General features: G+C 61.3%; 2 protein-coding genes across 2 annotated transcripts in view; one reads left to right on the forward strand and one right to left on the reverse strand.

Annotated features, from left to right (window-relative positions):
• Positions 1–612: 612 nt before the first annotated feature.
• MUC2 (mucin 2, oligomeric mucus/gel-forming) lies at positions 613–31277 on the reverse strand. The gene is given in 49 exon segments (XM_067037869.1): positions 613–995; positions 1101–1227; positions 1551–1590; positions 1774–1902; positions 2326–2430; positions 2532–2651; positions 2813–2853; positions 3081–3185; positions 3406–3583; positions 4060–4091; positions 4178–4278; positions 4391–4460; positions 4749–4927; positions 5543–5768; positions 6059–6242; positions 6815–7062; positions 7512–7686; positions 8056–8267; positions 8552–8833; positions 14611–14784; positions 16336–16654; positions 18056–18231; positions 19167–19391; positions 19776–19819; positions 20171–20318; positions 21108–21264; positions 21723–21962; positions 22093–22272; positions 22358–22468; positions 22785–22923; positions 23216–23367; positions 23743–23843; positions 23962–24014; positions 24142–24397; positions 24782–24908; positions 25189–25283; positions 25763–25927; positions 26024–26161; positions 26295–26364; positions 26453–26563; positions 26652–26790; positions 27156–27273; positions 27760–27885; positions 28074–28284; positions 28438–28544; positions 28624–28720; positions 29041–29155; positions 29960–30230; positions 31202–31277. Coding segments are annotated over 49 exon segments (7218 nt in total). The 3' UTR covers positions 613–772.
• A 28061-nt stretch (positions 31278–59338) lies between these two features.
• MUC6 (mucin 6, oligomeric mucus/gel-forming) overlaps positions 59339–67667 on the forward strand; it is a 12235-nt gene continuing 3906 nt past the window's right edge. Inside the window, exons 1-19 of the mRNA XM_059069333.2 lie at positions 59339–59393; positions 62373–62435; positions 62843–63083; positions 63152–63278; positions 63577–63667; positions 63748–63857; positions 64031–64238; positions 64436–64558; positions 64827–64947; positions 65073–65211; positions 65299–65403; positions 65522–65594; positions 65680–65817; positions 66086–66247; positions 66326–66420; positions 66510–66642; positions 66734–66983; positions 67062–67114; positions 67206–67315. Coding sequence (XP_058925316.2) covers positions 59339–59393; positions 62373–62435; positions 62843–63083; positions 63152–63278; positions 63577–63667; positions 63748–63857; positions 64031–64238; positions 64436–64558; positions 64827–64947; positions 65073–65211; positions 65299–65403; positions 65522–65594; positions 65680–65817; positions 66086–66247; positions 66326–66420; positions 66510–66642; positions 66734–66983; positions 67062–67114; positions 67206–67315 — 2397 coding nt within the window. The remainder of the gene's footprint in view (positions 59394–62372; positions 62436–62842; positions 63084–63151; positions 63279–63576; positions 63668–63747; positions 63858–64030; positions 64239–64435; positions 64559–64826; positions 64948–65072; positions 65212–65298; positions 65404–65521; positions 65595–65679; positions 65818–66085; positions 66248–66325; positions 66421–66509; positions 66643–66733; positions 66984–67061; positions 67115–67205; positions 67316–67667) is intronic.

Below are 67667 nucleotides of genomic sequence, written 5' to 3' on the forward strand. Positions count from 1 at the left end.
GGCCGCTTCCCAGCCCGGTACCCAGAGCCAGCCGGAGGCCCTGCGAGTCTGTCTGAAGGGTCTGATGGCCCTGCCAGCTGCTTTACAGAAGCCCGGAAGGACCCATAAGGTCACTTTTTGTCATTTTTTGCAGCAGGCGTCGGCACGCTGCCCCCATCTGTGGACCAGGACCTTCTCTATTTTCCCCAGGGGGAGGCGCATTTCACACACACATGCAAATGTGTGCACATTCACACACAGGTCACATATGCAAACACACACTCACATGCACACAAACAGGTGCACATGCGGCGTAATGGCTGCGAAAGGGACTGAGTCCTTTTTCACAAATTCGGGCTCAGAGGGCTTCCTGCGGGGGGGGGGGGGGTCACCTGCATCTTGGTGGCCCAGCCAGGGCTTCATGCATGCCAAGGGCAGGACAGGGCAGGACAGTGCCTTCCAGGGTTTGCCAAAGCCAGGCCAGCCACCTGTGCACTGTGCCCCCCCCCACAATCCTGTGTGCAGAGCCTGGTGGCCGGACCCCACTCGCTCCCCAGGAATGAGCCAGACCTCAGCTGTGCACAGTGGCCCACCCAGACGTCCAGCCTCTACTGAAGCACAGCAACACAGTGTCTCTGCCTGAGTTTATTTTGGAAAGCAAAGAATCAAACAAAGGCTTGGAAAATAAATATACACAGAGAGGTCAGTTTAGGAGGCAAGGAAGCGCAGAGGGTCAATGGGAGGGGGTGTACGGACGGTGGAGGCGGGGCACGGGAGGCCGAGCGCTCCCCGCTCACCCCCGCCCCAGGCCCAGGTCCCTGGGGCCAGAGCGCCGGGCCCTGCGCTGGGGGGGCTGCTCGCACACGGTGTCCTGGCACAGACAGCTGTCGATGTGGGTGTAGGTGTGACGGAGCAAGGCCCCGCCTGGGCACTGCAGCATCACCTCCCGCTGGCTGGTGCGCTGTTCCTTGCAGCAAGAGCACTTGTGGTCCAGGGACTGGGCCTCGGCCAAGTACCTGGAGAGCAGCCGGGGTGAGGGGCCACTGCCTGCTGGCGTGGACACAGCCTCCCCCACCCCGCCCCTCTGCTGCCACCAGGGCCACTTGCGGCCTGGGACTCACATGGCGGAGGTCCCGCAGGACCCGAAGCAATCGTTCATGCTGACCAGCTTGGTGCAGCCATTGTGTGAAATTTCCCTGACGACAGGGACGGTAGAGCAGAGGACCCTGTACTTATTGCGAGGGAGGCCTGGGAAGAGGGGCAGAGGCTCAGGGGGTCTCCACCGTCCAGGGCCCTCCCACTCCCCCCTCACTGCTTCTTCCTCTCCCCTCCCCAAGCACCCCACCTTGGCCACCCTCAGGCAAGCTCAGCTTGGTCCTGCTTCTCCTCAGGAAGGGATTCAGGCTTCCTGGGCACCCCAGGTGATGCCCTCGAACTCAGCGTCCAGCTGAGAGGGGACGGGATTCCCGGGGCACCATCCCCTTGCGCTCTCCCCACTTCAAGGGGCCCGGGTGGAGCCCACCGCCAGGCCGCCGCGCCCCGTGCCCCAGGAGCCGCCCGCCCGAACTCACATTTCCTGCAGCAGCCATTGGGCATGAGTGTGGTGGAGCCCTGGCAGGAAGGAGAAACAGCTGGGACTCGCAGGCCTCCCCCAACAGTGACAGCCCCTCTCCTGCCACGGGGGTGGAAGTGGCCGTTCCTGCATAAGGGCCCACAGCAGACCCTCCAGCCTGGGGGCCCAGCCACTCAGGAACATCGGGGACCCCCACTGCCAGCAGTGATGGGCCCGCTCACCGGGAGGCAGGTGCTGGGGTCAAAGTCAGGGCAGGTGATGTTGGAGATGGATGAGATGAACTGGTCATGTATCTTCATGCAGCTGAAGAAGGTACAGTTGTTCAGGGGGTCGCTCTTCATGTCCCCGGGCTGTGGGGCAGAGGAGGGTCTGTGGGAGGCCTGGCAGGAGTCCCACCCAGAAAGCCACCTGGAGACACCTGGCAGCTCCCCAAACACCCTGCCAAGTGCAGCCCACAGGCCCGGGGCCACCAGGCCGGCAGCACCCAGAAGGGGCCCGGGGACTACTGGCCTGCAGTCCACAGACGGGTCCACATCCTAACCCCCGCATCCCGCAGGGGTGACCTGATCTGGAAAGGGTGTCTTTCAGAAGGAGCTGAGTTAAAGATCTCAAGGTGAGACCATCCTGGATTACCCGGGGCGTCGGGGAGGGACAGGGGGCCAAATTCCCATGACAGGTGTCCTGATACGAGACAGGACGTGAACAGCCTTGCGGCCCCGGCGCGAGACGCAGCCGCCGCCGTGCCCCAGGCGGGGAGGGACAGGCATGCGCACCTTCAGGACCAGGCTCGGGCTGCCGGGCTGGCCGATGCTGATGACGCACTGGGTCTGCTGGCACTTCTTGCAACACTCGCCGGGGGCGTCCACCAGCTCAAAGCCCTGCAGAACACCGGGGCGGGCTGGCATCAAAAGAGGAAGGGCTGTGCGGGGATGGCGGTGGCGGTGGGTGGGCCGCGCTTGTCTGGGCAGGGGCTGCTTACGAGGCCGCAGGAGGTGTTGCAAGGCACGTGGGTGCAGGAGATGCTGTTGAGCTGCGTGGCGTTGTCCCTGCGTTCGGTGCACACGCAGTCCTGGCACTTGGAGAAGACTGGAGAACCGGGCTTTGGGCACAGGGAGGGCGGGTGAGGCGGGGCCGCCAAGGCACCTCCCCTCCTCCAGGGCCCCGTCCCCCCTCACCGGGCCAGCCAAGAGCCTGCCAAACCCCGCGCCCCGAAGCCCCCTGTGCACCCCGCCCCGCTCCCTGCAGCCCGTCAGGGCTCACCTGGTACTCAGCGTTCCCAAGAACACACACGCCCTTGGGCACTTGGGAGGAAGAACAGGAATGAAGGTCAGACTGTCCTGCCTGAGCCCACGTGGATGCAGAGCCAGTGGACTGGGCTGGGCGCGGCCACCAAGCAGAACTCGAGCCCCCAGGCAGGGGCCACTTCAGCCCCAGCCCCGCACCTCCGCATTCCCCCATCACACCGCCGCCCAGCGCCGGCCTGGCCGCTTGGCCTACACCTCCTTCCTCCCCACCCCGGCCCACCTACCACACGAGTAGAAGGGGCAGCAGCTCCCGGGGACCATCTCACTTTTCACCTCAAAGCCCAGCGGGCACAGCGGGGGCTTCCCCCTGCACAGGCTGGTGTCGCACTCTGAAGACGGGGGAGACGCGCCAGTGAGCACGGCCCCTAGCTGGCCGAGCCCCAACGCCACCCCGCGCGGGGCTGGGTCCTGTAGCAGAGGGACCCGTGGCCTGGACCCCCATGGCCCCACCGATGCCCACTCTCCTGCAGACACACCCTGAGGCCCCCCGCCTCCAGAAACCGCGCGGCAGCAGGGCCAGGCCCACTCCCTGGCCCGCGGGCGCCTTACTGCAGGAGGTGATGTTGCAGCAGGCGTTGGCGGGGTCAACCTCTGTGACGGCGTAGGTGCCGTCCTCCTTGCACTCCGTGAGGGGCCCCGGGTGGCATGTCTTGGGCCTGCAGATAATGCCGCTGCCCCCCTCCAGGCAGACGCAGTCCTTGCAGTCGAACTCGAAGTGCTCCCCAAACTGCAGGGAGGAGGGGGCGACAGGGGGAGAGCGGGCGCCGGTCAGCCCAAGGCAGCACTGCACCGGGCGGCCTGCAGGAAAGCCCGCGCCCTCCCCGCTCTGAGCGCACAGGGCAGGTTCTGGGCCAGGACACTCACATCACACCCGAGACCCGCTCACCAGCGTGTGCACACACAGGCCTGGCGCGTGGCAGATGCACCACGTGTCTCTGTGGGGCTCACACAGCGTGGAGCTAAAGAACCAACCACGCGAAGGAGACACGCTCAACACTGCAGACGCCGCCGCAGGTGTAGACAGAGCGTCCGACGGCTAGTGGGCGGATCCCCCTGCTAGCTCAGCCTTCCAGGACTTCAGTCACTCACCACTCGTTGCAGAGCCTCCCAGGGTCCCAGGTTCTCATCCCAACCCATATCCCGCCTCCCGAAATGCAGGGCTTGTGCGAGTGTCCAGTCCCAGCACCACAGGTGTCAGCCTACCTCTCTGGGCACGTTGTCGGGCCCCACGCAGCCTAGGAAGGAAGGAGACAGGCCCCGTGAGCGCAGCCCCGTGAGCACAGCCCCAGCACGTAGGAGCGGCCTCTGGAAGGCAGCCTACCGCACAGGTCCACACAGACGTCAAAGCCGGGCGCGTAGTTGGTGGTGCCCTCGGGACAGAAGCAGCCTTCCACCAGGCGTGGACTGTTTGCTCGGGGGAGGCTGGAGGGGAGAGCATCGTGAGGCGGCGGGGGGACAGACCGGACGACCAGTCCCAACACACTGCCCACGAGCACGGCCAGCCCGCCGCCCCGACGCATCCACGGTGACGGACCTGGACTTGCAGGTGGGCTCTTCCACGGGCCCACAGGCCCGGTACTCTCGGTGTGCCGGACACATCACCGCTGTGGGGAGGGGGCAGGAACCGAGGGCCCAGAGTCAGAGGGGGGAAGCCTGTGTCCCCCACCCTAAGCCCCAAGTGACATATTGCCCAACCCCTCCCAAACGGGACCCCACACGCCCGCACGGGCTGAGCGTGGCCTCAGCCCCCCATGCTGTCCCGAGCCGGGAGGAGGGGGCCCAGCCCAGCGGGTGCCGAGCAAGGCTGCTCTTCTGGTGGCCTGTCCCCCAACCCAGTCCGGCTTCCGGCACAGTGCCCGGCAGAGCCCGGGACGGGGCAGGCAGGCACTTACAGCAGACCCCGCTGGTGTGGCTCCGCCAGTCAACGCAGATGCCCTCCTGGGCACAGAGGGCTGCGTAGGTCTGCAGGCTGGCACACTCCAGGCTTGAGTTGGGCATGGTGAAGCTGTCGGATATGCAGGCTTCGTAGTAGTGCTTCGGGGGCACCACGGTGTGGCACCTGGCGAACAAGCTGCGGGTGGAGGGCTGCAGGTCACGGTCTGGCCGGTTCCCCCGCCTCTCTCCCACTACCCGCTGCCCAGCACCTCCACCTGGGCTGCCCCCCGGGGCCCGGCTCATCCGAGGGTGGGAGCAGAGCGGCGGGGCTGGCCGTGGGATAGGGGGACCAGCCCTGGGGCCCAGAGATGGAAGCTTCGTGTCTAAACAGCCATGGGGTGCCAAGGTCCCCCCACCAGCCACGCCAGCAGGGGGCCTCCCAGCCCCGACTCACCCACCTCTGGGGACGAGCTGCTCGCTCCAGGGATGCCAGCTGTGGGAGCGCCCCCTCTCTGTCTAAGCCCCAGTAGCCCTCCCCAACATCAGTCCAGGATGCGGACTCTGTCCCGGGTCAACTAGTCTACCCAGCATTCGAGCTCAGCTGCCCCTGCACCAGCCCAGGAGGCAGGAGAGATGGGGGGCCACAAAGGGCACAGGGGCAGCTTACGGGCCACTCAGCCCCGTGGAAATCAGGAGCCCGAGGCCTGGGCCCTACTGTGACCTCATTCTGCCTTCCCAGCCCCAGGGTCAGCCCCTGTGGCCTCTTCTCTGCAGGCCAGGACGGGTACAGCTGGGCCCAGGGCAGGATCACCTGTCCTTGATGAGCTCGCAGAGTGGAGACGGAGAGCCCGTCCCAGCGGCTGGGCTGCTGCCCACCGACGGCCGGGTGGCCGGGCGCTCGGAGGTGGAGCCCCTGTGGGGACAGCGCGGCTCCGAGGGCTCGTTCAGCACCCAGTGGTCAGCCGCGACCTCGCAGTTGGCGACGACCTCCCCACTGGGCAGCATACAGTCGTCCAAGGTGTTGTTGGTGCACGTGCCTGTGTCGGCAGGAAGGCCACGTGTCCCTGAGCCAGGCCCGGCCGTCCAGCTGGCTGGGCGGGCCCCCAGGACGCCCCCCTCCCAGCCCAGGTCCCTGGGGGCCGGCTGGCCGGGGCCAAGGGCACAGACTAGACTAGGCTCCTATCGGCTTCTCACAGGAGCCAAACCCAGATAAGGCGGTGGGGGCCTGCACAGCGCTGAGAACCACAGCCGCGGGGGGCAGGCGCCCACAGCCAGCCGCAGCCCGGACACCCTCCCTGGGGCAGGGCACAGGGGGCAAGAGGCTCACCACACCGGCCCTTCGTGTTGTTGCCGAAGCGGCGGTAGGGCAGCCGGATGGAGAAGGAAAGGCTGTCGTAGGAGATGAGGGCACCCAACTCAGGGATGTCCACCACATAGCTGAAGCCTGACTGGTACACCTGCAGCCCGTACTTCTTATAGGGCAGCGCCACGGCCTGCCTGTTGACCTGCACCTGTGGCCGAGACATCTGGGGTCAGGGAAGGCCAGCAGGGCGGCGCGAGCTGTGCCTCCGGAGAGCACCTGGGGTCACCCCGCCCCCCCACCCCGTCCTCGGGCTGAGCGCTCAGTGAGGGGATCTCTGCACGTCTCCCCCTTCCCCTCCTCCTTTCCATCGCGCTGGGCCAGATCCTTGTCCTGACTCGTCTCGGGGGCAAGGTGGCAGGGCCGCCGTCCTCAGAGTCCCCCGGAGCCCTGGGGGCCTCCGTGCAGGCGGTAGGACTCCCCAGGCCACGGGAACCAACAAGCCCATGGAGTGTGTTCGGGGCCCCTCCCCACTCACCCCTGTCCTCAGGGAGGGGGCTTCTGCCACAGAGACCTGTGCCCAGGGTGCGTGGCATGGGCATGAGAGGGGGAGGTCCAGAGGTCCCTGAACGCCTCCAGAGGGCCAGACACAGAAATGTGTCCACTGAGCGCCGCCCTGCCCTCTCCAAGCCTGGCTCTGGGGGAGGAAGACCAGCCTCCCACCGGCTAAGGGAGCCCGCGTCAGCGCACCCCGCCGTGGACACCCTTCGCCAGCCTACGTACCTGCACCCGCATGGGCATCATGTGCTCAGCCTGGATCAGCACCTCCTGGGTCTCGTGGCGCACGAGGAGCGCGCGGGGGCAGGACACTTGGCTGCTGGTGTCACAGTGCTGGTTGTCGATGTAGACCCCGAAGCTGTCCATGGTGGGGGTGATCTCCTCCACCAGCACGTACGTGCAGTTGCCCTGGTAGCTGTAGTAGAGCCCATCGAAGGTGACGTAGTGCGAGTCACCCCAGCCAGTGCAGTAGCCTGCAGAGAGAGCTGGGGTGAGCCAGTGCCGAGCCATGGGCTGGGGGCTGGGACAGGGACCAAGGGTCAAGGGTCAGGTGGGAAGGGCAAGCAGAAACTGAGGGAAGCCCCGAAGTCTGATTCCTGGGGCACATGGGACATCTGGGCCCCAAGAGTGCTCTCCGCACTCAGCCCGCAGAGGCCAGGCCTCGGTTCCAGCTCCAGCTCTGCCCTCCCCCACCCCAGGCCCCTCGGCGGTGGCCACGCTCCACCAGGCAAGCCCCTCCCTCCCCCCGGACCCCTGGCCTGAGCTGGGGAATAAGCAGGAGGTGTGAGAAATTGCTCCAAACGTGGGCCTCACTCTCCGCAGGTGTTCAGCCATCAAAGCCATCACGGCGCCCTGGGGTCTGCAGCCCCCCCCCGCCGCCGGTGGGGGGCAGGTGGGGAGGGTCTCTGCAGCGTCGGCTTACAGTCACACTCCCAGTACCAGCAGCACTTGTCAGGGTCCTCGACACGCACAGGCATGAGGCCGTTGGAGCAGGTGGGCATGGGTGGGGGGTCGCACTTCACCTCCGTGAGTTCCACGGTGTTGTTGTACTTGCAGGTGGCCATGGTGCAGTTACACAGCCACCAGGTCTCGTTCTCCTACAGGTGGGGAGGGCACAGTGTCGGTGGCACCAGCCTGGCACCCAGCTTCACACAGGAGGGGTGGGCCGTGCAGGTGAGGCCCCGGGTGAGCACCTGAGAGCCGTGCCCAGGAGGCTGAAGGGGAAGGGCAAACCCGCCCAGGAGGGCAGCCAGCCCCCTCACTACAGCCAGGGGCACGGGGGAGAGAAGGCAGGAGGGCCACAGTGGACCCTGAGCCCAGGAAGCTGTCTAAAGCCTTGGCCCGACCGGGGATGTGGGGCACAGAGGCAGGGGCATGACCGGCAGAAAGGTAGCGCCTGGGGCTTTGGATGCCCAGACAGTGGGTGTGTGTGCCCGAGGGGACAAAAGCCACCCACAGACACAGACCTGTCTGGGAGGATCGAAGTCCAGGCACGCAGGGGGCTTGGTGGTGGGCGGCACACTGGATGTCATGGATGGCCGAGGGGTGGGTGTGGATGGGCTGGGGGTTGGGGAGGGTGTGGATGGGCAGGACCAATTGAAGATCTCGAGGGTGCACTGCAGAGAGCAGTTCACGTAATAGCAGGTGTCTCCATGCGTGGTGTTGTACACCAGCTCTCCTACAAGGGGAGAGACTGAGTCCTTACCCTGTCCACACAGGGCTGGCCACCGGAGTACCCAGGCGGGCCCCCACAGAGGCCACGAGAGAGAAGTCCACACCACCCTCACTTACCCCTGATTTGTGGTGGCAGCACATGGGGCTGGCCGTGGAGACATCCACCCGTGCTGGCATCCAGCTTCCCAAGCAAGCCCCCATTTTAGACCTTCAACTGACCCCTAAGCACTGGGAAAGCAAAGTCCCGCCAGCCTGCATTTCCTGAGTCAGAATGAAAAGCTTGGGTACCTGGGACATAGTACGTGTCATTGAAATAGCAGCATATCATCTGGGAGGAGGTGGAGACTGAGAGGATGCTAGTGGTGGTGATGTTGGGTGAGGTTAATAGGGTCACCGTGGGGGTGGTCACACTGGAGGTCAAGGTGCTGGTGGTCTGTGGCATGGGTGGCATGGTCGACGAGTGTCTTATTGGTGTGGAAGTTCCCGTGGAAGTCGCTGACACGGTCGTGGGAGTGGGTGTGGGCGTGGAAGGGGGGCCTGTGGTGGATGAAGGAGGCCCAGTTGTGGTTCCATGGGTGGGAGTGGTCTTCGAGGAGGTAGGACCCGAGGTTGGTGAGCCTGTAAGAATGGAGGGTGTGGTGAGGGCTGAGGGCATCCACCCATGGTACATGCACAGGCAGCCTGGCGGCAAGTGCATGTGGGCGGCTCACTCAAGGTACGTGGTACCTGGCGTGGGAGGCCTCACATCCACTTCCCCAGCTCTCAGTCTCAGGGCTGGGCAGAGTGTCAGGGCCCACTGACTATGGTGTACGTAACAGGGAGGCCACGGGGGTGAGGCACCAGCCCCAGGCAGCACCAGAGCCACAGGACACTGGCCCATCAAGAGAGGCTGACCAGCTGCCCTCCGAAGCCCCAGGGGGGAAGTGCAGCTGGAAGAGGGGGACAGAGGAAGGGTCTCCCAGGGCACCTGACTGGCAGCCTCTACTCCCCATGAGGCCACACATGCCTTGGTGGTCTCCCCTCAGGATGGCTTTGCCCACGTAGCCCATCTTACAGCCATGGACTGAGGGATGTGGGCCACAGGCAACCGTGCCCGAGGAGAGATGTACTGTGGCATCAGCAGCTCCCTGAACGCTCAGCAGCAGGACCTTGGGGGCAGGAGAGGCAGGCGAGCCCTCCTGGAGCATTCTTGGGGACCGCTCTCACTGGGTAGAGTGTGGGTCACCTGTCTCAAGTCCCAGGAGCTGTAAAGCTCCCCTGGAGTGAGAAGGAACCGTAAGCACATCACCGATAACCACGCAAGTTCCATGGTCTCTGTGTACCTGGAGGGGTGGTGCCAGGTGAAGGTGGAGAGGACGTGGTTCCTCCTGTTGTAGTGATGGCTGGTTCTGTCCACACTGGGGTCTGTGGTGTGCTGTATGTCTCCACAATTGTTGGGATGGTGGTCACAAGCATGGTAGATTCCGTGGAAGAAGGATACGTGGACTGGGAGGTTGGAAGGGAGGACGTAGGAAGAGATTTCGATGTCCTGCTGGTAGTGCTAATGTTCGGAAGTGGGGTTGGAGTCTCTGTGGTTGTGGTAGTAGTCGGGGAGGTGGTTCCTGTGGTGGTGGAGGCTGCAGTTGGGGTCTCTGTTATGGTGGGTGTAGGTGTTGGAGTTTCTGTGGAGCTGGTGCTAATGGTGAGGGTTGGAGTTGGAGTCGCTGTGGAGGTGGTGGTCAGAGGTGGTGTTGGGGTCACTGTGCTGGTGATTATTGATGTTGGGGTCTCTGTGGTTGTGGTAGTGGTGGGGATTGTCTCTGTGGTGGTGGGGGTTGGAGTTGAAGTCCCCGTAGAAGTGGTGGTGGGTGCTGTGCTGGGGGTCATAGTTGGAGTCCCTGCTGAAGTGGTGGTGGATGTAGGGGTTGGAGTCTCTGTAGTGGTCGTAGTTGGAGTCTCTGTTGTAGTTGTAGTGGGAGTTGGAGTTGGAGTCCCAGTAGAATATGTGGTGGGTGTTGTGGTTGGGGTCTCTGTAGTGGTTGGAATTGTAGTCTCTGTTGAGGTGGTTCTGGGGGTCAAAGTTGGAGTCCCAGTTGAAGTGGTGGTGGGTGCTGTGCTGGGGGTCAGAGTTAGGGTCCCCGTTGACATGGTGGTGGGTGCTGTGCTGGGAGTCGGAGTTGGAGTCCCCGTTGAAGTGGTGGTTTGTGTTGTGGTGGGGGTCAGAGTTGGAGTCCCTGTTGAAGTGGTGGTAGCTGTTTGGGTTGGGGTCTCTGTAGTGGTTGGAATTGGAGTCTCTGTTGAGGTGGTGCTGGGGGTCAAAGTTGGAGTCCCTGTTGAAGTGGTGGTGGGTGCTGTTCTGGGGGTCAGAGTTGGAGTCCCCGTTGAAGTGGTGGTGGCTGTAGGGGTTGGGGTCTGTGTAGTGGTCGTAGATGGAGTCTCTGTTGTAGTTGTAGTGGGGGTCGGAGTTGGAGTCCCAGTAGAAGTGGTGGTGGTTGCTGTGTTGGGGGTCGGTGTTGGAGTCCCCGTTGAAGTGGTGCTGGTTGCTGTGCTAGGAGTCAGAGTTGGAGTCCCAGTTGACGTGGTGGTGGTTGCTGTGCTATGGGTCGGAGTTGGAGTTCCCGTTGAAGTGGTGGTGGGTGCTGTGCTGGGAGTCGGAGTTGGAGTCCCCGTTGAAGTGGTGGTTTGTGTTGTGGTGGGGGTTGGAGTTGGAGTCCCTGTTGAAGTAGTGGTGGCTGTTGGGGTTGGGGTCTCTGTAGTGGTTGGAACTGGAGTCTCTGTTGAGGTGGTGCTGGGGGTCAAAGTTGGAGTCACCATTGAAGTGGTGGTGGGTGCTGTGCTGCGGGTCAAAGTTGGAGTCCCAGCTGAAGGGGTGGTGGGTGCTGTGCTGGGGGTCAGAGTTGGAGTCCCCGTTGAAGTGGTGGTGGCTGTTGGGGTTGGGGTCAATGTAGTGGTTGGAACTGGAGTCTCTGTTGAGGTGGTGCTGGGGGTCAAAGGTGGAGTCCCACTTGAAGTGGTGGTGGGTGCTGTGCTGGGGGTCGGAGTTGGAGTCCCCATTGAAGTGGTGGTGGGTGCTGTGGTGGGGGTCGGAGTTGGAGTCCCTGTTGAAGTGGTGGTGGTTGTAGGGGTTGGGGTTTCTGTAGTGGTCGTAGATGGAGTCTCTGTTGTAGTTGTAATGGGGGTCGGAGTTGGAGTCCCGGTTGAAGTGGTGGTGGCTGTTGGGGTTGGGGTCTCTATAGTGGTTGGAGTTGGAGTCTCTGTTGTACTTGTAGTGGGGGTTGGAGTTGGAATCCCAGTAGAAGTGGTGGTGGGTGTTGTGGTTGGGGTCTCTGTAGTGGTTGTAATTGGAGTCTCTGTTGAGGTGGTGCTGGGGGTCAAAGTTAGAGTCCCTGTTGAAGTGGTGGTGGGTGCTGTGCTGGGGGTCGGAGTTGGAGTCCCTGTTGAAGTGGTGGTGGGTGCTGTTCTGGGTGTCAGGGTTGGCATCCCCGTTGAAGTGGTGGTTTGTGTTCTGGTGGGGGTCGGAGTTGGAGTCCCCGTTGAAGTGGTGGTGGCTGTTGGGGTTCGGGTCTCTGTAGTGGTTGGAACAGGAGTCTCTGTTGACGTGGTGCTGGGGGTCAAAGTTGGAGTCCCCGTTGAAGTGGTGGTGGGTGTTGTGGTGGGAGTTGGAGTTGGAGTCCCCGTTGAAGTGGTGGTGGCTGTCAGGGTTGGGGTCTCTATAGTGGTTGGAGTTGGAGTCTCTGTTGTACTTGTAGTGGGGGTTGGAGTTGGAGTCCCAGTAGAAGTGGTGGTGGGTGTTGTGGTTGTGGTCTCTGTAGTGGTTGTAATTGGAGTCCTTGTTGAAGTGGTGGTGGGTGCTGTGCTGGGGGTCGGAGTTGGAGTCCCCGTTGAAGTGGTGGTTTGTGTTGTGGTGGGGGACGGAGTTGGAGTCCCTGTTGAAATGGTGGTGGCTGTTGGGGTTCGGGTCTCTGTAGTCGTTGGAATTGGAGTCTCTGCTGAGGTGGTGCTGGGGGTCAAAGTTGGAGTCCCAGTTGAAGTGGTGGTGGGTGTTGTGCTGGGGGTCAAAGTTGGAGTCCCCGTTGAAGTGGTGGTGAGTGCTGTGCTGGGGGTCAAAGTTGGAGTCCCCGTTGAAGTGGTGGTGGGTGATGTGCTGGGGGTCAAAGTTGGAGTCCCAGTTGAAGTGGTGGTGGGTGTTGTGGTGGAGGTCGGAGTTGGAGTCCCCGTTGAAGTGGTGGTGGCTGTCGGGGTTGGGGTCTTTGTACTGGTTGGAATTGGAGTCTCTGTTGAGGTGGTGCTTGGGGTCAAATTTGGAGTCCCACTTGAAGTGGTGGTGTGAGCTGTGCTGGGGGTCGGAGTTGGAGTCCCGGTTGAAGTGGTGGTGGGTGCTGTGGTGGGGGTCGGACTTGGAGTCCCTGTTGAAGTGGTGGTGGCTGTAGGGGTTGGGGATTCCGTAGTGGTTGTAGATGGAGTCTCTGTTGTAGTTGTAGTGGGGGTCGGAGTTGGAGTCCCAGTTGAAGTGGTGGTGGCTGTTGGGGTTGGAGTCTCTATAGTGGTTGGAGTTGGAGTCTCTGTTGTACTTGTAGTGGGTGTTGGAGTCGGAGTTCCAGTAGAAGTGGTGGTGGGTGTTGTGGTTGGGGTCTCTGTAGTGGTTGTAATTGGAGTCTCTGTTGAGGTGGTGCTGGGGGTCAAAGTTGGAGTCCCTGTTGAAGTGGTGGTGGGTGCTGTGGTGGGGGTCGGAGTTGGAGTCCCTGTTGAAGTGGTGGTGGCTGTAGGGGTTGGGGATTCCGTAGTGGTTGTAGATGGAGTCTCTGTTGTAGTTGTAGTGGGGGTCGGAGTTGGAGTCCCAGTAGAAGTGGTGGTGGGTGTTGTGGTTGGGGTCTCTGTAGTGGTTGTAATTGGAGTCTCTGTTGAAGTGGTGGTGGGTGCTGTGCTGGGGGTCGGAGTTCGAGTCCCCGTTGAAGTGGTGGTGTGTGCTGTGCTGGGAGTCAGAGTTGGCGTCCCCGTTGAAGTGGTGGTTTGTGTTGTGGTGGGGGTCGGAGTTGGAGTCCCTGTTGAAGTGGTGGTGGCTGTTGGGGTTGATGTCTCTGTAGTGGTTGGAATTGGAGTCTCTGTTGAGGTGGTGCTGGGGGTCAAAGTTGGAGTCCCAGTTGAAGTGGTGGTGTGTGCTGTGCTGGGGGTCAAAGTTGGAGTCCCCGTTGAAGTGGTGGTGGGTGCTGTGCTGGGGGTCAAAGTTGGAGTCCCAGTTGAAGCGGTGGTGGGTGCTGTGCTGGGAGTCGGAGTTGGAGTCCCTGTTGAAGTGGTGGTGGCTGTTGGGGTTGGGGTCTCTGTAGTGGTTGGAATTGGAGTCTCTGTTGAGGTGGTGCTGGGGGTCAAAGTTGGAGTCCCAGTTGAAGTGGTGGTGGGTGCTATGCTGGGGGTCAAAGTTGGAGTCCCCGTTGAAGTGGTGGTGGGTGCTGTGCTGGGGGTCAAAGTTGGAGTCCCCGTTGAAGCGGTGGTGGGTGCTGTGCTGGGGGTCGGAGTCAGAGTCCCGGTTGAAGTGGTGGTGACTGTCGGGGTTGGGGTCTTTGTAGTGGTTGGAATTGGAGTCTCTGTTGAGGTGGTGCTGGGGGTCAAATTTGGAGTCCCACTTGAAGTGGTGGTGTGTGCTGTGCTGGGAGTCAGAGTTGGCGTCCCCGTTGAAGTGGTGGTTTGTGTTGTGGTGGGGGTCAGAGTTGGAGTCCCCGTTGAAGTGGTGGTGGCTGTCGGGGTTGGGGTCTTTGTAGTGGTTGGAATTGGAGTTTCTGTTGAGGTGGTGCTGGGGTTCAAAATTGGAGTCCCCGTTGAAGCGGTGGTGGGTGCTGTGCTGGGGGTCGGAGTTGGAGTCCCCGTTGAAGTGGTGGTGGCTGTCGGGGTTGGGGTCTTTGTAGTGGTTGGAATTGGAGTCTCTGTTGAGGTGGTGCTGGGGGTCAAAGTTGCAGTCCCACTTGAAGTGGTGGTGTGAGCTGTGCTGGGGGTCGGAGTTTGAGTCCCGGTTGAAGTGGTGCTGGGTGCTGTGGTGGGGGTCGGACTTGAAGTCCCTGTTGAAGTGGTGGTGGCTGTAGGGGTTGGGGATTCCGTAGTGGTTGTAGATGGAGTCTCTGTTGTAGTTGTAGTGGGGGTCGGAGTTGGAGTCCCAGTTGAAGTGGTGGTGGCTGTTGCGATTGGAGTCTCTATAGTGGTTGGAGTTGGAGTCTCTGTTGTACTTGTAGTGGGGGTTGGAGTCGGAGTCCCAGTAGAAGTGGTGGTGGGTGTTGTGGTTGGGGTCTCTGTAGTGGTTGTAATTGGAGTCTCTGTTGAGGTGGTGCTGGGGGTCAAAGTTGGAGTCCCTGTTGAAGTGGTGGTGGGTGCTGTGGTGGGGGTCGGAGTTGGAGTCCCTGTTGAAGTGGTGGTGGCTGTAGGGGTTGGGGTCTTTGTAGTGGTCGTAGATGGAGTCTCTTTTGTACTTGTAGTGGGGGTCGGAGTTGGAGTCCCAGTAGAAGTGGTGGTGGGTGTTGTGGTTGGGGTCTCTGTAGTGGTTGTAATTGGAGTCCCTGTTGAAGTGGTGGTGGGTGCTGTGCTGGGAGTCAGAGTTGGCGTCCCCGTTGAAGTGGTGGTTTGTGTTGTGGTGGGGGTCGGAGTTGGAGTCCCTGTTGAAGTGGTGGTGGCTGTTGGGGTTGGGGTCTCTGTAGTGGTTGGAATTGGAGTCTCTGTTGAGGTGGTGCTGGGGGTCAAAGTTGGAGTCCCAGTTGAAGTGGTGGTGGGTGCTATGCTGGGGGTCAAAGTTGGAGTCCCCGTTGAAGTGGTGGTGGGTGCTGTGCTGGGGGTCAAAGTTGGAGTCCCCGTTGAAGCGGTGGTGGGTGCTGTGCTGGGGGTCGGAGTCGGAGTCCCGGTTGAAGTGGTGGTGACTGTCGGGGTTGGGGTCTCTGTAGTGGTTGGAATTGGAGTCTCTGTTGAGGTGGTGCTGGGGGTCAAATTTGGAGTCCCACTTGTAGTGGTGGTGTGTGCTGTGCTGGGAGTCAGAGTTGGCGTCCCCGTTGAAGTGGTGGTTTGTGTTGTGGTGGGGGTCGGAGTTGGAGTCCCTGTTGAAGTGGTGGTGGTTGTCGGGGTTGGGGTCTCTGTAGTCGTTGGAACTGGAGTCTCTGTTGAGGTGGTGCTGGGGGTCAAAGTTGGAGTCCCAGTTGAAGTGGTGGTGGGTGCTGTGGTGGGGGTCGGACTTGGAGTCCCCGTTGAAGCAGTGGTGGGTGCTGTGCTGGGGGTCGGAGTTGGAGTCCCGGTTGAAGTGGTGGTGGGTGCTGTGGTGGGGGTCGGACTTGAAGTCCCTGTTGAAGTGGTGGTGGCTCTAGGGGTTGGGGATTCTGTAGTGGTTGTAGATGGAGTCTGTGTTGTAGTTGTAGTGGGGGTCGGAGTTGGAGTCCCAGTTGAAGTGGTGGTGGCTGTTGCGATTGGAGTCTCTATAGTGGTTGGAGTTGGAATCTCTGTTGTACTTGTAGTGGGGGTCGGAGTCGGAGTCCCAGTAGAAGTGGTGGTGGGTGTTGTGGTTGGGGTCTCTGTAGTGGTTGTAATTGGAGTCCCTGTTGAAGTGGTGGTGGGTGCTGTGCTGGGAGTCAGAGTTGGCGTCCCCGTTGAAGTGGTGGTTTGTGTTGTGGTGGGGGTCGGAGTTGGAGTCCCTGTTGAAGTGGTGGTGGCTGTTGGGGTTGATGTCTCTGTAGTGGTTGGAATTGGAGTCTCTGTTGAGGTGGTGCTGGGGGTCAAAGTTGGAGTCCCAGTTGAAGTGGTGGTGTGTGCTGTACTGGGGGTCAAAGTTGGAGTCCCCATTGAAGTGGTGGTGGGTGCTGTGCTGGGGGTCAAAGTTGGAGTCCCAGTTGAAGTGGTGGTGGGTGTTGTGCTGGGGGTCAAAGTTGGAGTCCCCGTTGAAGTGGTGGTGGGTGCTGTGGTGGGGGTCGGACTTGGAGTCCCCGTTGAAGCGGTGATGGGTGCTGTGCTGGGGGTCGGAGTTGGAGTCCCAGTTGAAGTGCTGGTGGCTGTCGGGGTTGGGGTCTTTGTAGTGGTTGGAATTGGAGTCTCTGTTGAGGTGGTGCTGGGGGTCAAAGTTGCAGTCCCACTTGAAGTGGTGGTGTGAGCTGTGCTGGGGGTCGGAGTTGGAGTCCCGGTTGAAGTGGTGGTGGGTGCTGTGGTGGGGGTCGGACTTGGAGTCCCTGTTGAAGTGGTGGTGGCTGTAGGGGTTGGGGATTCCGTAGTGGTTGTAGATGGAGTCTCTGTTGTAGTTGTAGTGGGGGTCGGAGTTGGAGTCCCAGTTGAAGTGGTGGTGGCTGTTGGGGTTGGAGTCTCTATAGTGGTTGGAGTTGGAGTCTCTGTTGTACTTGTAGTGGGTGTTGGAGTCGAAGTTCCAGTAGAAGTGGTGGTGGGTGTTGTGGTTGGGGTCTCTGTAATGGTTGTAATTGGAGTCTCTGTTGAGGTGGTGCTGGGGGTCAAAGTTGGAGTCCCTGTTGAAGTGGTGGTGGGTACTGTGGTGGGGGTCGGAGTTGGAGTCCCAGTTGAAGTGGTGGTGGCTGTTGGGGTTGGAGTCTCTATAGTGGTTGGAGTTGGAGTCTCTGTTGTACTTGTAGTGGGGGTTGGAGTCGGAGTCCCAGTAGAAGTGGTGGTGGGTGTTGTGGTTGGGGTCTCTGTAGTGGTTGTAATTGGAGTCTCTGTTGAGGTGGTGCTGGGGGTCAAAGTTGGAGTCCCTGTTGAAGTGGTGGTGGGTGCTGTGCTGGGGGTCGGAGTTGGAGTCCCCGTTGAAGTGGTGGTTTGTGTTGTGGTGGGGGTCAAAGTTGGAGTCCCAGTTGAAGCGGTGGTGGGTGTTGTGCTGGGAGTCGGAGTTGGAGTCCCCGTTGAAGTGGTCGTGGGTGCTGTGCTGGGGGTCAAAGTTGGAGTCCCCGTTGAAGTGGTGGTGAGTGCTGTGCTGGGGGTCAAAGTTGGAGTCCCCGTTGAAGCGGTGGTGGGTGCTGTGCTGGGGGTCGGAGTTGGAGTCCCCGTTGAAGCGGTGGTGGGTGCTGTGCTGGGGGTCGGAGTTGGAGTCCCCGTTGAAGTGGTGGTGGCTGTCGGGGTTGGGGTCTTTGTAGTGGTTGGAATTGGAGTCTCTGTTGAGGTGGTGCTGGGGGTCAAAGTTGGAGTCCCAGTTGAAGTGGTGGTGGGTGCTGTGCTGGGGGTCGGAGTTGGAGTCCCCGTTGAAGTGGTGGTGGGTGTTGTGGTTGGAGTCTCTGTAGTGGTTGGAACTGGAGTCTCTGTTGAGGTGGTCCTGGGGGTCGAAGTTGGAGTCCCAGTTGAAGTGGTGGTGGATGTTGTGCTGGGAGGCAGAGTTGGAGTCCCCGTTGAAGTGGTGGTGGGTGTTGGCGTTGTGGTCTTTGTAGTGGTTGGAATTGTCGTCTCTGTTGAGGTGGTGCTGGTGGTCAAATTTGGAGTCCCAGTTGAAGTGGTGGTGGATGTTGTGCTGGGAGTCGGAGGTGGAGTCCCAGTTGAAGTGCTGGTGGCTGTTGGGGTTGGCGTCTCTGTAGTGGTTGGAATTGGAATCTCTGTTGAGGTGGTGCTGGGTTTTGTGGTTGGGGTGCCTGTAGTGCTTGGAATCTCTGTTGTGGTTGTGGTGGGGGTGGGGGAGGTGCGGGGGGTGGGTCTTGGGGTGGGGGGGGTCGTGGTTGATGGGGGCGTGGGAGGGCTCATTGTCGGTGTCGTTGGACACTCATCCATCAGCAGGCAACAATAGACTCGTATCTCGTAGTCATAGCAGACTTCAAAAGGTCCTTTTCCAAACTGGTCTTCGTTCTTGCAGATGAACCCGAAGGAGACATTGCACTGAGCCTCCTGGCCCAGCTTCTCCCAGCTGAGGTGGGGCTCTATGGCTGACCTGCACTCGATATTCTCGGGGGCCCTGCAGACATGGTTGAATGTCTCTCGGTCTCCACCATCACTGCCGATTCTGGGATGGTCATCGTTAATCCAGTCGGACCAGAAGCAGCACAGCCCTAGACAAGCAAGACCCAGTGCTGGTCAGCCAGGCTGGGGCGCGCCTTTCGGGAGGTCCGTGGGACTCGGAGAACTGAGACCCCCGTGACCAGCTGTCCCTATCATCACCAAAGGGCCCAGTGTTGGCTCTGAGACTCTAAGCTGAGCCCTAACTTCCACCCTCCACTTCTCCCCTCCTTCTGCAGCTAAAAACCCAAGACCCCCATGCCATGCCAGTGACAGACCCAGGCCTCAGAGCGCCAGCCTAGCACCCCTTCCTCAGCTACTTTCAAATCCTTACGCCAAACAAATAAATCAGGAAAGAGCCACCCAGTCCAGCGAAGAAGCACGCCGGCAGAGACTTGGTCTGGACTCTTGACCAATGTTTTCACCCTGAGCTGGTCAAGTCCCCTGCACGAGTCCCTGGGCTCAGCAAATTGGGAATCAAGTCACCAAAATACACCATCTTCGGTCCCTGAGCCGGTGGTCCAGCCCACCCAGCCCAGCCCCGTGTCTGGGTCTCGAGGGAGGTGCCCAGCAGCTTTCTGCAGCTCCTTGCCCTGTATCGTTGGGAACGCCGTCAACGTGACTTACTCTGAATTCGTGAAGAGGAAGATGGCACTGCAGTAAAGTGGGGGAAAAAGGGAATGTCATTCTATAGCTTTGAGGTTTTTCAAACCTTTTAATTTTACCAGTCTCTCTTCCCGGTGGCTGTCACATGCCTGGCAGCTCGTTCAACTGCAATTTCAGCCCGAGCAAATGCATGGGGACTTGAGGGTATCTCTCTGGCCCCTCTAACCCTTAGGGGTGGTTTCCTGAGGGTCTGGGGAGATGGCCCCGAGTCACCATCACTGCAGTCTGGGCTCAGGGGTGTGGTCAAGATGCTGGGGGGCAGGGGACACTCCCTGAGTTGAGAGGCATGTCAGCATCACCCCCATCTACCTAGAAAGGCCGCCCTGCTGGGATCAGGGGAAGACCTTACCTGTACTTGCAGTCGCAGTGGTCCTCGTGGTGGTGGAGGGGGTGATGGGGGTGACAGAGGTGGTGGTGGAGGGTGTTGAGGGGGACGAGGGCGGTGAGGTGTGCACGCAGATGCTGAAGTCCTTCCGCACCGTCCCGTCGGGGCCACAGATCTCCCAGTAGCAGAAGGGGCTGTCCTGGGTATAGGTGAGAATCTTCCCTGGGGGGAGGCCAACGTCAACACGTCAGGAACAAGACAGAGACTCACAAGGCCCTCCTCAGCCTGTCCCAGTAAGGGGAAGACTGGTTTCCCCCACCTCCAACCAATGGTAAACCATTGCCCGTCAGGAGCCCATTCCCAGAATCCTAAGGGGTGCCCATCAGAACACAGAAGCTACCTCACAGACAGGGCATCCGCTCCCCATCAGGAGAAATACAAACATTTCAGGTGAGCCCTAGGGGCTGCTGCAAATCAGAGGCACATCTGAGCTGGGAGGGCCCCAGGGAAGCCACACAGAAGAAGAGGGGGAGGGGGAGGCGGGGAGGGGAGGGGGAGAATGAGCCACTACAGCCCAGGAGGACGGTCCAGGGGCGGGCAGCTTACCTTCTTCTGGCTGGCAGACAACTTGTGAGGAGTTGTTACACACACTGAAAAGCAAGGGCAAGGCTGCAGGCCCGAGGAAACACTGGCCTCTCCCAGCCAGCCTCTGCCCTCCAGCCCGCGCCTCTGCTACCGGCCCAGAGCTTCAGGGCGCTACCCCAAAGGCTGGGTCCAGGAGCCCCCTCCTGGGCTCCCACTGTGGGCAGAGAGGGGACGAGGCAAGGGGAGCGGAAGGAAGGGGGGCCCGCTTCTCCCCTCCCCCGGCTCCTCTGTGCGCGCGGCCATGTGTCCACATGTGTGTACACGAACACTGTGTGCCAGTGTGTGTGCGTGGATGTGGGTGTGTGTGTACGTGTGCGCTGGTCTCCCCCGGGCCCCTGTGACGTGCGCTTCGATACCAAGACTGGCAGATCTGCTCCGTGGGCACAGACTCTCCAGGTGGGTAGTAAGTGTCGTTGATGTAGCAACCACATTGGTCCCGTGTGACACACTTCTTCAGGTCCTCGGCGTAGATGGGACTTTCCTCAGGGCACCGGGGGTAGCAGCCTGTTGAGCACGGGGCACTGGGCTTGGACCGGCACAGAGGCCCCCACATCCACCAGACCCTACCCATCCTCCCCACCCCGGCAGATCCTCTCCTCCAGATGTCCTCTGGGAAGTCAGGGGCCTGGACACCACCCCTTCCTGGGGGCCTGACACCACCACGTGGCCTAAGGGACAGCCAGGCCCCGCCCAGCCTCCTGGGGGGCATGCCCACTGCTCCCCGGCAGATCTCGAGTGCGCGTTCTCGGCTCACAGACGCTGCAGAGGCCTCCCTAGCCCCCACCTCGTCCTGTTCTGCTCTTTCCCCACAGCGGCTTCGCTCCTGACCCCACGCGGTCTCCTGACCCGCCTCCCCGGCCCCCACCTCGTGCCACCTTACGTGGCACATTGAGCTGCCCCTTTGCCACCTCTCTCCTCTGGGGCGGGGCCTCGGCTCGGGCTCCCGGCCCACTGTCTGATGGACACGCTGCAGCGCGGCGAGCCTGGCCCCCCCTGGAACGCAGGGTCCCAGGCCCCACAGGGCCCCTCACCCTCCAGGTAGGACACAGAGATGTTGGAGTGGACTCCGTTGACCGTCCTGCACGTCTTGAAGCTGTTCCCGCAGGGCTCGTAGTGCCACGGACACATTCTCGGGGGGTTGTAGTAGTCGCAGAATATGGCTGGGGGAGGGTGTGGGGGGAGGGGCGTCAGGCCCGGGGAGGCCGGGAGGGGGCCGCAGGCACCCCACGCCCCGGTGTGGCAGCCTCCAACCCGCCACCCCGGCGGCCCAGCTCCAGGACAGGCGGCACTCACGGCACAGGTCGGGCTTCCTCCAGAACACGCAGGCCCCCACCTTGGTGCACTCCTGGGCGTAGGAGGCCACGGCGAGGCAGAAGCATCCGCAGTCCCCGGTCGTGTCACAGGAACACGAGTCGTGGACGCAGGCCTCATAGAAGGGCATGGGGTCCACCTAGGGAGGGACCCCCACATGCCGGTGTGCATACCACCCTCCTGTGGACAGGCCTTCCCCTGCAGCCCAAGACGCTCAGGCCCCAGAGGCCGACTCTGTGCCTGGCACGGGGTCTCTGCGCCCGGGACAGGGTATGCTCACCCAGCCCTAGCCCCCAGGGCTCCAGTGGGGCTGGCGGGGGAGGTCCAGTGACGGTGGCCCGACCCCGCCCACCCCCCCCAGCCCTGCTGGGGGCTAAGGGCCATCTGGGCCTTAGGGGCTTGTGTCCTTTCTCCCTCCCTGGAAGGTACAGAGGCTGGGGGTCCCCCCAGGGGGCTCAGAGGGAAGGCTGGACCTCTGGTCACATGCGTCCAAAGGACACAGAAGATGGAGCTGAAGCTGGAGAACAGATGGCACGAGGTGCTGCTGCTGGGGGACAGCCTTGCCCTCGGCCCTGCCCTCGCCCGCTCCCCGCCCACCTTGCTGTGGCAGACCCCGAAGACTAGGGTCTTGATGATGCTGCACTGCTTCTCGGCCCAGGAGCGGCGGTGCGGACTCAGCGCACACGGCTCGGGGGCGGTGTTCACGTCCGGGCAGGTGGGGGCCTCCTTCCAGCTGTTCCCGAAGTCCAGCGCACTGTCCACCACCACGTGGTCCCGCGTGGTGAAGTCGTTGCTGGATCGCTGGTCGAAGTTCCCACACAGGCCGCACACGGTGCCCTGCAGAGACAAGCCAACCAGGGGCTTTGCCAGGGGGCTCGTGGGAGGGGGGCGCCGGCCACGCAGGAGCCTGGGAGGCCCCGCTGGGCGCACAGGCACGGCCTGGCCGACAGGCACGGTGGCCGCTCACCCTGTAGGAGGGGGCCAGCTTGATGGAGACGCTGGTCTTCTTGTCCCAGATGACGATGACGCCGATGCTGGCCTCCACCACCAGGTACTGGCCCACTTCCCGCGTGGTATAGGCCACACGGTGGCCCACGTCGCGCTGTATCACCGTGTGGTGCTCGTCCTCCAGCTTTAGCTCCGTCCTCTGTGCCCAGGGGAGAGGCCCCGTCACTGGCCGGGTCTGAGGGTCCCCAAGGGACCACGCGTGCCCCGGGGCAGGCAGCACTCACCCCCAGGAAGATCTTGATGGCCTTGGAGCAGGTGACGCCCGTGGTGCCGCAGGGGACCTTCTCGGTTACGATGCTGAAGGAGCCCAGCGAGGAATTCTGGCCACAGAAGTCCTGGGGGGCCCCAGGCACGTGAGCCAGGCCGGCCCGGCCGTGAGGGTCCTGGGCACCCCGCCCCAGCTGGGCCTGGACAAGCCTCAGCCCCTCATCTGTTGAGAGGGGCCTTAACCCCCCAAACACACACGCCCCTGTGCACCCCACACCCCCGAAACCCACGGGAGGGTCATGGAATGGGAGGGCCAAGGAAAGGCTCCCCTCCCCCCCCAGACCCCCTCCACTCGGAGCCTCCTAACCGGTCTGGGTGCAGCCCAAGGCCACAGGGTGGGGACCACGAAGCGGAGGCGGGCTCTGGCCATGCCCTCGGCCTCACCTGAACGGCCACGTAGGAGCAGGGCCCATCGAAGTCATAGTACTTCCCGTCGAAGGTGATGTAGTGGCTGTTCCCGTAGATGGTACAGGAGCCGTGGCACAGGGTCTGGGTGCATGCCCAGCGCCCTTTCTGGCAGGTGCTGAGGAGAGAGAGATGGGGTACTGGAGGGGCCGCAGGGGCCCAGGTCCCCCACCCCTGCTCAGCGTGTACCCTGGCGCTGTGTGGAAAGCCCCCCAGCAGCTCACAGAGCACACCTCCAGGCCCTCCGATCCCAGCGGCCACCCAGGTCAGAGCCCTGCCAGCCGGGTGGGAGGCCACGTGGCCCTGCAGACCCCGGCCGGCCCCACGGAGGAGACCCCCACGGAGGAGGCCTGTGGCCCAGGGCCGGCTCCCCGTGGAGCGCCTGGGGGTCGGGGGGCCGGGGTGCTCACCAGGTGTTGCAGTCCACCCTGATCTTGTCCCCGGGGAAGTACAGGTCCTTGTTGTGCATGCACGGGCACGCCTCCTCCACCACGCAGCCACCCCGGCCGTCGTCGATCAGCCCCTCTGGGCACACGCAGCCACTGACGCACTCTGTCTGGTACTGGTGGGCCGTTGGAGAGCGGGGTTTGGGGATCAGGTGTGGGGCCCAGGATGGCTGGCCCCTCTTCTGATGCTGCAGAAACCCCTGTGCTCTGCCCCCCCCACCCTCGGACGCCTGACGTCTCTCCCTGGTCCAGCCTCCGGAGCCCTGCCCTCGGGCTCACCGCTGGGCTGGGAGACGGGGGGAGCAGCCTGCCGGGGCCCTACACTGTGCCCTCAGCGGGCTGGGTGGGGACCCACAGGCAGCCACCTCCCCCGAGGAACGGGGGGGGGCCAGCGAAGCGCACGTGTCCAGAGGGCCCAGGGCCCAGAGCCGCAGGACCGACCGTACGGGAGCCTGCCCGCGCCCCCGCCCACAGCGCCCCCCAGTACACACATAGCCGGCAGCCAGCGTCTGGCAGCTGACGGGCCTGGGGCTCCGGATGGCCGGCGTCGTCAGGTTGTTGCAGTCGACATGGATCTTCGGGGCCGTACAGCCTGCGGGACGGAAGGGGCCACCTCAGCTCAGGTGAAGTTGGATGAGGGGCTCGCGCAGGCAATGGAGGGGGAACAGGCTGGGGGGCGGGAGGCTGCGCACAGGGCAGCAGCCACTCACTCTGGCCGAGCAGCTTGACCTGCAGGCAGTGCAGCCTCCCGTTCCGGCAAACGCTGCGAGGGAGAGGTGGGGGGTGAATGGGGCCCCTCGGGGGGCAGGCCCAGTGGCTCTGTGGGACGGGGCAGGGGTGTGGGCCCCCCAGCAGAGTTGGCCCTCCCTCCCCGGCCCCAGGCCACACACCATCGCTTCTCCTGCCTCAGGATGACCTCCCCCGCCTCCAGGTAGAGGCCACGGTGGTAGCAGGAGCACTTGGCCAGGGGCACGCAGCGGCCCTTCTCGTCCAAGAAGGTGTGGTCGGGGCAGCCGCAGCCGTCCACGGGCGCAAAGCCCTTGATACAGTGGGCGTCAGACTCGGAGAGCGAGCGGCAGGTCTGCTGGCAGGTGGTCAGGTTGTACAGGAAGACCTGCGACCTGGGGCAGGAGTCCACGTCCTTGTCTGCAGAGGGGAGGGGCCGGCCTGAGGGGCAGGAGGATGGCCCCCAACTCCCTTCCCCGAAAGCCATCCCCAAGCCCCACCTCTGGCCACGACACCCACCCAGCCAAAGGGTCAACGAGGGCAGTCACCCCGGAACCACCCTGGCCACACAGGCGCCCCAGCCCCAGGCACCTCCCCTTCTGAGCTAAGGGATCATGGCCACAGTTCCAGGCCCCTCCCTGCAAGCAGAGTGGCCCAGGGCTGGTTTCCTGCTGCTTTCTGGCCGAGGAAGCTGGGAGTGATGTCGCCTCCCTGCACCCTCGACCCTCGACGGCCAGTGTGAGCTGCCGCCTGGGACAGCAGTGACCCGAAGGCCGGCCCAAGCCCAGGACACCTGGCACTCACTGCAGACGCGCTCCCGCCAGCCCCACAGCATGACGCCCTTGATGGCGCAGGCGTGGGCATAGGAGGACAGGGCCGCGCACATGCAGTCCTCTGTGCTCTGGCAGTTGCACGTGTCGTATTTGCACCTCTGTGGGGGCAAACAGGGCGGTGAACCGGGAGAGCTGGCTGGGGGACATCACGCCCGTGTGAGCACTCAGACACGCAGCACTTACGCATGTGCACACACACACCCAGCTATACATCACATGTGTGTGCACACACACACCCAGCTATACATCACATGTGCTGTGCACACACATGCGGCGGTTTCCCACAGGAGCCTCGCAGGCAGCGGGGAGGGGAGTGCCTGGGTGGGGTGGGGTGAGGGTGGGGTGGGGGAGGGCCGGGGTGGGGGTGGGCCCACCCACCTTGTAATACTCGGCTGGGTCCACGGCAGAGTGGCACTTGCTAAACGGGGTCTCTGACTTCTTCAGCAGGGAGCACCAGTGCTCAGCGTAGTTGGCTGGAGAGGGTTCAGCCCCTCAGTGGGGATGGCCCCTCCAGCAAGTCCCCCAGGTCAGGCTGCCCAGCTGCCCAGGCTGGGGCAGACACTGTTCCCTCAGTGGACCGAACCCTGGCCCCTCCCTTCAGGGCAGGTCAGCACAGGACTGTGCCCCTTTGTAAGGCAAGGGTTCTCACCCCTCTCCTCCCTCCACCTCGTGGACATGGCAGGTGACCTGGCAGGTGTTAGGGTGTCCCGTCAAGGCACCAGGCCAGCCCCCGGACGAGGGCCACCAGCCTGCGATTAGTAGCCCCGGCAGAGGGGCTATGTCACTGGGCAGGCTGCCCATGTCACTGGGCAGGCTGCCACCGTGGGCCACCATAAGCCAGCCGTAAGGCAGACAGCAGCAGGTGGACGGCTGGCTCTCTTGTCACCCACCCGCTACGTCCCACCAGGAGCCCTGTGTGCGCAGGGCCAGCTCCCCAGCGGCCGGGCCTCACCGCTCTCGATGTTGAGGGAGCAGGGGTCATCCAGCCAGTCCAGCTTGTCGTGGCAGCTCGGCTGGGCCTTCCAGGTGTTGGCGAAGCCGGCGCCCGTGGCCTCCACCAGCCCAGCAGCTGTCTGGAAGTCATCACTTTCAAGGCCGTTGAAGTTCCCGCAGAGGCCTGAGGGGCCAGGACAGGGTTGGAAAGGGTCGGGGGTCAGAGAGTGTGCAGGACCGAGGGTGGCCTGCATGGGGGGGGCTGTGCGGGGCCGCTCACCCTGCACCAGCCCCTGCGCGGCATGGTCCAGCGTCAGGAAGAGCTGCATGACTGACCCCAGCTGGGCCTGCAGCCTGAGGCCGAAGGCGGTGGTCACGACGAGGTGGTGGGAGGACGGTTGAAAGATGGAGAAGCTCGCTGCAAGGCAGGGGCGGTGAGGGGCCGCGGAGGGCTCGTGGGGAGGGCTGCCCTCCTTCCCCATCCCCACCCCCTCTCCCTCCCCCTCTTCCCCGCCCCCTCCCCCGCATGGGTGCCCTGGAGCAGGACTCACCCGTCACGTGGGGCAGGTTCACCTGCAGCTCATTCAGCAGGACGCTGCCGTCCAACTTGAACACCACGACCTGTGGGCAAGGCCAAGTGTATACGGGGGCTGAGAAGGGCCTTGGGACCCCCAGGGGTGCTGGGAGGGCAGGGGGCAGGGGCACCCACGTTCTTCTTGTTGTCAGCCAGCAGTACCACCGTCTTCAGGCAGGTCTGCTTGTCGGTGGAGCCGCAGGGGGTCAGCTCGCCCAGGACGGCATAGGAGTCGTTGAGGGCGTCCTGCGGGGAGGACAGAGGACGTTGCAGCCACACAGCGGGTGCGGCGGGGGTCCAGCTCCACCCACATGCCCACCCGGGTGCTGGCCACCTTGATCAGCACGTAGTAGCAGTCCCCGTGGAACGTGTACTTCCTCCCATCGAAGGTAGTGATATGGGCACCGCCCTCCAGGGCACAGGTCCTGGGGCACTGCAAGTCCTGGCACACCCAGCGGCTGGCGCTGCAAACACTGTCGGGCAACAGGGCCAGGGTCAGGCTCGACCGCCACCCCAGCCCGCTGGGACCCCCAGCGCACCTGGAACCCCCTCCCGCTGGACCCCAGCCCACCTGGGCCCCCCTCCCGCTGGACCCCAGCACACCTGGACCCCCCCTCCCGCTGGACCCCAGCCCACCTGGGCCCCCCTCCCGCTGGACCCCAGCACACCTGGGCCCCCCTCCCGCTGGACCCCAGCACACCTGGACCCCCCCTCCCGCTGGACCCCAGCCCACCTGGACCCCCCTCCCGCTGGACCCCAGCCCACCTGGATGCCCCTCCCGCTGGATCCCAGCGCACCTGGACCCCAGCCCGTCGGGAACCCCAGCCCTGGGACCCACCACTGCTCGCAGTTGTTGGTGATCTGTTGGCCAGGCGCGTACAGGTGTCCGTGCAGCTTGCAGTGACACTGGTTCACAGGGATGCAGCCGCCACCCTTGATGTCATCGTACACAGTGCCTGGGACAGCGCGGGACATGTTCCATTCAGCCAGCCCGAACAATGCCAGAGTCCCCCCGGCAGGGCTGCCGTTCCCAGGGCCACAGCCAGAGGCCAGCCTCCCTGGAGGGGCGCTGCCAGCCAGGCCTCCCACCCACAGACACCTGTGCTCCTTTAGGGGACAACTGTGGTCCCCACACTGTATCCGAGGGACCTGCTTCCAGGCTCAGAGCCACGGGCCAGGCAGGAGGACGTCAACCCAGGGGGTGATGAGCGGGAAGGTGACACTACTGTGTGTATGTTGGGAGGTCTTCAGCCCTTGTGTTCCTTCTACCTGGACCTTGTCCCCTGATGTCCCTGCAGGGCCCCGAGCCGTCACTGTCCCTCAGCACGGCTGAGAGCCGAGGCCCAGGCAGCAAGGCGGCCGTCCCACCACGCACAGGAGGCAGGTGGCGCTCAGGGAAGCACCCTCCACGCTGGCTGCCTGCCTGTGTCCCCAGTGCTCACCTTCCGGGCAGAAACAGCCGTCCATGCGATGCTCCTCACACAGGCTGCTGACCTCCAGGTGTGAGCAGGTGTCCATGCAGGGCGAGCCGCTCTCCAGGTAAACCATGGTCCTGGGGCAGCTCTTAGCTGGGTGGGCAAAGGCAGGCCCCTGAGCCTAGCAGCAGAGCGCAGCGGGCGCCACAAAGGGTCCATGCCAGCCTCGTGCTCCGGCTGAGGTGGGCACAGCGTGGCTCCCAGTCCAGGGCACAAAGGGCACCGCGCTCCCCGTGGACCATCCCCCACGTGCCCCCGGCTCCTGGCCGCACGGCACTTACGGCAGAGCGAGGCGGTCCTCCAGTTCCGTGGCCTGCCGCCAGCGTGGGAACACTGGCGGGAGAACTCGGCGATGGTGCTGCAGATGCAGGAGGTGCCGTGCGGGCACTGGCAGCGGTCCTGCATGCAAGCCTGCACATGCAGCTCCAGCGGCACCCGGTCCCAGCAGTCCTCGAAGGCCGTGTCTGTCAGCAGCCTCTCGCACTCGGCGCGCTGGTGGGCAGTGGGCGGGGCTGCTCACGGTCCCCTCCCCTCCGCGCCACCAGGGCGAGGGCGGGGGCGGGGGTGGGGGCGGGGCCCAGCTCTGGGGGGAGGTGCAGGCTCTGCTCCCACAGCCCCCTCCCCCACGAACGGCCAGCAACTCACATGCTCAGAGCAGGACTGGGGGGTCGACACCTCCTGGGGGCCATCGCACACCTCAGGCTTGTTGATCTTCTGCATGTTCCCAAACTCGATGGGACTGAAGAGCACGCCTGGGGGGGTGGGCACAGCCGTCCAGCGGGGCCGGGTAGGGAGCCTGCCCACTGCCCAGCCACCAAGGCCCAAGGAGGCCCTCACCATCGGAGAGGAACTCAGAGTAGGTCTGCAGACCGTTGTAGTCACCACAGAGGCCACATGTGTGGTTCCGGAACTTACTGTCCAGCTCCAGCTGTCCGGGAAAGGGGGACAAGTGGGCAGGCCGTGGGGTGGCAGGACCCATGAGGCCCCGGGGCAGCCAGGTCAGCCTCAGAATCCTGTCTGAACGGGTGTCAGCCGTGGTGGGAGAGCTGGGGTTAGCTGGGGGGAGCCCTAGCCATGCTGAGGACCAGGAGGGCTTTGGGGAAGGGGCAGGGCCAGCCCACCCCTCCGGGCCAGACGGTCCCCTCACGGGGTGGACCGCCTGAGCCCCCGCTCTACCACCAGCCCCTCCACCCGCCCAAAGGCCACACAGCGCCCCGGCCCACCCGGTCCCCAAGGCCCGTGACACACCATGACCGAGTCCTCCCGGTTCCACATGAGTGTGAGGCCAGCACGGGAATAGACCTTGATGTAGACGTCACTCCTCTCGATGAGCAGCCCTGGGCTGTAGTACGGGCTGCTGACCCTGGGGGATGGGCACCGGGGGTCACGCCGGCCTGCGCAGCACCCACGTGGCAGAGAGGCTTAGGCTGCGGGCGTGGGGGGGCTGGCCAGCTCCCATCCGGGAGACACAAGCAGCGTGGCCACCCTCTGGGGGCACTCGAGCTGTGGCCGAGCCCCTGTCCACCTGCCTGGCTAGGTCCTCTGGGCCGAGCCACACCCACCTGCCCAACGCCCTCTCCACACCCCCTCCCTGGGTTCTGTTCTGGGCAGGGCCCCCAGGGAGCCCGGAAAAGCCCTGGGAGGTGGGAGGACCAGTCTGGAGAAGCCCCACCCAACCCATCGCCCAGGGCAGGCACTGTGCCCACCCCACACTGCCCCCTGTGGGCCCTGTTTCCACCCCCTACTCTGAGCCTGGGCTTCGGGGAATCAAAATCCCTTGCAGCAGGGGAAGGGCAAACCCTGCAGGTGGGGACCCCCCTGCGCCCCACCCCCCGCCCGCCCGGGCCAGGAATGAGCTCAGAGCCCCATTGCTCCTGACACAATGCGGAACAGCGTTGGGGGCGGAAGAACGGGCCTCCCGTGGGCTCCTGTAACCCTAGCCTGAGCTGCCAGGCTACCCTGACCAGCACAGTCAAGCCCAGAGCCTGGTGGGCTGCCAACAGGCGGGCTGGAAGAGACTCACTGGTTTAATAAAGCTCCTCCCGCAACACCCTCCTTCTTAGCCGGCGGGGTGACGGCGGGGGTGGGGAAGGGAGGGCAAGCGGGGGCACCAGCCGGGTCGCAGTTGCTCACAGGACGTGGGAAGGGACACTGCCTGACCACTCACATGGCGCCGTTCACCACAGCGAGCTGGCTGGTGAGGTAGATGGCGTCATCCTTGACGGTCAGCAGGATGTACTCGACCTGGGGGTGGCCCCCACTGCGGCCGGGGCCCCGTTTCAGGTGCACAGCGAACTCCTGGTAGGCCTCCCGGCAGTCAGAGGCGAAGTTGTAGTCGCACAGCCCGGGGAAGCGGAAGACGTCTCCGTCGAAGGTCTTGTAGTGGGAGTCGCCCCACGTGCTGCAGACGCTGTGGCCGTGGTTCCGGGTCCTGCCTTCTGGGGCACAGTGGGTGGGCGCGTGAGCAGCCCATGTCGCCAGGAAGCCTGTCCGTCCGAGGCTCCGGCCTGGCAGCGGCCCTCCGAGGAGCCTCCAGAGGTGCCCCGCAGCAGCTCAGAGCCCATAGGGGCCTCGGCCCGGGCCCCGGGAGGGTCGTCCTGCGGGGACGACTGGACACTGGCCACCCCACCCCCTGAAAGGGCGTCTCCAGCCGCCGTGCCCTCCCACCCTGACCCTGCGGGGGCTGCGGCCATGTGCTGAGCAGGGAGCAGGGCCAGAGGGGCTGTCGGGCTCCCTGGCGCCCTGTCAGCTGGCCCAGCTCCCCGCCCGGGTCTCCACCACACTCCGTCCATCGACGACCCAGCCAGCCTCCCAGCCCCGTTCCAGTTCCCCTCATCCCGCGAAGACCTGTGCCAGAGCCCTCAGAGGGGGCCTGTGTCACGTTCATCCCTATGGGGCCGGCTCCCCTCCCCCCAGCCCCGCCACCACCCTGTCCCCAAATGCCTGCTGGGACAGAGACGTCCCCATCCTACGTCTGCATGGACTTCTCTGGCAGAAGCCACCCCTTGAGCAGAGACCCAAACAGCTGGCTCTGCTGAAGGGCCCAGCTTGGTCTTGACCCCCAGTCCCGGTATCAGGATCCCTGATATTGGGACTGGGGGCCTCCCCTGGCCTGGCCCCTCCTGGCAGCCCCCTGCCTCCCCCAGGCCCACAGACAGCCACCCAGACCGGTGCGTCCGCCTGGGACTGTCCCCTGGATACACACTCTGGCCAGGTGATCACCTTCAGAAGCACGGTGGGAACCCAAGACCCCCTCCCTCCCTCCCTCCACCCAAAGTCAGCAGGGCTGGGGCTGCAGGAAGCCTGGCCCAGGCCGTCCACCCCAAAGCCCAGGCTGAGGGAGACACCTCTACCCCAGGCAGAACCATGTGCCCTGGGCCCCCCGGCCTTCCTGCCCGCACCCTCTCACCTCTCTGGAGCTCTGAGCCCCCAGCCCAGGTCAGAGTCAGGCAGAGGGCCACCAGGCGGGCTAGTGGCAGCCCCATGGTGGCCAGAAGCGTGGTGTGAGAGAGCGACCAGGGCAGGGGTCTGGGCCTTATATGGCCCCGCGGAGCCATCAGAGGCTGGGGAGGGCAAGGGAGTGGCGAGGGGTGGGTGGGGCACCTGCCAAGTTGTCAGGAAAGCAGCTGCGGGGGCTCTGAGGGCCCTGGTGGGGAAATATTGATTCAGGTTATCTGAGGTTTATTTTTTATTGCTCCCGGGGTAGAGCTGGCTCTGCCCAGGATGTGGCAGCCCCAATTACCCGATTCCAACACACACCCCAAGGCGGACCTCCATCCCTCCCAGCCACTAGCGGGACCAGGCCCGGGGCAGGGAGGACCTGGTCCTCCTTTTTTTTATGTGGAATCTAATTTTTTTTTTTTTGGCTGTGTTGGGTCTTCGTTGCTACATGCAGGCTTTCTTTAGTTGCGGCGAGCGGGGGCTACTCTTCGTTGCAGTGCATGGGCTTCTCATTGTGGTGGCTTCTCTTGTTGCGGAGCACAGGCTATAGGCGCGCGGGCTTCAGTAGTTGTGGCACACGGGCTCAGTAGTTGTGGCTTGAGAGCTCTAGGGAGCTGGCTCAGTAGTTGTGGCGCACGGGCTTAGTTGCTCCGCGGCATGTGGGATCTTCCCGGACCAGGGCGCGAACCCATGTCCCCTGCATTGGCAGGTGGACTCTCAACCACTGCGCCACCAGGGCCGTCTGTTAGCACGTCCTGGCAGCCAGCAGGCTCCCCGAGGCCCCCACCCCACCCATCCAGCATCTCTGGCACGGCAAATGTCAAATGGGGTGCCTCCCAAGGGGCCCCAACGGACCACTGCCCAGTGTGGGCTCCCACTCTGGGGACCTGTCTGAGACCTCCTGGACCTCAGCCTCCCCAACCAGGGGCCCAAGCTCCGGGTCAGGGTAAGGAGGCCCCTGCCCTCCCTGAACCCCGCTGCCAAGGCAGGGAGGGCATGGGCTCCTGTGGGGTCCAAGGGGCGCCCCATTTTGGCACAAATTCCTTCCCGTAGCTTGTTGAGCTCAGTCAGGGGCAGCCGGCTCCGGCCCACCATCTAATCCTCTCCTTTCCCAGGCCAAGCCAGCCTCTGGAATTACATGTAATTGGAACTTGGGGAGCCCAGCCAGGGGATGCTTTAACAGAATCACATCCTCTGGGATACAGGACACCTGGCTCGAGGCTGAGAGTGGCCATCCCCAAGGGGAATGGGGCCGGGGCTGGACATAGACACAGCCTGGCAGGCACAGGCCTGGCCCTGCAGCCTCCCCAGGATGGTGCAGAGAACCAGGGCAGAGGGTGGGGCAGCCACGCAGGTGCTCCTGGGCCAGGCCTCTGGTGGGAAGAGGGTCCTGCCCCAGAGAGGAGCTATGGCCTCCAGGGCATCTCAGACCCTCCAAGTGAGCCCGAGCATGTCTGGAAACGCCTTGAGGACGTGGCATTTGAGCTGCGCTGGCCCCAAACCTTAGCAACTTCTGGGTGGTCACCCATGTTGCTGGTGGGTAAACCGAGGTCGGGGCCTCCCCTCCTTGCATTCCTCCATTCTGAAAACAAACGTGCATCTTGAATTCGGCTTTTGACTTCGGCCAGCACAATTTTGGACAACAGCTCAGATGGTCGGGGGGGCCTCGGTCTCCAACCTCGGGGTCCCCGAGTTTCAGGGGCGAGTGGGAGAGGTTCATCTCAACTGTTACTCTGGACAAGGGGGCTGTCCAGTGGTGGGGGCCGTGGGACCCTGAGCCCTGCTTCCCTGAGTCCGGCGCCCCTGCAGAGGCAGCAACCAGAGGCCGGGGCCTTGGCCTGGCACCTCCCGGGGTCCCTTCCTCTGCAGACAGGCCCTCCGCACCACGGCGACAGCACCCAGGGCCACGAGCTCCGCTCATAGCACCTGATGACTCCCGGGGGCCCTTCCTCTGCAGACAGGCCCTCCGCACCACAGCGACAGCACCCAGGGCCGCGAGTTCTGCTCACAGCACCTGACGACTCCCGGGGTCCCCGCGGAGCCAAGACATCAAAGGACGGGTACCCGCAGGGTCACAGAGAGTGACTGGGGGTCATGGTCCCCAGGCCTGACACTCCTGGGGGCCTGAGGTAAAGGCCCTCGTCCTGTCCTGCTGTGCTGCCAGACCCAGGCCCAGGGACCCAGGCACGTGGGGGACAGCGTTTGGCTCGAACCAGCAGGATCAGGGATCAGGAAACCAGAGGAGCTGGACCCGCAGGCCCTTTGTGCCACTTCCCCGTGGGGCTGGCACGGGCTGGCACCGCGCCCTGGGGAAGCTCAAGGACAGGGCCCCCTCCGCGGCCCCCAGGGGCAGTGATTTTCCATGCCAGTCTCCCTCTGTCCTGGTGGGAATCAGAGATTCCTGGCCAGAGACAGGACGCGCAGCACAGCCCCGAGTCTGAGAAGGTGGAGTCCCCCCTGGGTCTGAGAAGGTGGGGTCCCCCTGGGTCTGAGAAGGTCAGCCTCATGGACCCTCTGGGTGGGGAAGCAGGTGTCCCAAGGCCCACACCCCTCTTGGCACAGACGCAGGTTCTCGGGTGGGACCCATCAGGCGCGCGCACTGGGGTGGGCACCGAGAGGGCAGGAGGGACGCGGAGCTGGCGGGAGGAAGTGGAGAGGGCTTGGTGCCCCCGTGGGACCTCTGGTCAGTCTCCCGGCCGCTGGGCAAACTCAGTCATGGCGGGTTCCTAGAAGGTAAGTCCCTGGAAAGTACCTGAATAGGACACCTGGGTGCTTAGACATGTCCATCCATCCATCACTTTAATGCTTGTGGGTGCAGGAAGAGGCCCCTCGGCCTGTGACACTCCACTCAGTGCGCTGGAGCCCGTGCCCGCCCTCCTGGGCACCCCCCTCGCTGAAGCAGAGTTGAGGAAACTGCACAGTGTCCCTCTGTGACAAGACTGTGACGCCCAAAGGCCACCAGGACACCCCTCTGGCCAGCCACAGCCGGGAGCTGCTGAGGGGTCTGACTGCCTGCCCACCAGTCAGGTGGACCCCCCGGGGCACAGAGCCCCACACACACGCACACCGGCCAGGGCAGCCCCAGGCCTCCCCCTGCCAGGCCCCACACCCAGCAGCGTTTACTGCAACAGGACACGGTTCCCAGAGCTACAGTCTCGGGAATCACAGTCTTGACCACAGGGAGGAGGCCGCAGAGATGCCACGAAACGCAGCCTAAAACAACTGTCCACTGCGGTCCGTCCACAAACCCTGCCTCATCAGGAAGTGGGAGGGTGGGGAACGGTGGCAGCGGGGAGGGCAACTCATCAGGGAGTGGGAGGGCGGAAGGGCGGAGGGGTCTATAAAAGAACAAGGAACTATATGTGTAGACCCTTCTCAGACCCTGGGCCCAACCCCGGGCCCTCGGCTCCAGTGGTCCAGCCTCGGTGGGCGGATGGAGGGTGTGCCCAGGGAAGCCGTGGGTTCCTAGCCCTCTGGACACCCAAGGGAGCCCACAGCCCCAGCCAGCCACCGGACAGAGTCCCCGGTAGGTAAGTGTCTGAGGACTCGGAAGCAGGCAAACAAAGCACCAGCCATGCCCACCCCCTCCCCATGTGCTCCCTGAGACATTGGAAAGGGTAACTCCGACCTGGCCAGCACCCTCAGAGGATCTGAAAGCCCTGGGGGTGTGCAGGCCCAGGCCTCACACCACCTCCCCTGGGCTGCAAGGATTTACAATAGGACATTACCTATCTGCCCCTGCCATGCTTGAAGAGTAGGCAGGTTAACACACAAAGGTGTTTGTTCCTGCGCAAGTGGGGCGGGGCCAGGTCAGCTCCTCATCCCAGGCTCCGCTGAGCAGGCAGGCACGGGCCCGGCCTCCTTGGGGGTAAAGGGCCACTGCACCTCAGAAGACCAGTCACCTTCCAGCAGTCATCCCCGCCTCGAGACCTGGTCCTTACACTGACCATCGTCCTCACCAACCTGGCTGCACTGTGTGACCACTGCTGGCCTTCAGGCTGTGAGCACCTTGAGGGCAGCAGCCTATGTGGGCTCCTCTGTGGGCTAGCGTCACAGTAGACACTCAATAACTTTGCTTCTGGGTGGGTAGGTAAGTGGCTAGATGGATGGGTGGCTAGATGGGTGAATGAGTGGATGAATAGGTGGGTAAATGGATGGATGGATGGATGGACGGTTGGATGGATGGATGGATGGATGGGTGGGTGGATGAGTGGATGGATGGGTGGATGGATGGATGGGTGGGTGGATGGATGGATGGATGGATGGATGGGTGGGTGGGTGGATGGATGGATGGATGAATGGATGGATGGATGGATGAATGGATGGATGGATGGGTGGATGGGTGGGTGGACGGATGGATAGACGGATGGATGGATGGGTAAATGGATGGATGGGTAAATGGATGGATGGATGGGTGCATGGGTGCATGGATGGTTGGATGGCTAGATGGATGGGTGAATGAGTGGACAAACAAACGAAATATCTAGGAGGGGTGGGGTGCGCCTTTTGTAGTAGCTCCTCAGGGCTCCCACCTCATGAGGGCTCATTGTGTTTGGGCAATGGCCAGGTACTCAATCACCCACCCCCCTTATCATTAAAGTCCTCCACAACCTTGGGAGGCAGGTGCTCACACTACTTCATTCTAGAGACAAGGAAACCAATGATCGGAGAAGGTGAAAGAGCCCCCTGAGCTTGCCCAGACAGAGGCCACTCACAGCGGTCCTCTCTGCCCCCAGCCCAAGTTGTCCACCACTTGGCAATTGTGTGACCATTTTTCAGAAGGTTGACTGTTGCTCTTTGCAGAAACCAGTGTAACAGAAAACCAGGTTCCTGGGTGGTGTCATAGCCCCAGGGGAGGAATCTGCTTCTCCTGCCTTCCTGGAGTGGTGCCCCAAGGACAGAGCACCTCCCCACACACACCCCCCAGTGAAGCTGACTCATCCATTTGCAATACAGTTAGATTGCTTTGTCACATTTCTGCATGCCATCCTGGGATCCCCCAACCTCCTAATTAGCTCTTGTATTTTGCATGCATTAAGGTTCACTATTTGTGCTACAACGTCCTACGGGTTTGGACAAATACATAGTGTCATGCACCCCTATTATGTATCAAATCTCCCTTCACCTCCTCAACCCTCCCCACCAAAACCCCTGCAAGCACTGATCTTTTTCACCATCGCTATAGCTTTGGCTTGAATATATTTTTATGATTAATTTTAGATGTCTAACTGCTAAAATAATTCTAGAACGTCAGGCAGCCATTATAAATTACGGCTATGATTTTCTGTTGCAAGAAGGAAAACACTTAGGACTCACTGGTCTGGAAAACTCAGGACAAAGTTTTGTCTAACAGAACCAATCTGAAATATTTTTTGGAAGTTTTACAGAGGTGAAATTGATATACAATAAAGTGTTGATTTGATCAGTTTTGACATAAATACACACCTGAAGCCATCGCCACCATCAGGACGGTCAATGTATATACAGCAGTCGCCCAGGAAATCTCATACCCCTTCCCCACGAACTGCTTCCTGGTCCCAAGGGTTAGCTTGCATTTTCTAGAATTTTATGTAAATAGATCCATACACAGGTACTGTTTTTTGGTTTGGCTTCTTTCACTCAGCATAATTTTTTTTTTTTTTCAAAAATGGTGACTTTTATTTTGGAGAGATTATAGAAGCAGACAACCCTTAGGAAAGCACCACTTCCAAATCAGTGGATCAAAAGCCTTTGAAAGCCTGGCCTATTTTCCAGATATATCCATATCTTTTGACTATTATAAATTCTGAGGTCTCTTCTGTACTTTTGTCTAAACTTTGAATTATTGTCCCTCTTATTTCCATTCATTGGGTCAGCCCGTATTCCTCACACATGTTGGTGGGGAAGAGAAAGCTTACTTTGTGGGTATCTGCTTTCTGGACAGTTTCTCAGGGGATCATCGACTGTTGTGGGGTTTTTTTCCTATTTTTTGGCCGCGCAGCACGGCTTGCTGGATTTTAGTTGCCCGACCAGGAATCAAACCCGGGCCCCCTGCAGTTGAGGCACGTAGTCCTAACCACTGGACCGCCAGGGAAGTCCCCATCAACTCGTTTTTATTCTGATTTTCCAGCTTCTGGTCTCTGGCTACTTCCTCTGCTTGCCATTATTGCTGCTAGCTCTTCACAGAATCAGCATAATTATTCTGAGATGCATCCACAATGTTGCTTGCATGGATGATTCATTCCTTTTTATTACTGAGTGGCTTTCTTTTGGGTGGAAATAAAAGTGTTCATTTCTTCAGCTGCTGATGGCCTTTGGGCTGTTTCCACTTTGGGACCATCACAGATCACACTGCCATGAGCATGTGCACAGGTGTCTTTGCACTGACCTGGGAGTGGAGTGTCTGGACCACACAGCATGTGCGTGTTCCAATTTCTCCGTAACGGCCAGGCTGTTTCCAAAGGGGTTGTGCATTGCATACCCTCATCGGTGGAAGAGACCTCTCCGACCCTGTCCCAGCCATGCCTTTGGCGTTTTCCATTTTGGCTGTTCTAATAGGTGCATGGTGGTATCTCATCCTGGTTCGAATTTGCATTTCTATTCACTAATGAAATTGAGAACATTTCCGTGTGCTTATCTGCCACCTACCTATCTTCTTTGGCAAAGTGTCTGCTCATATCTTTTGCCAATTATTTATTGGGTTATTTGGGTGGATTTTATTAACTGAGTTCTAAGAGTGGTTTATCTATTAGAGATACCAGTTCGGTACTAGAGATACTCTTTGCAAATATTCTTCCTCTCTGTGGCTTCTTTTGTTCAGTCTCTTAACAGTGCCTTTGGAAGAGTAGAAGGTTTTCATTTTGATGAGGTCCAGTTCATCCATTTACTCTTTTATGGATGGTGCCTTCGGGATGATAGGATACAGGTAAGAAAGCTTTGCCCAACCCAAGGTCACAAATATTTTCTCCTTCATTTTCCTCTAGAAGTATTATACCTTTAGGTTTTACACAATGCATTTTGAGATTACTTTTGCACATGGTGTGAGACATGGCCTGAAGTTTCCTTTCCTTTCCCCTTCTGGACAAGGCTATCCTTGCTTCCCTGTGTTGCTCCTGTGTAAAAATTTAGTTTTTTATATGTGTGAATTTATTTCTGGACTCTCTCTTCTGTCACATTGATCTATTTGTCTATCTTTGTGCTAATACCACACTGTTCTGATCACTGTAGCTTTGCAATAACTCTAATATCACCTAATGCTCACCCTCCGATTTTGTTTTTCTTTTCCAGAATTGTGGGGTTTGTTTTGTTTTGTTTGGCCATTCTCTGTCCTCCGCATTTCCATCTGAATTTTAGAATCAATTTGTCAATTTCTACCAAGAAAAAGCCTGCGAGTAGTTTGACTGAGATTGCATTGAATATATAGACCAGTTTGGGAAGAATTAAATCTTAGCAATACTGGGTCCTCCAACCCATGAACAAGGTATATCTCTCCATTTATTTAGATCTTTAATTTCTCTCAGCAATGTTTTATAGTTTTCAATGTACAGGTCTTTCATTTCTTTTGTCAGATTTTTGTCTAAGTATTTCATGTTTTTTATCATATGGTAAATGGTCTTTTTATGTCAATCTCTGATTGTTCCTAATATATAAAAATACAGTTGATTTTTGTGGTATCTACAACTTTGATAAACTCACCCACTAATTATAGTAGCTTTTTAAAAATATTTCAGGTTTTCTACATAGAAGATCATGTTACCTGTAACTAAAGGCAGTTTTACTTCTTCCTTTCCAGTCTAGTTCTTTTTTTTTTCTTTCTCTTCCTGGTTGTACTGGCAATGATTCCCTGCACAATGTTGATTAGAAGTGATAAGAGCAGATAACCTGATTCCAGTGAAAAGCATTCAGTCTGTAAGTATGACTCCAGCTGTAGGCTTTTTGTAGATGCTCTTTATCAGGTTGAGGAAGTTCTCTTCTAGTTTTAGTTTGCTGACAGACTTTATCTGGAAGTGGTGTTGAAATCTGATAAATGCCTTTTTCTGCATCTATTGAGATGATCCTATAATTTTTCTTCTTTAGTCTGGTAATATTGTGAATTATAGTGATTCATGAATGTTAAACCCACCCTGTATTCCTGGAAAAAAAAATGAGTCATGATTTTCATATGTAGCTGGATTTGATTTGCTAAAATTTTGTTTAGACTTTCTGCATCTATGTTCATGGGGGAAATGCTCTACAGTTTTTTTCCCCCTTGGGGTGTCTTTTTGTGGTTTCGGCATCAGAGTAATACTGGCCTCATAGAAAGAGTTGAAAATATTCCTTCTGGGGCTTCTCTGGTGGTGCAGTGGTTAAGAATCTGCCTGCCAATGCAGGGAACACAGGTTTGATCCCGGGTCCAGGAAGATCCCACATGCCACGGAGCAACTAAGCCCGTGCATCACAACTACTGAGCCTGTGCTCTAGAGCCTGTGAGCCACAACTACCGAAGTCTGTGCACCAAGAGCCTGTACTCCACAACAAGAGAGGCCACCGCAATGAGAAGCCCGCATACCGCAAGGAAGAGTATCCACCACTTGCCGCTACTAGAGAAAGCCCGCATGTAGCAATGAAGACCCAACAGAGCCAAAACTAAATAAATAAATAAATAAATATTTTTTTAAAAAAAGAAAATATTTCTTCTTTTTCAGTCTTTCTGGAAGAGTCTGTGCAGAGTTGGTATTATTATTTCTTCCTTAAATGCTTGATGGAATTCACCACTGAAGAAGTCTGGGCCTGGAGCTTTCTCTGTGGGGAGGTTTTGGGTTTTGTTTTGGTTTCTATTTCTTGAATATATAAGGCTATTCAGTTATTTCTTTTTCTTGGGTGAATTATGTCTTTCAAAGAATTTGTCCATTTCACCCAAGTTGCTAAATTTATTGGCAGTATATCGGGCATGAAGTGGCAGCCCACACGGGGGCCCGGAAGTGCCACAGTGTTCAATGGAACCGCCCTCCGCCATCCAAAACCTCAGGTTTTTATTGAGTGCAGCTGGATGCAGAGCATGCTGAGGGTGAGTGGCCCGGGAGCAAACAGTGGGCTGGTCCTGAGGGCCAACGAGGACCTGTGGTTCCAGAATCCCCCCACCGCCCCCGACATTCACTCCCAACCCAGGGCACCTGGGCAGAGCTCCTCTCCCCCCCACCCCCTCCCACCTTACCCCAGCTGTTTGGTGCCCCTGCAGACTGCCTGGTTGAGCTACTTGCAGAGGCTTGCGGGGGATGTTGGGAGTGAGTGTGGTCATCGTCTCCCCGACCCAGCCCATAGATGGGCCTGGAGGAAATGATTTCCCCGGTGATCTTACCTGTGGCTGGAGAAGTGGGGCCACCAGGCTCTGCATCTCAGGCCCACCCTGGGGCAGAGCCAAGAGGGGCTGCCTAGGCACCAAGGACCCATCCAGCTGTTAAGGAGATGCCTGGTGGCCCCCACCTGGTGGCTCTGGGCCTGAGGGCAGCTGGTCTCCTAGTGGCCACCTGGGCCCTGGCTGAAGGAAGGGGTCAGCTGGATGTGGCTGGTGTTCCCCTGCCCTCGTGAAGGATGCAGGGATGAGGAGGCCCCCCCAGCTGACCAGTGGAGGCCCTGCCGCAGGGGTGGGCGCCCGGGTCCCACCCTGCTGCCCTCACTGCTTCCCAGAGCAGTGTGTCCCGACATTTAGTGGGTGACTGTGGTCCCGGGTTCCTGATCCTAATTCCCCCCCTTCAGGTGTCACCCCTGCTACACCTGCCCTAAATTCCCACCCCAGGTCCCCTTGGCTCTAACACCGTAGCCCTCAGACCCAGCGCTGTGCCCAAAGCTGTACCCCTTAACCCCCAGCCCCACCCTCACCTCCCTCCCTAAGTACCCCCCCCGGCACTCTGGGCTGATCCCCCAGTTCTCCGGACCCTCCCCCATCCACCTCTTCCCTAGCCTCAGCTGATTTAACACATGGAGGCTCAGGGGAGGCAGGTGGGTCCCCACTGCGGCTGCACTGCAAGTGTGTGACCATGTGCGTCCACCCGGGGCGGAGGGCAGCCTGGACCTGTCCTGTCCTCTGCTCTCTGTGACACTGCCCCCAATTCTGTGAGCTGGATGGGGGGACAGCTGGCTGTTTCCTCCATCTCTGGGAAATGAGAAGTGGGTATCCTCCTGGCCGGGGCCTCCTGGCCCCTGAGATACCCGGCTGGCTTCCGGAAGATGCTGGGAGGAGGGAGGTTGGTGACGCTGGACCTGTGCCCTAACAGGACCTGGCCATAAACAGGTGGGGCGGGGGCTTCGGCATGGACTGCTGACCCTCCCTGGCGGACTTTGCCCCCAGCCTGGCCCCCAGCTGTCAGTCCTTCCCGGGAATAGCCACCTTTGTTTGTTCCTTGAGAGTGTGGGTGGCATTGCCTGCCTGCCCAAGCCCTGGCAGGCTCCTCTGTGGGCCTGGGGAGGGAGCCGGCAGGGAGCTAGGGCTCCCCTGGGGGCCCTGGGGCTGTAGGCACAGGCACCCCCCACCCAACAGTGGGGCACAGGCCTGGAGAGGCCAGCAGTGACCAGACAGGCAAACAGGCCCAGAAAAGGCAGGGCCTGTGTGCGTCCACTCGGCCAGCCCTGAGCTGGGATCAGGGCCCGGTGTCCCTCCCTTCCACGGCCTGCCCTCATCTTGGATTGAGGAAGGTGGGGTCAGTTGAGGCAGAAATGATCACTTTCTTATTTTCGTTTGGAAAGGGGCCACACTGGGGGAGCTTATAGTGTTTCTTCCAGCTCCTTGCTGACTGCCCCTGGACAGGGTCCCCACCCAGGCATCAGTGTTCACCTGGGTGATTCTAATAATATTATCAGGTGATGCATCGTCCCAGCCGCTCCCCAGCACGGTCCCCGAGACATTTTTTGGGGGGAGGCTGAGAGTTCTAAACTATTTTCATAACAAGACCAGGTGAGCTGCCGTCGTCACTGGGCTCCCGTGGCACAGATGGTGCAAAAGCCCCAGTGGGTGAAGCTGTTGGCCGCTCAGCAAGGGTCCCCCCGTCTTCCCCACACACTCTCCCAGGGAAAGAGAAGCTTTCAGCAAACGCTCCGAACTGGACTGACTTCAGTCCGGGCCCTGGCGCGTGAGGAGGCGCGTGAGGAGCCGGGCGGCGCGAGCGTCCCGCTGCGCTGGGCTCGGGCGATGGGCGAGGGCTGAGAACCACTGGCGGACGGGCCGTCGTTGTTCACACCGGGGCTCTTGGCAGACGTTGTCTCCAAAATGAGAAAAACAGCGACAGTCTTTGTTGCCACAGTAAACCCGAGCTCTCTAGTGGGAATGAGAGTTTTGGAACTGCCAGCGTCAGCGAGACAGCTCCCCCACCTGAAGGCCTTTCTCCGAGGGTGTGAGGTAGGTGTGAGTTCCACGTGGACGCGGAATGGGAGACTCTGAACCAGCGTTTTCCAAACGACCGATGCGCCATGTGAGGGCATCACGGCGGCCAGAGACCCGTCCACGGAGCGAGATGGACCGAGGGTCCCGGGGGCCCCAGGGGGCCGTGCACGGGGTGGGCTCCCAGTCCAGACTGCAGCCACCCCGAGAGACGCCACATGCTGGGGTTTGGTGTCGGAGCAGAGGAGAAAGTACGCGAGGATCCCAAAAGGCTGTTCGCGTGCTCCTGCCTTTCCAGCTGCAAGTCTGGGCGAGGCCGGATTTTCTCCGGGTGCTTCGACCAAGACGACATTTCCCAACTGACCGAAGGCAGACGTGGTGACGACGTCCAGCTGCCGCTGAGAAGCCTGACGTCAGGGAGATTCGCGGAAACGTGTATTCATGCCACTCATCTTACTGAATTTTTTTTTTGAAAATATAGTTTTTGGGGGTAAAAATGTTATTTATGTTAGCATGTTAGTGTATTTATCTTTATTTTTAACTGAAATAAACATTTAAAACTTTTCTCAGTTTTATTGCCTAACATGGCAAATATCGAGAGATATCACCCTCATAAACCAAAGCTCTTTGGGGGCTCTCAATGCTTTTTAAGGTGTAAAGGGGTCTTCAGGTGGAGGAGCCCGTCCTGTCCCGCTGGGGACCCCCTTCTTGCCAACCACAATGCATGCTCCTTCTTGGGGGGGGGTCTCTGAGCTTGGGGAGCGGCAACGTTGCACCCATGCAGGGGTGGTGACCCACCCAGAGCACCCCACGATAGACCTGCCCCTGCTCTGGGCCCCTCCCTGAGGGGTCCCAGCTGGGGGCTGCTTCCCTGACCTGCATTTATTTATTTATTACTTCAAATAAATTTTCTCTCTCTTTTGAAAAACTTATTTTTTTATTTTGGTAAAGTACACGTACCATAGAATTTACAATTTTAGCCGTGTCTAAGTGCACAGCTCACTGGCATGAAGCACATTCGCATTGTTGTGTGACCATCACCCCCATCCACCTCCAGAACTTCTCCGTCCTCCCAAACGGGCGCTCTGTCCCCATGAAACACTCACCGCCCTCCCCTCCCCCAGCCCCGGCTCCACCGTCTACTTCCTGTCTCTATGGATGTGACTCCTCCAGGGACCTCATGTGGGTGGAATCAAACAGGATTTGTCCTTTTGTTTCTGGCTTATTTCACTGAGTGTAATGTCCCCAAGATGCATCCACATTTATAGTATGTGTCAGAATTTCCTTCTTTTGTGTACCCATTCGTCCGTCAGTGGACACTTGGGTTGCTTCCATATTTTAGCTGCTGTGAAGACGGGTGTGCGAGTATCTGAGTCCCTGCTTCCACTTCTTCTGGGGACGTACCCAGAAGTGGGATTGCCGGATCAAATGGTAGATCTCTTTTAAATATTTTGAGGACCCTCTGTACCGTTCCCACAGCAGCTGCATCGGTTTACATTCCCACCAAGAGCACATGGGGCTCTGGTTTCTCCACATTCTCGTTCGTCTGCACTTGTTATTGTCTGTTTTCTGGACAATGGGCAGCCTGGTGGGTGTGCTGCCCTGGCCTCTAGCTTGAGGTTCATTTTTGGCGGGCCCCAGGGCTCAGACCAGGTCCCGTTGCCACCTGCCAGACGCTCCCACCCGGGCTCCCGCGCCCCTCCCTTGCTGCCTCCTCTTCCCTGGGGAGCCCCTGTCCTTGGTGCCTGTCTGCTCAGAGGCCCAGGGGTCCTGCCAGGAGGGGGTGTCCCGGGGTCTCCTGCCCCTAGAAGGGTCCCCAGATCTTCCCCCAGGGCCCAGGTGTCTGTGTGTCTTGAGCCTCAGAACCGAGGCCTGGAGAGCAGCTGGGGTTCAGGCCCAGGCCTCCCTGTCCTGTCAGGGAGGCCCCCAGCCCCCAACCCGGGGGGAAGGGATGCTGGATGTGGGCCTGGGGACTGAAGTTCGCCTGTCTTTCCGCTGTCCTATCTTTACTGTTCTGTGTGATTGCGTCAGGAGGTCCCCGAGGGGCAGGAAGCAGGTGTTTATGGCCTTGGGCAAGCATGGCCTTGGCGTCTCTGTGAGTGGTGTGACGTCCCCTGCCCACACCCACGTGGCAGGGGTTTGGAGAGACGCCAGACACACTGCTCCTTTCTGAGTGCCGGCCCTGCTCCATCAGCCCAGGAGCTGGACACGCAGACCGCCTCCCTGGCCCCGATGGCCTCCCTCCCAGCTCTTCCGTGCAGCTCCTGGAGATGTTTCTGTGTCTGAACATCTTGGGGACAATTTGTACCCAGTTCTCTTTACTAAATAACATTAACTTCTCTGAACGGTCAGCGGCCTGGGAGTCCCAACCCGGCCCCTACAGAGGGGCCACACCCCGGCTCCCCCGCCCCTGCCTCAGAGCCCTGAGCCCCTGGTGCCCGGAGGCAAGGGTTCCCACGCCTGCCTGTGTTTCCCTTGCGGTGAGTGGTGGATAAAGAGTGACCGCTAGCTGCCCACGGACACTCCCACCAGCTGGAGGCCACAGGGCTCCTCAGCAAGGGGCGCCCACCGCCTGGCCGAGGGGCTGCGGGCCAGGGTCTCCCGCCTGGCCCAGGGGCAGCTGGTGGGCGGGCTGATGGGGACCTTCGACCTGGAGGAGCATGGCGGGTCTGCGGGGCTGGCAACAGCCTCGCTGGGTGTGGGAGCCTCCAAGGGTGTTGGTGGGTCTCCTCATGCCCCGGCCTGCTGGGCACTCCTCCCTTTCCCTGGCTGTCACCTTCGATTGTTTTATGGCCTCGTTCTCCCAACAGTATATCGGGGGAAATGAAATCAAACATTAGCTATTCGCTGAGAACTTGATTTTTAATGGCTGTGGGCTGTCCTGGGGTCCAACCTCACGGCCCTTCACCCATCCAGGCCCGGCGGTGGGACAGCAGGCCTTGGTTCCTGATGGTGGACGCTTAGGGGGGACGCTTATTTTCTGACATCACAAAATGCTGCTCCAGGTCATCTCAGTTCTTGCCCAGAAGCTCAGCTACTTCTCCAAGGAACCCAGGTTCCTTTTATTGGAGGATGGTGTTGAGAAACAAGACCTGGGCTTTGGGTGTGGTCATTGCTCGTGAGGTGTCCTGTTTGCAGGCCCTATCGGTGGACAGCACTAGAAAGACACCAACTGCATACACATCTATCACCCACCTGTCTGTCTCCCATCTGTCTGTTATCTATCTATCACCTATCTGTTATTATTATTATTATTACTATTATCTATTATCTATCACCTTTCTATCTGCCTATATTTATCTATCATCTATCTATTGTCTGTCACCTATCTCACTATTATTATTATCACGATTATTATTATCTATCTATCTATCATCTATACATCTATGTATCTATCATCTATCCTGTGTTTATGGTTTGAACACGCTGCATTTGAGGTGCTGTGCTGTGAGTGATGGCTGATTTATACCTGTGGCTGGGATTTTGCAAGTTGTGTTTCCGGACTCCCGGGCTGGCTGGCTCCCTGGAAGGCACTGTTGGCGGGTGGGGAGGGGAGAGGGAGGAGGAATTCCCGTCCCCTTTCTGGCTTCTTTTGGAGTCCCTGCCGTCCCAGGGGGTGGCTCTTGGGTGGTCCCACCACCGGTTGCGCCCTAGCCCCAGGAGGCCACTCCTCTCTGCTACCCCAGCCCTGGGGGTGGAAGCCACTTCCTGCCGCTCCCCCAGGGCCTCCTTTTGTCCTCACAACCTCCCGCACTTGCGTAACTGGCTCTGTGCTGAATCCTGTCTGTTTGAAATACCTTCTGTGGTTTCATTTTTCTAATGGGACAGTAACTGGTACTGGGTGGATTTCCGAGGTCAGTCCAGGTTCCAAAGTCAGGAAGGAGACTGGAGGGCAGATGGGCACCCTAGAGACAGAGCCCCAGGGAGGAGGGGATGCCGTGGAGGCAGTGTTTGGGGGACCTGTCAGGCACGAAGCAGCTGCAATAGAAAAGAGGAAAGAAAGGCCGCACATCAATGTCTGAGTCCACCTTCAGAAATTAGAAAAGAAAAAGCAAATTAAATCCAAAGTAAGCGGAAGAAAGGAATATCATTAATAAGATGAAGCAGAAAACAAAGTACTAGAGAAAAAAGCAAGGAACCCAAAAGCTGGGTCTTTGAGAAGGTCAATAAAATAGATAAACCTCTAGCCAGACTGATAGAAAAAAAAAAAAGAAGACACAAATTACCAGTATTAGGAATGAGAGTGGTGACATCACCACAGATTCTACAGATATTAAAAGGATAATAAGGGACTATTATGCCAGCCTGGGGGTCTACAGGGACCTGGCGGTGGATGGGGGTCAGCTCTGAAACCGCACAGCACCCTGGGGGGCCATGAGCAGCCGGGGCGGGGAACCGGCCTCCTGTGTCTGCGGTCTGGTTGGCAGCTGCCCCTTCTGCACGTTCAGAAGCAAGGGGGGCTCGGCACAGCCATGGGGAACTTGGGACCCCCTGGAGCCCGACACAGGGCCCGCCAGGCCCGGAGGTCCCAGGAGCCGGGCGTGCCCTTGCCCCCCACCCCCGGTGCCACCTCGTCTGCCCACCTCAGTGCTTCCTCTGGGCACTGGGCGCTCCTGCGGCCACACGTGCAGGGAGCTCGCCCCCCTCCCAGTCCCGGGTGTGCAGGAAGGGTCTCAGTATCCGGGAAGGCCCACACCTCGGCCAGCGCGACCGGCCCACGGAAGGTTCCTGAAGCGGGAGGCACGGGGGATGTCGACGTTGTGCAGCAGGTGGCGCCCAGCACCCGCACATCTTCCGGGAGGAGAGCTGCGCGTGCGCCCTCGTGTGCCGGAGCGTGGGCGGGCCCGAGCGTTGTGTGGGTGTGTGAGTGAGCGGGTCACGCCCACTAGGACGGATCTTCGTGGGCGTGGCTTTAGTGGACCACGCCCGCTCGGAGGTCCCCTGCGTCTGCATCTGGGCCTCAGCGGCCCCGGAGCAGAGTGGGAGGTGGTCGGTCAGAGGGCATCCCACGGTCACCTGACCCCATCTGTCTCTGCACCGCGGCCCCTGTGACAAGTGGGCGCCGTCTGCTGCCGGGTCTGCGTCCTGCATGCGAGGCAGGCACACAGGCTGGGCCAGAGGGAGTCGGCCCCTCCGCTTCCTCCTGCCCGACCTTGGCCTCTCTCATCTGCACAGTGATGGTCAGGAATCATCAGTCACTCTAAGCATTACGCCCGGTGGGGACCCTTCCCCAGCTGGGCAGCCCTGCTCGTCCTGGCCCTGAGCCCTCCCTGCCCGGCCCTGCCCCACAGAGGGCCGCCCATCTCTGACCCTGTGCTTGGGGAACTGGGCGGCGGCAAGCAGGTGCAGGGGAAACTCCTGATATTCGGCCAGATGAGCGCACGGAAGGCCATCGGGCATCCTGGCGGCCTCCCTCCTCCAGAGAGGAGCCCTACTCCACCCGGAGGCCCTGGGGCTCTGCCTACAGCCCCCCGGGGATAGTCAGGGCTCTGAGGCCTCAGCCCACACCCTAGAAGGCCCTTCCTGACCAGGCTACCTGGGGTCCACCTGGCCTGAGACCCTCCCTGGGAAGCCAGGGGGCAGGATGAAGGCAGAAGGGCCACGCTGGTGGCCAGCCCCTGGGGCAGGGGACGCGGGAGGGTTCAGAAGTGCCCAGAATGATAGCCCCAGCTCTGCGGGTGCGAAGAGGTGGGACCCCGCCTGGAGTCGGCCACAGCGCCACCCCCGCCTGTGGGCTGTGAAGCTGGGATGACTAGAATCTGCCCCTCCTTCCCTCAGAAAGGGGGCCTGTCCTCCCCAGGTGTGGCCACATCTGGCCTCGGCACAGCGACTGTACAGAGAGCCTCTGGTGTCCCAGCTTCCTGTGGCGGGGAGTGCAGCTGTGAGTGGTGACCCCCCAGGAGGGGCCAGAGCCCCACACAGCAGGCCCAGAGCTGGACCTGGAGCCAGGCTTAGTGACGCAGTGCCACCGGAGCAGGGACATTCCTTGTGCGCGGGCCTCGAGGAAGCGGATGTGACCTCTGCTCTAGCCGATTACAGAGCTGGCGAGGGGTAGAGTCAACAGAAAGCTCTCAAGGAGCAGCTGGGGAGAACTGCCCTACCCATCACCTGTGGGCCAGAGTCACTCTGGGGGCAGCGGCACAGGAACAGGGCCCAGCAGGCAGGGCTGGGCTCCAGGTGCCCCCACCAGCCACAAACACTCAAAGCGCACAGGGCTGTAAGAGTGGACTGCAGTAGCAGCCATTGCCATGTTTCTTATTATTGCTGGGAAGCCTACCCTTGTTCTTCAAGCCCAGGGAGGCTATGGCCAGAGGGCTGGGGGCTGACTCAGGCCAGCAAGGCCCAGGCCTGGGGGCACCACATTCATCTCAGTGATACCCAGGAGGAGGTGAGGGGAGACCCCTACCCTGAGTGGTCCCCCAGTGGGTGGGGAGGCCTGAGGGAGAGAGGTCCAGTTCAGAGGGTGTATCCATGGCCCTCTGGAGGCCCCCCAGCAGCATCAAGCAGGAACCCCTGAGATAGGCATCTCCTTGGGGAGAGTGGTCCGGGATGTTTGCAGGATGAAGGGCACGGGCAGAGCCTTGAGAAGAACGGGCCTGCCCCACCCACTCCCCACAGAGATGAAGAAGGTGCACAAGGTAGCCCCCCAAACAGTCTCCAAAGGAGAGAGGAGTCCCTGTACGTGGCCTTCTGTGGAAATGCACAACTTTCCAGGTCAAAGTCCTGACCCCCAGCACCTCAGAATGGGACCTGACGTGGAGGTAGGGTCCTTGCAGATGTAATTGCTTAAGATGAGGTCACATTGGAACCGGTGGGCCCTAATCTATACGAGTGGTGTCCTTATAAAAAAGAGTAAACATTTTAGTCAGACACGCACACAGGGAGAAGGTCACGTGAAGATGCAGGCAGTGATGGGGGTGATGTGTCCACAGGCCATGGAACTCCAAAGGTGGCCAGGAAGCAGCAGCAGCAAGAGGAGGGCTGTGAACCAGATGCTCCTCCAGCCTCAGGGGAGCCAAATCTGTTGACACCTGATCTCAGACTTCAGCCTCTAGAACCGGGAGCCAATAAATTCCAGGCATTCAAGGCACCCTGGAAAAGTAAAACAAGTGTCACGACAATGTTGCCCAATGTCTCACACACAGAAAACAGCCAGGAGGAGACACAGCCAAGGGCTAATGGCTAACTGGGTGTGGGTTTGGGCAGAGGAACTCCGCAGGGCAGTGCTTGTCTTCTGGCTACTTTTCTGCATTTGCCCACATTCTGCTAGTGACTATGAACCACATTATAAGGTTTTTAGATTCCATCTCATCAAGTTCTTCCAGCTCCATCTTCCAAAAAGAGTAACACAGGCTGGATTCACTCCCGCCTGAAACAACTAAAAGATGGGACAAAATATGTGAAACAACAATGGTCAGGATGCTGGACATCGGGCAATGAAGAACAGGGATCCCAGGGGAGATGGGGCATGCACCAGGAGGCCCTACAATTTCCCGGGTCACTGCCCTGAGATAGCTTCCAGGACAAGGTGCAGGGAGGGAACCGGGAAGAGCTCAGCTGAGGCCCCTGGACACCAAGGTAGCTGGAGTTCAGGGGATGCCAGAGAGGACAGGGCTGCAGAGAGTGAGCCCTGGGTGGGCAGAAGCTGCCCGAGCCCCACGGGGCAGGACACACAAGGGAGGATATGCCCGGGCTGGGAGGAGACACTTGCGAGGACCGGAGAGAGAACAGTGGCCAGGGCTCCCACAGGCAGGGAGCAGCCACCCCCACCCCCACCCCACAGCCAGGCAATGCTGGAAAACCTCAGGATCAGAGTGCAGCAGGTAGATGCTCCCCAGCCCTGCCTGGACAGAGTACTGCTCCAATCCCATATGATGGTTCACAAAAGTAAGACCTGAAAGACCGAACTGCATCCACGTACCTGAACCATGTCCCAGAACAAAGTTCAAGAAGACAGAAATATCCAGCCCCTTACACGGTAAAATTCACAATGTCTGGCATCCAATCAAAAAGTACCAGGAAGGCAGAGAAAAAGGACAATTCAACCTGCAATCAGGAGAAAAATCAGTCATTCGAAACCAGCCTAAATCTGACATGGATGTTAGAATGAGCAAAGACATTAAAACAGTTATTATAACTGTATTCCCTGTGTTGAAAAAGCCATAGAAAAGACTGACCATGTTAAGTAGAGACCAGCAAGATATATAGATAGATGGATGGATGGATAGATAGATGGATGGATAGATAGATAAATAGATAGATAGATAGAGATATATTTTAAAGATCCAAATTACAGTTGTAGGGGTGAAAACCATGACCACGTATGAGACGAAAAAGGCACTGGAGGGGTTGGCATCCAATTAGACCTGACAGAAGAAGAGATTAGTGCACCTGAAGACACAGCAATAGAAACTACCCAAAATGAAACACAGAAAGACAAAAGAGTCCAAAAACAAACAGCTCATGTGTGAACAGTGGGGCAACTTTAAGCAATTTAATTTACATGTAACTGGTTCCACAAAGGAGAGAGAGACAGAAAACAGACTGAAGAAATAATGGCCAAAACTTGTTCAAAATAATGAAAACCAGAAACCCACAGATGTGAGATGCTCAACTCCCCCCCCCCCCAAGTACAAGAAACATGAAGAGAACTTACACGAGACAAATCATCAAATTGCTCAAAACCAGTGATGAAAAGAGAATCTTAAAAGAATCCAGAGGGGGGAGCACACAGAAGATGATGACAGAAACCAGCAGAGAAAAGGACAAAGAAGCGACCATCCTGAAAAGTATCTTCCAAAAACAGAGGCAAATTGACAGTGTTCTCAGATGTGCCACCATCGCACAGGAGAGGTTCAGGCAGAAGGAAACAACACCCGATGGTTGCGTGGGTTCACACAGAAATGGAAGCAGCTGGAATGGCAATTACACAGGTGAATATATAGGACTTTTTGCTTATTTTATTTAAATCTCTTTAAAAGATAACCGACTAAACAAAAATAATGACCACGTAGCTAGTGAGGGTCTATAACATGTGGAAGTAAAGTGCACACAGAGTACGGGAGGAGGGGGAAGGGGGCACAGCACTGCGGGTTCTCATCCCACATGCTGTGTCTCTAAAGGTGGGATCTGACAAGTTAAGGCAAACACTATAACCCTGAAGGCGACAAAAATAACAAGACGAAGGATTCCAGCAAAGAAGGCAGCAAAGGAGGTAAAAACTGAATTGTGAAAAACTACTCAGTGGGTTCAAAACAAGGCAGAAGAGACGGAAGAAATAGAAAACAAACAGCAAGATGGTGGGTTTTAACTGAACTGCGTCAATAATAGTATTCAGTGTAGCCTCTGAAACTGCAGTAAGAAGGTATGGGTTGTCAGGCTGCATAAAAAAGCAAGGCTCCTCTATTAGCTGCTCACCAGTCATTCAAAGTAAAAGGATAGGAAAAAGACATGCAAACAGATGGGAGGAAAATGGAGCGGCAATGTTTACATCAGACAAAGTAGATTTCAGAGCAAAGGGTATCACCAGGGATCATGGAGGTCACTTCATCATGATAAAATCCGATTTCTTAGATGCAACGCTGGAAAAGCACAATCCGTAGAAGAAAACTTGGTAAATTGGGTTTTGTCAAGATTAACAATGTCTGCTCTTTGAAAGATACTGTTCAGGATAAAAAAACAAGCCACAGACTAGCAGAAAAATCTTTGCAAAGCCTCTATCTGGTAAAGGACTTCTATGCAGAATAGATAAAGAACCCTCAAAGCTGAATAACCAGTAAATAATCCAATTTTTCTAATGTGGAAAGATTTGAAGGACACATGACCAAAGAAGACATATGGATGGCAAGTAAGCACGTGTATGCGACACACCACTATCTGTAAGAATGGCTAAAATTTGAAAGACTGAAGGTGTCAAGTGCTGATGAGAATGTGGAGGAACCAGAAATCTCATCCGTGGCTGGCAGGGATGCAGGTGGTGGGGTCACCCTGAAAAGCAGTTTGGCTTAAAAACTCCAGCAGGGCTTCCCTGGTGGCGCAGTGGTTTAGAGTCCGCCTGATGATGCGGGGGACGCGGGTTCGTGCTCCGGTCCGGGAAGATCCCACATGCTGCGGAGCGGCTGGGCCTGTGAGCCATGGCCGCTGAGCCTGCGCGTCCGGAGCCTGTGCTCCGTGACGGGAGAGGCCACAACACTGAGAGGCCCGCGTAACGCAAAAAAAAAAAAAAAAAGCTGAGTGAAAGAAACCAGACCAAAAAGGTACATATTGTATGATTCTATTTACATAAAATTCTAGAAAATGCAAACAAATCTGCAGTGACAAAGAGCAGGGCCACAGCTGCTGCGGGTTTTGGACGGGTCGTTCCCAAAGGGGCGTTGGACACTTCCGGGGACGGAGGAGGTGACTGCTGTCCTGGTGGTGGTGATGTTTTCACAGGTGTGTGCTTGGGTCGAAGCTGATCAAACCGAACTCTTCAAGGACAGGCAGGCTCATTTTATTGCGCTTGGCAAATATCACGCTTTTTTTTTTTTTTTAAACAAACTGAAGGTTTGAGGCAGCCCCGCACCAAGCAAGCCCTTTGGCGCCATTTTTCCGGCAGCGTTTGCTCGCTTTGTTTCTCCATGTCACATCCTGGCAATTCTCGCAGCGTCTCAGCCTTTTCTCTCATTCTGTTTGTCGTGCTGACCTGTGATTAATGATCTTTGCTAAGGGCTCCAATGATGATTAGCATTTTTTATCAATAAAACATCTTTTCATTAAGGTATGTGTAATGTGTGTGTGTTAGAAATCATGCTGTTGCACATTTAATAAACTACAGTAAACTAAACTCCCTAAACTCTAAGATCACAGGGTCGCAGGGACCCAGCACCAAGCCTGGAGCAGACGGGACAGCAGCTGGGAGTGGGGGTGTTGTGCCTCTGCAGTTGGCCTGGAATGGGGCCCCAGCAGCCCGAGCCCTCCTGTACCTGCCTCCCATCTGAAACTCTGTGGAGTGAGGCCACGGAGGCCACGGCTTGTATACAGCAGGTGCTAGTGCCTCGAGCCAGGCTCCCAGGTGAACCGGCCCCCCAGGTCCCAGGGCCAGGCCATGGGGCTGCCTTCCCTGCTGCCCAGGCTTGGCCCTCCAGTCCCACGAGCTCTGGAGCCCCTGGCAACTGCCTCCGTGCCCACAGCCCAGTGGCCACTCGCTGTCTGAGGCCTGCAGGTACCTGCATGACACCTCCCCCAGGTGACCAGAGTGACACCATGGCCGCTGGACAGCAAGTCTGGGCCCCAGGGCTCCCCTGGGCCAGTGCCTGGCATGAGTGGCCCCGGAAGTCCACCCGGTCCCATATGGCACGTGCTGAATCCCCGTGACCAGCCAGGCAGACTGGCCATTGTAAGCCTGGGAGCCTGGCCCTGGGACCCTCCCCATCTGGCCCTGCCTGCCCTCCCTGCTTCCTGCCGGGTACCTGGATCGCTGCCCCACCACTTTGTGCAGGACCCCCACCCTGCCGTTCACCTGCAGTCTACCCACTTCTCCCAGCTCACGTTAGGCCCAGGACACCCTCTGGCCTGGCCCTGGCCCCCTCACCAGTGTCCCCACAACTAAGCAGGCACTTCCGGCCTTGGCAGGGCCTCTCCCCACCCCAGCTCCAACCCTGGGCCTTGAGGGTCTGGCTGCCCCTCCTCTAGCCCACCTCCTCCAGGAAGCCTTCCCGGGCTGCTCACGGCCCTCCCAGCTCTGAAGTGTGTCTGCCCTCAGAGACCACTTGACTTGTGCTTCTGGGGTTCCTACCAGGCCCTCCAACCTGACAGCCCCACCTGTTTGGGGCTGCATGTTTGTGTTTCCCCAAAATTCATACGTTGAAGCTCTGACCCCAGGGTGATGGAATCGGACTTTTGGGAGGTGATGAGGTCGTGAGTGTGGGGCCCCATGATGGCATCAGTGCCCTCCCCCCTCTTCCCACCAGGCCCAGGAGGAGCCCTCACCAAAGCCCGGCCCCGGGGGGACCCTGACCTTGGACCTCAGTGTCCAAGGGCCGCGAGAAGCGGTGTGTGTGGGCGAGCCACCCGGTCCGGGGCTCTGTTCAGCAGCCCGACCTGGACACCCTGCTGAGAACACCCCCCATGTGCTCCCCGCCTCCTTCCCACCCCCCAATGGAGGGATGGATCGTGTGCTCCAGCCAGCACCACCACCTGGCCACCAGCTCCCAGGTCACACCCACGGCGGCCGGCAGCCCCTCACGGCCACCAGCGGAGAGCAAACAGTACCCGCCACGTCCGCACCTGGAGCCACAAGAAGCCCGATAAACCCCTGGCCTGCTGTGAGGCTCCCATCCCGCTGATCCTGACCAGCCTTATCTGTTTGCTTTTCTCCCAACATCCGCTGGCACTCAGCACAGCCCCGCACTGGGGCGGGGGGGCCAGGGGAGTCCACTCAGCCGGGTGGGGCCCGGGGCACGCTCTGAGCCGGCCCCCAGCTGAGGGGAAGACAGAGCTGGGTGCTCTGGCCAGAAGCCGAAGACATCGTAGTCGCCTCCAGCACCTCAGAGGTGGAGACCTCGGGACCCTCAGCTCAGGGCTGGAGGCGGTGGGTGGCAAGCCAGGCCCAGGAGAAACGTGACTCGGAGCCCCTGAGGGGCAGCCCCAGGTCCCCAAGTGCGGTGGGAGTGGGTGCTGGTCGGGAGGGGCCCCTCCACCACCGTGGGGTCAGAGGTGCCCAGACTCAGAGTGGGGGGAGGGTCGTTCAGAGCACGGGCTGGGGCCACCCCGGGTGCTGCGTGAAGAGCTGGGCCAAGCACTGCCTCCTGGGAGCACGTCTCCCCTACCCCAGCCACGCTCCCCCCTGCTGGGAGGGGCAGGTGGCCAGGCCCCCATCCGCTGGAGCTGCCTGGGCAGCAGGTGGGCATCCAGCCCCAGGCCTGCTTTCCCAGCCCACCGTGGCTCACCCTGCCCCTCTGTCCCCTTGTGGTCCCCCCATCAGGCCCCAGCACAGGGCCAGGCGCCTAAAATATACACAAAGGACCAGAGGCCCTGGCCAGGAGAGGGGCGGAAGTGAGCCTGTCCAGGAGCACGGTTCCACCAAGCCTGTGGCAGTGGCTCCCCCACCCCGGACCCCCTGACCTGTCCCAGGTCCAGTCCTATGCCTCAGCCCCCTCCTGCAGCCACAGCCACGAAGTTCTGTCAGTCTGACAGCTACACGACAGGGCTGTGGGCAGCAGTCGGCACTGGGGCTGCCCTGCATGGGCCCGAGTGGTGGGGGGCAGCACACACCCCAAATCCAGGCCCAGGAGTTTTGGGGGAGAGCTGGGGCCCAGGGGTAGGCGCTGGGGCTGGCAGGGAAGCCCCGGGCCCCCGGAGGAACGGCCTGCCCCAGCCCCTCGCAGCACCCTCCCCGACTGCCCGGGCCCCTCGCCTGTGGCCCTGGCTCAGTGGCTTCACTTCTGCCCGGCAGGGTTGACCCCAGCAGCTCAGGATGGGAGTCTGGAAGGGCCAATGAAAAGCAGGAGTTGGCCAGGGAGTGGACAGGAGACCAGGGAGCTGCAGGTAAGCTGGCTGGGATGTGGCGGGGAGAGCCTGGGTCACCGTTTCAGCCCTCACGCAGCCGCTCCCAGCTGGCTCCAGGGTGGCGGTCTCGAGGACGGGGCTGCTGGAAGCTGGAAGCGCTGTGTAGGGCCCTTTTCCTGGACACTAGGCTCTGGGGCTGGGGGTAGGCTCAGGTCAGGCTTCGGCCAGGGCTCAGGCCCCCTCGGGCTCCCTGCCTCACGGCGCCGGTGGGAGGGCAGACAATCACCCGTGTGTCCGGGGTTCCGCTCCCTGAGGCCGGCCAGCAGGACGCGCTCCTGTCACCCAGCCTGCAGGGGGACAATGGCGAACAACGGCTACACATGCTTATCTCCCCGCCACGCTGTTGTTTGCTCAGTACATTCCAGCGCCCCCAGGTCAGCCGACAACAATGCCATGCTCTGTGGTTTCCCGCCAAACCACTGTGTAGAAAGGGAAAAGGGGCCTCAGCCCCGCCTTGCTGGGATGGAACAGGACCCGAGTGCCAGCAATGCTGAAAGGTCAGAGCTGTCAACTAATTTCGGGGCCTGGGCCGCCTGCGGTGACAGATCCTGGACCGCACGGCATTAACTTTCCCAGGAAACTCAAACCAAGTCACACGCACACGTACACGGGCCTCTGATCCAGGCCCCGGGGGCGGCCAATTGCAATCCAGTGACATCCCACACCAGCCAGGGCCATGCCTGCAACCCTCAGGCTGCTGGGAGGTGGCCCTGGACCCCAACGAGGGAGCCCCTTGCCTGCCACAAGCCCCGCCCCACCCAGGACACAGGAGTATCCAGAGACCACAGTCTGCCCCACCTGTCCCCTGATGTGTCCGAGGTGTGGGTTCCCTGCAGGTGCTGGGACACACGGAGAACAGGCGGAAGGGCCCGTGGGGGAGGACCTGCTAGGAGACACAACAGCACCCAACGTGCAGGGCGCAGTCTGGAGAAGGGGACAGGGGAGACTGTCAGAGGGGAGGGGAGGAGCCAGGGGACATCTGGGGACTGTGTGCGGGACACCAAGGGCAGCCGACGCCGAGGCCCTGCGGTCGGGCGCCTGCTGGGCAGGGGCTAAAGCAGCTGGGGACCCGGAGGGTCCGGGCAGAGAGGGATGGAATGGGGGCCCTGAGAGAGAAAGGCTTGGGGCTTGGCCCCACAGCCAGTCCCGGTGGCAGGGGACCTCTGGGGGACAGCCCCACCTGGGCCCCAGAGATGGCTGTGTCTGGTGGGAGGTGGCCCGGGTGGCCAGTCAGAGCGCCCGCTTCCCTACTTGGCCCCATGGGCCATCTCCCTGCAGCCCCACACTGTGTGCGCACCCTCCCGGGGCCCTGGCCAGGGCGGAGGCCTGAGGGGAAGGTCCAGGCCCTTGGCCCTGGGAGCCCCCACCCACCAGCCTTCCCTGGCCCTCTGTCTGGAGCTGCACATGTCCCCCTGCGAGCAGGAGCTCCCCGAGGGCAAGGGGGAGCCCCCACGGAGGCCCCTCAGCAAAGCCCCGGCAGACGGCCACGCAAGCCCACTCATGCCCAGACCACAGGCCCCTTCCAGCACCATCCCCCCTGCAGGGACCCTGGCCGGGAGGGACCAGGGCAGGGGCACCCAGGGGGGCCTCCCTGGGACCCCCTTTCCAAGGCCTGGGGTTCTCCAAACGGGGTGCCAAGAGCATCATGAAGAAATGACAGAACGGGGTCCCCAGAGCATATCCCACCTGCCCGCCCGCCCACCGGGGCTGAGGCACCCACAGGCCAGCAGCTCTCCGAGAGCGGTTTCCTGTTAAAACAACTTTCTAGTAAAACTAAAATTTATTTAAGGGAAACACACTGCATCTTCTGCATCTGTGAGCCGGGAGGGGGTGGCCCCGCAGAGCTGGGTGGTCTGTGAGGTATGGGGAGGCCCCAGACACAGAGCCTCTGTGGAAGGAGCCCAGGTCCATGTGGGGCAGAACCGCCTCAAGAAGGCGGGAAGCCCCCTGTGCCAGGCCCCCCCGGGCTCCTACTCAGGGCCAGGATGCCCAGGAGAGGTCGGACACACCCTGCTCCCAGACTGCGAGACGGTCCCGTGGAGAATTCGAAATACCTGTGCCCTGACTCGCCTCACCCTGACCCTGACCCTGATCATGACCCTCGCCCTGACCCCTCGCATTGTGGGCGTGTGAGCTGCCCGTGGACAAGTGCCCACTGGCCCCACTGGCCTCCTGCCCCCCAGGATGCCTCCCCCAGAAGCCATGTCCTTCTCTCCTTCTCCCAGGGGTTGTGGGCACAGCCCCTGCTTCTCTCCCAGAGTGGGCCGGGCACCCTGAGGCTGGCACAGATGCCCCCCCAAGGCTGCCTCACTCCTGCTGTGCCTGAAGCAAGCAGCTCAGAGCCATGTGGGTTCAGACAACCGTTAATTAGGGGGCCCCGGGGTCCAGCAGGACCACTCCGCCCCTCCCACAACCCAAAGTCCCAGGGGGGCCAGCTGAGAAGGGGGTCTCCAGCAACGAGCTGGCCGGCCAAGGGCCTGCACCCCAGGGATGTGGTGTCAGCCCCACAAGCTCCTCAGGCCTCCAGGGAGGCATCCATCTGGGCCCCAAGGCCAGCAGCGCATGCACAAGAGCCCCCCAGCCTGGACCCCACCCCGAGGGGCAGTCTGGACTGGCTTGCCCTCTGGAGAGTCCCTGCCACGGGGCAGTCTTTCCTCCCAGAGTGGGGGTGGGGCCCAGTGTGCTGGCACCTTGTAGGGGTCCTGGGTCCAGGTGAGGATGAAGCACCCCCCAGAAGCTCTCTGTGTAGCACCCTAGAGGGAGTGACCAGGCATCTCCCCCAGCATGTCCTGGTCAAGCCCCCTCTCAGTCCCCAGGTGCCCACGCTGACTCTCTGGACTGACCCCCAGGGAGACCCCTGGCAGTCGAGGTTTACCCCTCGCCTCGAGTAAACACCGGAGATGTTTGCGGGACCCCGGAGGGTGTGTGCCAGCCCCCTGCTCAGAGGTGAGTGACAACAGGGCCGCTGCCCACTGAACAATTTTCTAAAGGCCAGGTCCTGATAAAGCAGCGCCCCAGATCCTGTTTGGCCACCGCCGGACTGGCTGGCCGTGGCAATTACCAGACGGGAGCGTGGGGCACAAGCAGGCGGGGCGGGGCAGGGCCCCTGGCCCCTATATAAGGCGTCGGGGGAGGCCACTCAGGCCGCACAGGTGCGGCGAGCCTGCCCAGTGCCCCGCGGTGGGAGGTGTTGGGTCCGGCAGTGGCCGCTCTCCCCTCCGCACCATGCTCAGGTCCTGGCTGCTGTTCCTCTGCTGCGGGGGTGCGCTGCTCAGCGCCGGTGAGTGGGGGGCCTGCAGGCTGCACACCAGGGTTGGCCAGACACCCCCAGAGGGCCCCTGCGCGTGGGAAGTTCTCCCAGGCCTTCTCGCCTCTGCGGCTTGGCCGTGGGACGCTGACAAATGGGAATGGAAGGGGCAGCCAGGCCCAGGAGGCCTCTCCTCGCTCCGCAGCTGCCCCACACTTGCCAAGGCCCAGGTCTCCGCCGGCGGCCTCGGAGCCTGGCCCAGTCCGTGCGAATCAGAGGGGACGGGCTGTCTCCTCCACAGTAGTGGGTGCAGCAGACGTGGGCATGCGAGGCAGGGACAGTGCTGGGGCCTCAGCGCTCAGAGCCTGGTCCTGTCGCTCTCCCCACTGGGCCCTGGGTCCCGAGATGCCTCTGGGGGTCCCCAAGAGGCAGCCAGAGGGCCTGAAGGGGTCCTTGTGGGCCTTGAAGTCAAAAGACTCAGGGAGAGACCCCGTCTCCACCGGATCCTGGCTGCGAACAGACAAACTACGAAGAGGGCTCTGGGCCTCAGTTTCCAGGTCTGTATGAGTGCGGGCGATGCCTCCCTTTTGTGTGGCTGCCGTGAGGACTGAAGACCTGGGAGGCTGGAAGGGGCCGCCCCGCCCGAGTGCCCCCAGCCTCACCCATCGGGCTGTTGGGACGGGGGTCCCCTTCCTCCTCCCCGAGGTCCCTTCGGCCAACCACCCCAGGCACGGCAGATGCCGCAGGCCTAGGAGGCTCTCACCCCGGCCCCGCCCCCCAGGAGGTGCCAGCCCCAAGGGGTGCCCTGATGGCCCTGGGGAAAGCCCCTTCCTGCTGACTGCAGGCACCCCCCCGCCCCAGAGCCCCGGTCTCCGAGCCAGCGGACTCGCTCCTGCCTGCCTCCTAGGTCCTTGCCCCACTGCCCGCTCCTTGGTGGCCCCAGAGCCCCACCAGCCTCAACTGGGAGCCAGGGAGAAGCGCCAGGCCTGCTGTCTGGCCATGGCCCAGGCACTGGGGGCAGGCTGGGGGCTCTGAGTAGAGCAGGCCTCCCCTGGGCCCGTTCCATCCCTTGCCTCCCACGAAGCCCCTCCCCACCCCCCAGGCCCCAGCTTTCCCACCAGGGGTGGCTCTGAGCACTCAGGACCTGCCCATCAGAGGCCACCTCCCTGGGCCCATCCCTCGCCCTGTGGACCCCCAGACCGTGAACGCTGCACGGGGCGGGGGCAGGGCCTCTCCACATCTCAGCAAACACTCTGTGAGCACCGATCCCGGGCTAGCATCGGAGGGGAGCGAGAGGCAGGCCCTGCGCTCCTGGACCGGAGGCCTCAAAGCACAAGTTCAGACGTCAGGATCTTGGGGGCTGGGGATAAGGGACAGAGGCCCCTGAGCCGGGCCAGCGTTGACACAGAACGGGCAGGGCAGGCAGGGCTGCCAAGCGTGCAGAGGAACAAACGGCGTGTGCCCCAGCCGCCACAGGGCCCGTCCAGGGGCTGAGAAAGGCCAGGCCCCGCGGGTCCCAGCCAGGGACCTGAGCGCGCTGGGAAGCTCAGACAGCCCTAGGCGAGCAGCAGTGACGCTGCTGGGGGGCTGCCGTTCAGACAGTGGGGCCACGGGGCCGGGCGGGGACTGGGCAGAGCCGAGGGCCGGGACACAACAGGGCTCGGGAGGCTGGTGCTGGGTGACAAGGCGGAACGAGGGAGGAGCCGCTGTGAGCGGGCACCTGGGAGTGACCCTCGGGGCCACAGTGGACGCAACTCTAGGCGCCGTGAGGGCCAGTGGTGAGCCGAGAGGAGGGGCCCCAGGCATAGACGTGCGTGGTGGGCACTGCAGAGTCAGGGGGCCGGGTGTCACCACCCGCCCAGCCTAGGGACCCAGTGCCATCGGCCAGGCACCCCTGCTCCCTGGCATCACTCAGAGAAACAACACCGGCAGCGACCAGCACTGTGACTCGGGAGGTCAGTGTCACCCAGGAAGGCACAGAGCCCGGGGGGCCGCACTCAGCAGACGGCCCTGCCACCCGCCAGCACCAGGCCTCATCTCCCCCGGGGCCGCAGGGAGGACTGCAGCCGGGCAGGGGAGGGGGAGGCGAGGCTGGGCCCGCACTTCCTGCCCCGACAGCCACCATGGGCAGCGTCACCGGGCACTTCTCTGGCAATGGCCAGAGCGTCGGGAGGTGGACAGGAAGGAAGGAAGCAAAGAAACAGCCACTTTTAGGGCCCAGAAGAGGCAGAAGTCCTCCGTGGGCCTCGGCTTCACTCAGCCTCTGAGCTGGCGGCAGAGAGCGCACGGAGTCCAGAGGGAGTGGACCCGAGGTGGGCCGGGCTGGGAACTCGGCGGGTGTAGCGGGACAGCGGCACGCCGCCGGCCAAGTCACCCACAGACGCCCGGGCACCCCTGCCCAGCTCTCCCTGACCCTCCCGCCGCTTGCAGACCACTGAGCCCCTCTGGGCTCAGGGCTCCTCACCCCCACCTGCAGCTACTACCCCCCAAGAGGCCCACACGGGAGCCCACTGGGAGCCAGTGCAGCCAGGAGCCCCTTTATCACACGCCACCTGCGTGCGCGGCGCCCGGGCTTCTCTGGGGAGCGAGCCAGTGCCTGGAGCCCGGCGGGCAGACCTGCAGGTGCCGCAGGCCAGACGACACCACGGACAGCCGGGGCCCAGCTGCCCCAGCCCTGAGCCCCACTCTCGGGACCCCGTCTCCCCAGGGACCGAGCCGCGGCCGCCCCCTCCTCACCCTCTGGCCCCACTCCTGCCCTTCCACGCGTGTGCCTGGGGGTGGGGCCTCATCCCCACTGTGTCCCCAGCCCCAGCAGGTGACAGCTCAGAGTGGTCCCTCTGAGGCAACCAAAGGAAGGGACGGTGGGGACGGCGGAGCTCACGCAGCCCAGGAGCAGACCTGCTGGTTCTCCCCGCCGTGCCCCGGGCCCAGCTCACCCCAAACATGTTGCCGGCCACAGCCCTCGAGCAGAGCTGGGCAGCCCCACACTGACCGCGGGCCCTGTCCACGCAGGTCTAGACGACAGCTCCTTGGTGCCCCCAGGCCTCCAGAGGCTGAAAGACTCCCCGCAGACAGGTGAGGGTCACGGCAGCCCCCTGTCCCCGTGTCCACCGGCCACGGCCCTGCTACAGGGTAACCGTGTCTGGGGTTTCCACAAGGGGCTCCAGCTATGGAAGAGCCTCAGATCACCCTCGCCTGGGGGAGACAAGCCCCTGCTGCCCCTGCTGCATGGGGGCTAAGCTGCAGCTTCATGTCCTACAGACCCCAGGGCTGATGGCGCCCCAGACCCCAACCACAACAGAGGCCCGTGCTCCCGTAGGCAGGGGATGGGTGTGGGGCACAGGGCTCTTCTCCCACCCACCCCAGGAGGACCTGGAAATTGGGAGGCCTCTTGTCTCCCAGTGCGGGCTCCCCGGGGCCCCAGACCTGCCCCAGCAGCCGGGAGGATGCACGGCTCCAAGACCTGCCCGCTCTCCCCGCAGCTGTAGACAGGGGTTGGTGTTCCACGTGGGGGGCCGGCCACTTCTCCACCTTCGACGGCCACGTGTACGATTTCTTGGGGACCTGCAACTACATCTTCGCGGCCATGTGCAAGGACGCCTCGTCCACCTTCAGCGTGCAGCTACGGCGAGGGCCGAGTGGGAACATCTCCCGGGTCATCGTGGAGCTGGGGGCCTCTGTGGTCGCTGTGCAGAAGGCGGTCATCTCCGTCAAGGATGTGGGGTAGGCTGCAGAGCCGGGCCGGGCGGCTGGGGGCCCAAGGGGCGGCCGCTGACCGCTGTCACCTGCAGGGTCGTCAGCCTGCCCTACACCGGCAACGGGCTCCAGATCACACCCTTCGGCCAGAGCGTGCGGCTGGCAGCCAAGCAGCTGGAGCTGGAGCTGGTGGTCATGTGGGGTCCGGGCTCCCACCTCATGGTGAGGACGCGGCAGGGTCGGGGGACCGGGCGGCGGAGCTGCCCTCCTGGGGATGGGGGCCCTGACCCCAGCCCAGAGACTGGGCTTTTGTTGGCTCAGTTCCCTCCATCGAGCAAGAATGGAGGTCCCCTGGGAGGAGCCAGGCGGGCAGAGTCTGGGGTGGCGTGGTGCCAGGACCCTGCCCGTGAGGGGTGCTCTGGGCCCCTGGAGCAGGCGTGGGCAGCTTCCGAGGGGCCTGGGGCCCTGGCAGTCCTGTGCGCCTCCCCGCCCACCCGACGGTGGTGCCCGACCCCTCCAGGTCCTGGTGGAGAAGAAGCACATGGGCAAGATGTGTGGGCTATGTGGGAACTTCGATGGCGAGAAGACCAATGAGTTTCTGAGCGAGGATGGTAGGTGGGGGGAAGTGGTGGGAAGACCCCTCTGTGGCCCAGCAACCATGGTGCTGACCCTGCCCCACCCCTCACCCCAGGCCAACTCCTGGAACCCCCTAAGTACGCCGCCCTCCAGAAGCTGGATGACCCCAACGAGATCTGTGCCTATGAGGCCATCCCCAGCCCCCGGGTCCCGCAGGCAGCGAACGTACGTGAGGCGGTCGGGCTCCCCGGGGCCAAGGGGGCCCTTCAGCCAGGGTGGGGCCGGCTCACAGCATCTGGCAGGGTCCCAAGGCCAACGACACCCCCAGACTTCCAAGTCACATGCGTGGCGTGGGATGTGGCCTTGACCCCTATGACCCTGAGTGTCCCTGTGCCCAGGCCCAGGCCTGCATCCAGCTGCTGACCCTGGTGTCCCCCGAGTGCAACGTGTCCAAGGAGCCCTTCCTGCTGAGCTGCCAGGCGGACATGGCCGCGTGTGCCCAGCCCAGCCGGCACCACTGCAGCTGTGCCACGCTATCCGAGTACTCGCGCCAGTGCAGCATGGCCGGCCAGCCCGTCAACAACTGGCGGGGCCCTGGCCTCTGTTGTGAGTCCTGAGGAGGGTCGGGGGGAGGGCCAGGGCCCCAGACACGATGCGCCCAATCCCTCCTTGTCTGTGAGACAGAGGGGACCCAGGTGGAGGAGAGGCTGGCCTAAGTCCTCGGCCAGTGGGGGGGGTGGGGGGAGGAGGTGGCCAGGCCCTGGGAGCCCGACCCCTCTCACGAGGGCCACACGGGCCTGCAGCCGTGGGCCAGTGCCCAGCCAACCAGGTGTACCGGGAATGCGGCGAGACCTGCGTGCGGACCTGCTCCAACCCGCAGCATGGCTGCTCCAGCTCCTGCACCTTTGGCTGTTTTTGCCCGGAAGGTGAGGACAGCTGCTCTCCCAGGACCCTCGCAGAGGAGCCCAGACACAGGGCCTCAGCTCCGCCCGCACCCATGCTCAGAACCCCCAGACGCTCTGCTGGGCCGTGGCCCGGGAGGGCTCTGCCTTCCCTGTGCTCACAGACGCCCCGGGCCACGGCCGCATGTGCCAGTCCACGGGGAGCAAGGCGGTGGGCAGGGGCGGGGCTGCCCAGCAGGAGGCCGGGAGGGGGTCTCCTTGACCACGGCCCCAGGAAGCCCCTCTCCTGCAGGTATGGTTCTGGACGACATCTCCAAAAACCACAGCTGCGTGCCTGTCCCCCAGTGCCCCTGCATGCTCAGCGGGGTGGTCTACGCTCCTGGGGAGGTCACGACAGCCGCCTGCCACACCTGGTGAGTGCAGGGCAGCAGGAGAGGCGTGCAGGCAGGCTGGGGACAGGGACGGGGACGCGGCGGCCTCAGCCCTGAGGGCCATCTGGGTCCTGGGGGCCATCTGGGTCGTGCCTCCTCACCCACAGCCGGTGCTCTGGGGGCCACTGGGAGTGCGTGCAGCGGCCCTGCCCCAGGCGCTGTGCCCTGGAGGGGGGCTCCTTCGTCACCACATTCGACGCCAGGCCCTACCGCTTCCACGGCACCTGCACCTACATCCTCCTCCAGGTAGGACACAGCCTCCGCCTGGGGCCCGCCACGGGGGGTCGCCGTGAGCGCCCCGGGCCCCCTGTGCTGAGCCGCCCCTCCTCCCAGAGCCGCCAGCTCCCCGACGGCGGCTCGCTCATGGCCGTGTACGACAAGTCTGGGTACTCGCACTCGGAGACATCCCTGGTCGCTGTCATCTACGTGTCCAGCCAGGTAAGGCCACCCCGCCTGCCACCGGCGCGGGCACCCCCCCCTTCACCCTGCCTGGCCCACAGGAGGCGGGGTCCTCCGCGACTCCCGCAGCCCCGTAACTCAGCCACCCTCCGCGCAGGACAAAATCATGATTTCTCAGGACGAAGTGATCACCAACAACGGGGACACCAAGTGGCTGCCGTACAAGACCCGTAAGTCCTCAGCCCCACCCAGCCCCCAGGGCCTCACCAGCCGGCTCCCAAAGCAGGCCGCCTACTGAGGCCCCTGTCCCCTCAGGCAACATCACGGTCTTCAGGCAGACATCCACCCACCTCCAGATGGTCACCACCTTCGGGCTGGAGCTCGTGATCCAGCTGTGGCCCGTGTTCCAGGTGTACATCACTGTCGGGCCCCAGTTCAGAGGCCAGACCAGAGGTGAGTCCCTCCCCCGGCTGCCCAGATGCCCCATCCCCACCTGGCTCGGCCACTCCAGAGGGGGAGGAGCCCGGCAGAGCCCTGCACTGACCCAGTGCGTCGGGCGCTCACGACCCAGGCCAGCTCCACCTGGCCGGCTGGTCCTCCCAGGGGTGGAGCCGGCCATGGCCTCTCGCCCTGGGTGTGGTTAGGGGAGAAGACGGGCTTTGGGGAGGGCGGGGCAGGATAGGGGCACGGGCCAGTCCACCCTCACGTCCGGCCGGCCCAGGGCTCTGCGGCAACTTCAACGGGGACACGACGGACGACTTCACGACCAGCATGGGCATCGCCGAGGGTACCGCCTCGCTCTTCGTGGACTCCTGGCGGGCAGGGAACTGCCCAGCCGCGCTCGAGCGTGAGACCGACCCCTGCTCCATGAGCCAGCTCAACAGTGAGTGCCGTGTGGGAGGGCTGCAGGGTGGGTGGGAGACCCCGGCAGACGGCTGACCCACGACGGCCTGCCCCCCAGAGGTGTGTGCGGAGACCCACTGCGCGGTGCTGGTGAAGAAGGGCACAGTGTTCGAGAAGTGCCATGCCGCCGTGGACCCCAAGCCCTTCTACAAGGTGGGTGGCCCCGTGGGCAGCAGGGGTGGGGGGGCTCAGGGGGCACCCTCGGGGTCCTGGGTGGGCACCCACGGCCCGTCTGCCCACAGAGGTGCGTGTACCAGGCCTGCAACTACGAGGAGACCTTCCCGCACATATGCGCCGCCCTGGGCGACTACGCCCTTGCGTGCACCTCGCGGGGCGTCCTGCTCCAGGGCTGGAGGGGCAGCGTGGACAACTGCAGTGCGTATGGGCCAGTGGGGCTGGCGGGGCCGGCAGGGCTGGTGCCACCCCCCGCACCCCCCCACCGGGCCTGACTCCGGGTCCCCCACAGGCACCCCTTGCACAGGCAACCAGACGTTCAGCTACGACAGCCAGGCCTGTGACCGCACGTGCCTGTCGCTGTCCGACCGCGAGGTCGAGTGCCACCCCAGCGCCGTGCCCGTAGACGGCTGCAACTGCCCCGAGGGCACCTACCTGAACCACAAGACTGAGTGTGTGCGTAAGGCCCAGTGTCCCTGCCTCCTGGACAGCTCCAAGTTCATCCTGGCCAACCAGTCCACCATGGTCAATGGCGTCATCTGGTGAGCGAGGGGTCCAGAGGGCGGCCGCCCGGCCTGCAGCCCAGCCCAGGCGGCGCTCACCAGGCCTCTCTCCTGCAGCTACTGCATCAACGGGCGGCTGAGCTGCCCGGCACAGCCTCAGATGCTCTTGGGTACGTAGCTGCGGCCAAGGCTGGCGGAGCTGGACTGTGGGTGCCTTGGCCCCTCTGGGCCCGCCTCACCCCAGGCCCCTTGTCTCTGCAGCAACCTGCTCAGCCCCCAAGACGTTCCAGTCCTGCAGCCAGTCCTCGGAGAACAAGTTCGGGGCCGCCTGCGCTCCCACCTGTCAGATGCTGGCCACCGGCACCCCCTGTGTAAGACTGGGTGGAGTGAGGGGCAAGAGCACCCCTCGGAGGGCAGGCTCCACTGCCTGGGGGTGCCGTGCACACCCTGGGCTAGACATTCCCACAATGGACGCCCCAGCATCTTCTCCTTGGCCCACAAGAAGATTCCCACAGACCCCTCACGAGAGGCAGGCCACGCTCCATCACCACCATCCCGTGGTGCACGTGACCAGTGGTGCAGCTGCTGGGCGTGCTCCTTTGTGGGCTCCCTGTGGACCATGGGCCCTGCCAGCCTGGGGTAGGGGTACAGCAGCCCAGCCATGACGCAGAGGTGATGGCCCTCAGAGAGGGGCAGCTGTGCCAAAGGAAGGCCCAGAGCAGG

This window comes from Kogia breviceps, chromosome 7 (assembly GCF_026419965.1).
Source record: "Kogia breviceps isolate mKogBre1 chromosome 7, mKogBre1 haplotype 1, whole genome shotgun sequence".
In the NCBI taxonomy this organism is placed as follows: domain Eukaryota; kingdom Metazoa; phylum Chordata; class Mammalia; order Artiodactyla; family Physeteridae; genus Kogia; species Kogia breviceps.